This window comes from Sander lucioperca, chromosome 17 (genome assembly GCF_008315115.2).
Source record: "Sander lucioperca isolate FBNREF2018 chromosome 17, SLUC_FBN_1.2, whole genome shotgun sequence".
Taxonomy (NCBI): Eukaryota; Metazoa; Chordata; class Actinopteri; order Perciformes; family Percidae; genus Sander; species Sander lucioperca.
In genome coordinates, this window is record NC_050189.1 from 7,982,801 (window position 1) to 8,054,889 (window position 72,089).

The 72,089-nt window shown below is 40.6% G+C and overlaps 1 protein-coding gene across 3 annotated transcripts; it reads right to left on the reverse strand.

The window, feature by feature from the left end:
• Positions 1-669: 669 nt before the first annotated feature.
• Positions 670-36,083, reverse strand: htr2cl1 (5-hydroxytryptamine (serotonin) receptor 2C, G protein-coupled-like 1). 3 transcript variants are annotated; one of them, XR_004895592.1, is made up of 8 exons: positions 35,837-36,083; positions 29,158-30,245; positions 18,735-18,935; positions 8,011-8,174; positions 7,755-7,908; positions 6,184-6,419; positions 1,961-4,011; positions 670-1,919 (listed from the first exon to the last, which is right to left on the reverse strand). XR_004895592.1 is itself a non-coding variant. In XM_031304449.2 (8 exons), exons 2-8 carry the CDS (start codon positions 29,570-29,572, stop codon positions 3,326-3,328), a joined length of 1,743 nt encoding a protein of 580 aa, XP_031160309.1. In that variant the 5' UTR covers positions 29,573-30,245; positions 35,837-36,083; the 3' UTR covers positions 670-3,325. The 3 variants fall into 3 exon arrangements, 1 of the variants encoding a protein (XP_031160309.1); XR_004895593.1 differs by having other exon boundaries at positions 670-1,042; positions 1,232-4,011; XM_031304449.2 differs by having other exon boundaries at positions 670-3,391; positions 3,505-4,011.
• Positions 36,084-72,089: the final 36,006 nt, after the last annotated feature.

Sequence of the window (72,089 nt, forward strand, 5' to 3'; positions counted from 1 at the left end):
TAATGAGGGGCCCTACATGTAAACCGAAGCATTGAGAACTTTGTAAGTGTACAGACAGTTTATTAAAAGGTAGTTTATAAAGACTGTACCGTTCGCGTATACAGGAAGGCACCATCTTGGGAAAACAGTCACGACCAGTCGAACTACGAACACTGTGCAACCAGTAACCAGTAACATCAGCTCAAGCAGGGCGTTGGTTCGGCTGGTCATGACTGTTTTCCCAAGATGGCGCCTGCCTGTATACGCGAACGGTAATGTTCCCCTAACTCCTAGGTTCATTTTGTGCCGGAATTGTCCTTTAAAGAGAGAACAAAATAAAGACTGAGTGAGGCAGAGAGGACCTTTTGAACATCACTTCAAAGATGCACGATATTTGTAGGCCAAACATTGGTTACCGGCTTGCCAACGTTAGCTCATTTAGACCTCTCCTTGTGGAAAGAAAAGTGGTGCGAATGACCACTACGTAAGTCTGTAGCATACAAATAGTGGATGAATTATACAGAGATGCACAGAATTAGAATGAAGTGACTCCCATTACTTATGTTTCATTCTAATTGCATGCAGAGGTGGCTGCTGACCTCAGGCTCTGGTTTGGATTGGTCCAGTGCATGCTTTGACCTTTGCTCTTTGACCTTAAAGGGGGGGATTATGGGTAAAAAACCTTGGGTACCTTTGTAATTTTAACTGTTCTATGGCTGTAGGGAGTATTACCAAAATGAATTATTGATCACTGGGGAAAGTGACATCTACTTTGATAAGATAAAAGCTGGAAGGAAAACTTAGTAATGTGTGTCAATCAGTATTTTTTGCATTTAAAGGGGTATCCCAGCCATTTAGTATTGCACTTCCATAAAGTTAAGAGAATTAAAAGAGACAAATTAAACAAAGATTGGTCAAAATCGAAGCAGCTAAGACTGAGATATCTTGACTTTTAGTCTCAATCTCCAAAAACACAACAATTCCCAAAATGCAACTCAATAGCATCTTTCATTGGATCCCCTAATTGCCCACATCTTCCACATCCTCCAGTTTTAAAGACTTTCTGTTAAAATATTTTAGTCTCAAGCGCCAGCCTGAAATACCGAGGTCACTAAGACATCATCAGGGTTATTTTTTTTTACAAACTTTAGACGTTAGACAAGTAAAATGAACTTGACGTGTAATACTGTTGGAGGGCCCCTTTAAGTGATCGCTTAAAACGTTACTTTTCTCACTGCATTTCCTTTACAACACAAACCATTTAGCTCTATTGAACTAAACCTACAAAGCCAATCTATATGCATATGAGTTTCAGGTTATATCTCCTATATTTTCTCTTGTTGCTAAGAAATCTAAATTTGCCACCTTTAAAATTCACACAATATTGAATTCTTTTTTTTTAAGGCAGTACATTGTAGATATTTCAGTTAATGGAGATGCAGTGTGGAGGGAATCCCGGCGCTTGTCAGATGTCGATAAAATATTTAGGGAGGGAGGGAGGGCGAGAAAATCAGCGTGACAGAGCTGTGAGGGTTAGTGACCTGTCTTGATAAACTCAGGGGGCCTGTCTCTTAGTGTATTGACTTTCTGTCCGTTTTATGCGACGGATGAAATCTAAAGCTATTTGGTCTTGGAGTCACACTGGTGACTCAGGCCCAACGTATTGTAAAGCAGTCAGAGATCAGAAAGTTCGTAACCATCATCAAGTTAGTGGTCAATTCTGCAATTCTTGGAGATGTTGGCAAGCTTTTCATCCTAAAACCCATCATCAGAGCATATATGTCACATAGGGCTCTGATGGAGCTTATTTGAATCCAAAGCTTATTGCTTAGATGTTATGTTCTCTTTGGCTTTCACTGTCCCGTCTTAGCAAATTTTGTCTGAGGGGTCTTTGGAGAGAAAATGACTGATCTAATGGTTGAATAAAAATCATTCATTTTCTAAAAGTAAATGACGGAGAACGTCTTGTTCATTTAAGAACATGTCCCTCAGAGATTGTGACGTTGTGAATCTCAAAGCCCAGATTTCTGCCCGCAGCTGATTTGAACACTCTGATATGTAATCCGATAATATATGATATGTATATTAAGCAGGTGGCTGTTGACTTGTAGGACACCAAACTCAAATATGCATATGCTGAATTTGCATCATTAGATGTGAGGGAAATATATACATAGAGATTTCCTGGATTAATTAGATTGCTGATCCATCCAAAATTCCATGGGTTTGGGAAAATAAAGGTAAGTGTGAATTGATAACGGCTGGGGAGGTTTTATATTATTTTATGATGGTGAATCAGTGATAATGATGGCTAATTGATAATAGAAATGATAGTAATGATGTGGTCATAAAATCTATATATTTTGTTCCTTTTAAGAATGACATCTGAGAAACCTTTGTGTGCACGCTTATATTAAAACTTTCACATTTTTACTTTTAGATTGCTCCCTTTTATTTGAAACTTTATTGATTGTTGTTAGTAAAAACATTTAGAAGTTGGGACTTTAACTCTTTCCTAAGTGGTTGTATTGGTCATCAGAAGCAAGAGCCTGACAGCTGTGTTAGACCAAAGGCCTGCGCCATGTTTTTAGCTCTTTTAGCCCCTTGTTCAATCCAAGGGAAGTGACCTCTCTGTGTGGAGCGACCACCAGATGGCACTGTGAGTCCACCAGCGGTTGTGGTACATTCCTTCATCTTGGTCCTCTCAGACAAACTTTGACTGCAGCCTCGAGTGAGTTCCCTTTTCGAGAGAAATCCCTTTTCTGTCGGCTGAATAGTTTGATTATGCGTGCTGGAAAGGTTCATTCAGGTATATCTGTATTTGTTGCTGTTAAGCTTGACCGGCACAAAAATAGATTTGGTTTAGCTTGCTTTGTGTGAAGAGAATCCACATAAACCAGAGCTCGGACTGCATTTGGGCTCGTGTGAAGGCGTGAAGTCGTAGTTTGACCCCGTCGACGTCCGCGGTCGGCGCTTGACTCTGTAACCTGCATCAGTAGGACTTCATAACAGGTCAACAATGACAACAAGCTCTTCAGTGACTGCTTCTTATCACATGCACTCCGACCCTGTCTGGATCTCAGCTGGTACCTTAGTCCCCATGAAGTACAACACACTGACTGCAGAGCACAGCATTATCCTCCATTTATGTAATGAAAAACCAACATTTGGACACCAAATAGAAAACAAACATTAAATATTGTCTTTCATTCCAAAACCTTTTCATCTCAGAGGCTCTCTCGTAATCTGATTTAGCTCATACATTGCTAAGTAGTGCACTCCAGGCTGGGGATAAGGCTCCTCAACCGAGATTAGTCCTTTCACAATAAAAGGACCCACTGCAGGTTTACAGCCAATAAAAACGCTGTAGGCTTCCAGCACCAGCTCGTCGAAACGTTGCTCGGCCCAGCGTCTGCAGGTTAAAAAAAAGAAGACATTAAACAACAAAAAAACACGCAATCACACACTGCTGGTGTGTTCTCTGGAGGTGGGGCTGTAGCTGATGAGTGACAGCTCCTGCTTCACCTCCGTTTCCGGCTCGGTTTCCGAAAGCATGTCGATGTTGTGGCATTCGGAGAGACTGTGCGACACTATTCCGATTTGTGTTTCGTCATCTGTCATGTCATCCGGGTCCACCGTCAGCCTCCCGTTGTTCCCCCTACCGCCGTTGCGACAGTTACTATTGCGGTCCATGCCCGCTTTCCCATGACTGCCCATCAGCAGAGGGGTCACAGCGTGCGACGAGCACGGCGGGGGAACCAGGAGGGTTTTGCAACTCTGTCCGGCTGCGTTGGCTCCCACTTTGTACTGGCACCTGATGTAGCTGGAGAACGCTCTCCTGTAGGTCTTATTGAAGAGCGTGTAGACCAGAGGGTTGACTCCGGAGGAGATGTAGCCCACCCAGACGAAGACGTTGAGGAGGTCGTTGAGCAGTGACTCGTTGCAGGAGCCCCGGCACAGGACGAAGGTGACATTGGTGATGAAGAAGGGACACCACATGATGAGGAAGAGGAAGAAGACGATTCCCAGGACCTGAGGAGAGAGAGAGAGAGGAGAGAACATAAAGTAAAAAGAGGTAAACGGAACAAAAGAGAAGAAATTAACAAGACAGGAGAAAATAAGCAAAGAAATTGAATGAAAGAGACAGAAGCCAATAAAAGGAAACAAGGTAGGAAAAAAAACAAGGGAAGAAAAGATAACAAAATAATGGGGGAGGTTTGAAATCCTACAACAATAAAAACTAATTTCTTTCAATGGAAAACAACAGTTTTAAAGTTAAAGGTCCTATGACATGCTGCTTTTTGGATGCTTTTATATAGACCTTAGTGGTCCCCTAATACTGTATCTGAAGTCTCTTTTATATAGACCTTAGTGGTCCCCTAATACTGTATCTGAAGTATCTTTTATATAGACCTTAGTGGTCCCCTAATACTGTATCTGAAGTCTCTTTTATATAGACCTTAGTGGTCCCCTAATACTGTATCTGAAGTCTCTTTTATATAGACCTTAGTGGTCCCCTAATACTGTATCTGAAGTCTCTTTTATATAGACCTTAGTGGTCCCCTAATACTGTATCTGAAGTCTCTTTTATATAGACCTTAGTGGTCCCCTAATACTGTATCTGAAGTCTCTTTTATATAGGCCTTAGTGGTCCCCTAATACTGTATCTGAAGTCTCTTTTATATAGACCTTAGTGGTCCCCTAATACTGTATCTGAAGTCTCTTTTATATAGACCTTAGTGGTCCCCTAATACTGTATCTGAAGTATCTTTTATATAGACCTTAGTGGTCCCCTAATACTGTATCTGAAGTCTCTTTTATATAGACCTTAGTGGTCCCCTAATACTGTATCTGAAGTCTCTTTTATATAGACCTTAGTGGTCCCCTAATACTGTATCTGAAGTCTCTTTTATATAGGCCTTAGTGGTCCCCTAATACTGTATCTGAAGTCTCTTTCCCGAAATTCAGCCTTGGTGCAGAATTACAGCCACTAGAGCCAGTCCCACTATGAGCTTTACTTAGGATGTGCCATTTCTGTGTCTGTAGCTTTAAATGCTATTGAGGAGGAGAGAGGGCAAGGTGGAGGGTGGGGGTGTGGCCTTGACCAGCTTGCCATGGGCAAAGCAGAGAAAGGGGAGGTGACCTTTTCCCTTATGACGACATATAGGGAAGATTCCAGATTGGCCCATCTGAGCTTACTTTTTCTCAAAGAATACCCAGAGCTCGGTTTACACCTATCGCCATTTCTAGCCACTGGGGGACCATAGGCAGGCTGGGGGAACTCATATTAATGTTAAAAAACCTCATAAAGTGAAATTTTCATGCCATGGGACCTTTAAGAGGTTGAAGTAATGAGTATCAACATGGACCTTTTTCCATTTAGTAAAACTGAAAATGCGTTCTTTTAAAGCTTCTTGAATGCTCTCTAATTGAAATGCCTGCATCATACATAGATCTTGTTTTTTAATATCATTGTCAGTGTGAAACTTCTACTGGGATTTTTATTTTTTGATATAGGTATAAGAGTGCTTTGGTTTTCATTCCACATGAATTTGAATTTAGCGAAGCCACCCTCTGAGCGCTCTGAGCAAATGTCAAAAAAGCTTGAAGCGTTGCCGGAGTCACATCGTATCTGTCTGGATTCGATAACATGAGCTCTTTGAACCACTTCAGAGGGAACATGTGAAACTGTGCAGGAACATCTGTGAGTTACCCGGAGGAACGTGTCTTTCTCGGTATTCAAAGCCAGGCAAATTTAATAACATTTAATGTTGATGACACTACACACAGAGCGTTAAATATTGGACCTTCATTATGAGGGCAGAGAAGATCAAAGTATACCTAAGGTGTCAACAGTTTTATGTGACTACTTTTTCAGGATTTTGATTGGTTTATTTCAATACGCCAGGCATTTGTACATTGCAAGCTAAAAACGTATTTTTAAAGCTGCATTAATTACATTATTTTTTTATGTAAACAGTGGATCAAATGACCATGTGTAATGTGAAACCACACAGTCACCATCACTGACGGGTGTGGTCAGAATTGTGCTTCGTTGCACCTGCAAACACACCCACCAGTGATGTCACTTACTCATACCCAGCTTTACCTCGGAGTGTATTTATCTGTCTATCTCCCAGCCCTAAAAAAACAAGTGCTCCTTAAATCTCCTGACAAGCACTCAGCTCCACTCTTTGTTCTCACCTTGGAGGCCCGCCTCTCGTTCTTTATGGCCTGCATCATCCCCCGTCGCCCGCGACAACCCGGCGTGTCGCTCCGCCCCGGTCCCGCTGCTGGCGAGCTGAGCTGAGACGCCACCTCCGAGCTGGGAATGATGCTTATGCTATCTGACTTGGAGGTGCTGAGCAGCATGCTGGGCTCGGCTCCTTTCAGACAGCTCAAGGTGTTTCGTCTGCTCTGAGGGAGCGGGGCCTTTAACTCTGTGGGGGAGGGGTAAGAGCATTTCGAGATGGGAGAAAAACGTGCTCTGGTTTAGCAACGGTGCCTCTACAAAATAGCCTTGGGAAGGAACTTGTTTTGGTGGAACATATGTACATTCAAAGGTTGTTTTAGTCGTGGATCAGAAATCTCAGATGTCTGGATTTACCCTGCAGAGATCTGAGGAGCAGTTAGCCATAGTCCTCATAAATAGACTGGAGTTTAAAATGCCAACACAAAGAAAGCGGAAGGTAACAGACATCCGATCGAAAATGAGGGCCATCCGACAGAATTTCCGGCAGCACTTGAACAATACTGGAAATGAAACGTCGTCGATATAAATCCACATTTTTGATTTTGTCTAAAGTTTGTCAGCTACAACACTGAGCTATGGGATTTGTCTGTTATCACCATGACTCCTTCAAACTTAGTTACCAAGAAAACTGCTGCATATTTTACATCACACCATGTGAAAGCATGTCAGATTGTGTGTTAACAAGGCTGCTGACATTTCGTAGGGAGGAGGACATGTGAAAAGGTTAAACACGATAAGAATGTTTCATTCACACTTTTCTCTGTTAGGGATGCCAGAGGATAGGGTGGGAACACGGTCAAGACCGCTACATCATGCAAATTGATTTCTACTGGAAAAGCTAATCGTTGCCCGAACTGATTGGACAGATGGCTGCTGTATGCTCAGCACCACAACCATACTATACTGTCGATGCTGGGGCAAAGCCTGTTTTGTGCTTCTATGGGTTTAATTTTGGCATTTGTAAGGCTTGGGGAGTGAATAAAATCTCCAGAAAGGGAGAAAATAAGGCACATCAGAAGGGTTACAGTATATAAAAACAACCATCAACAGTTGTTTTTACCCTTCATTTAAAGCTATAGTGCGTAACTTTTTTATATTGATGAACATCCGTTACATTCAAGCCATTGCCAAATGAGTTGATACAAAGCTAATATATTTGTATTTCTCAGCATGGCTGTGTTTAGAAATTGTTGTCATCCGGCGCCATTCGCACGCAGAAACTCAAGTCCATCATGTTTTTTTAATCCTCCGTGTCCTCCTTGGCTACTAGTAACTGCGTGGAGGAGGGGCGGGGGTGGTGCGCGATCACGGAAGGCTTGTGTCATGTGCATGCAACAACAGTTTTGTTGTCATTACTTAGAATTCCTCATGAGGGAGATAGAAACTACACACTAGAGCTTTAACAATAATAAAAAATGACTGAATAGATTCACATATTTACTATAAATTCCTTGATTAAAAATATTTTTTACGGGTGATTTTTCTGTTAGAATAGACCAAATTTCAGCTGATCAGTATTTACCTTGTGAGTCTGAAGCAGCAAGTGTGTTGATCTGGGGAACGTTGAAGGTGCTGGGTGGAGGCTGCAATGTATTTGTCATTGCTGGTGTGTGCAATGGCTGCTGGGAGGAAGTCTTTGCCTCGCACAGGAAGACAGTGGCCTGCCTCTGGAGCACCTGCAGAGGAGAGGGAGTGACAAACAATGAAGAGAAAAAGAGGCGGGGCGCTTGTGAAGTAAGCGCATAAAGTGTTTGGAAGGCACACACAGGCATGACTACCTGTATGGTGAGGCAGTACGTCACCACCATGATGACCAGTGGGATGAAGAAGGCCACGAAGGAGCCAATCAGCATGAAGCGCTCCTCGTTGAGGACACAGCTGCCGTTGACGAACACCTTGTCCTCGTTGTGGAGGCCGATCACTGGGATAGGCATCGACACACCTAGAGAACAAGAGAGGTCGGGATAGAGATAAATGGCTTTCATTTTTATTATTTTATTGAGAACTTGTCTTTTGATACAGTTTCTGTTTCTGTAGGTGGCACACTTCATTTTGAATCCAGATTATTCCAAACAGACTGATGCAAACACATTGTTTAATTTGTACCAGGTAATATAAAAAAAAACAACGAAGATATATAGGATTATTATGGGGCAAAAATAGGGTAGGGTAACCAATTCAAAATGATCAGGTTATATCTGGGTTATAGTCTCTCAAAATGAATGGTGCAATGTAGGCTATTTTGGTCAACAGTGACCAGGGACCTTTATTACATGTTTCAGCCTCATTTCCTGTCACATCTCTGCTATTAAAAATAAAAGAAAAATGCTCCCAAAAATACTCAATGTTATGAAGAAAAAAAAGAAATAGTGACTTAATAACAGTACAAAATGCTAATTCTGATGAGGTAATATGGTCATGATTTCCTGGCATATTATCAGTATTCACAAATAATGTATTTTTTAACATTAAAGCATGAACCTGAGCAAATGTCTCTTTTAAATCCTTTCAACATCATTGCAAACATCCCCTCTTTTGTTTGAATTACCTTAAAACAAGTTATTATTGTAAATAAAACCTTTTTCAAATGGTGTCATTTCTTGTCTGGGAACAGTTTGATTCAGCCGTGAATCATGACCATGAATCAGGGAGGAAAAACCACCTGTTTGCAGCTTAATTTCATAGCTAAATTCCTGGGAACAAAAAGAGTCCTTTTAGCGTAATAATGTGTAAATCATTGCTGGAAGATGCTTACATTTTTTTTCTGAGAATAAAGTGCCATTTGCATGCACCCTGTAAAGACTCTTTTCATGAGTGTAAAGAATCATTCGTGAAATAACACATATTAGAAGGGAAATGAGAGCAACACCTATTATACATGTTATGAATCACAATTGATAAACTCTATCAGAGTGTAATGGATCACATGGTGTTCTAATAGATGCTTCGCTGCCGTTAGAGGACACTGACCGACAAAAGACTGAGGTGAGAGCAAGCCTTTCGAGCCCGAGCTGATTTTCTGACCTGTGGTAATAGCACCGACTAATGTGCTGCTTCTGATTTCAAAGCGCTTTTGTGTTGAAAGTGTTTCCCTGACCTGTGATCTGTTTCAGCATAGAGGACACTGAGGAGAAAAGCGACCTCAGGGTTTTCACAGCTCTCAGCTCCTGGCAACAGGAGTGCTTCACAGACGGGACGTCTCTGACCTGTGTCATGCCCACAGAGTGGGCTGCCGTAATTCAAGTGCAAGGTACATCATTTTCTCTTGCACAGCCGGTGACCGGACCGACATCAAAACGCAATTTGGTGCAGTGGCAGCTCCCTTAATGCAATCGATGCAATCGACTGCACAGACGCTGTCCAGGGAGGAGGAATTCCTTTGCATAGATTGTAAACATTTTACCTCCGTGGATGTCTGAATAATGTCATTCTCTGCATTTAACCCATCCCTCAAGGGAGCAGTGGGCAGCCATTTACAGCACTCAGGGACCAACTCCAGATCTGAGCCAGTGCCTTGATCAAGGGCACTGACTGGAGAACCTAGTACGTGGTTGTTTTTTTTTTTAGGGTGGGGGAAACCGTAGCACTCGGAGGACACCCACGCAAACATGGGGAGAACATACAAAATCCACACAGAAAGGCGTGGAACGCCCTGGATTCAAACCTAGAACCTTCTTGCTGTAAGGCCACAGTGCTAACCATTGGGCCACCATGCTGCTGTGCAAATCATTCTGAATAATGAAACTGTCCAGTGGTCTGGGTCGCGTCATGATTCCTTCATGCTGCCTCAAACAGCATGTGGAGGAGATGTTAAAGGGCTGGTTCACCAAAATGAAAAAAAAGGAGCATCTAGTCGTGCAGAAAGTTTAGGTTTTAGCGGCCTAGGTTTTGAGATATCAGTCTCTGAGATTTCAATACAATACACAGCAGTGAAGAATAACATTTAATGTAGGTGAAGCCTTCAAGGTGGAGCAGTACCTGATGGGTAACCGACATAATTTACAATGTGCCTTTTGGCAGCCTTACACAAGTTGTACTTTACACTGTGCTGTTTAAAGTTTAAAATGCAGCAGATATCATTCCCTTAGGTGATACAGTAGATTAGTTATTTGCTGAAGCCAAAGCTACTTACCACAGAGTGGTAAGCAGACACACTCACTCTGTGGTATATTGCAGCATGGTTCGGCTAGGCTAGAGGGCTGCTGCTGGAGGAAGACTACTGTACCAGCACAGGGAGATCTTCATAATCATCAGGGTGTGAGTTGCTCTAAAAGATGTTGCTCCCTCGTGAGCGGCACACAACTCTGTGACCCCGAGAGCCAACCAGCGTGAGGGATCAACTGTATGTTTGGGGAATAGAGGAAATGGCTTTGCATGCTCATTGCTCACGCTTTGTAGCTCATGGAAAAGTAATGAAGGGAATCTTGGAAGTTGAAAAATAAATAAGATGAGAAGAAAAGAGAGAGAGGGGGAGTTTTATTTAGTTTACCTTAGACAAAAGAAACAGTTCATAGGTGTGAGATCATAGGTGAAACAAGTGAAAAAAAGTGCCAAAAACATGTTTTCTGTCCTCTCTCCCTCCTTGTTTCCTTTCCTTCCTTCAAGTTCCCTTATCTCCTTCCTTGTTTCCTTCCCTTACTCCCTGTTCCCTTATCGCCCTCCTTGTTTCCTTCTCTCTCTCTCTCTCTCTCTCGCTCTCTCTCTCTCTCTCTCCTTGTTGTCTTCTCTCCCTCCCTCCTTGTTTCCTTCCTTCCCTCCCAGTTCCCATATCTCGCTCCTTGTTTTCTTCTCTCTCCTTGTTTGCTTCTCTCTCTCCCTCCTTGTTTCCTTCCTTCCCTCCTTGTTTCCTTCCCTTCCTGTTCCCTTATCTCCCTCCTTGTTTCCTTCTCTCTCCTTGTTTGCTTCTCTCTCCCTCCCTCCTAGTTTCCTTCCTTCCCAGTTCCCTTATCTCCCTTCTTGTGTCCTTGTCTCTCTCTTTGCTTCTCTCCCTCCCTCCTTGTTTCCTTCCATTCCTCCCAGTTGCCTTCTCTCCATCCTTGTTTCCTCCCCTCCCTCCTTGTTTCCTTCCCTCCTTAGATTTAAGAATATTACTGCTTATTTGACTGTATTTGTGATCTGGATCAATTAAGTTATTGAGTTGTTTGCCTTTACATTATTGTTGATATTAGCTTTTTTGTGTTTTGTAGCTGGTAGCATTTGCAGAAAGCGCTATTATTATTTTATTGTTATATTAGCTTGTTCAATATGAGAACATCTTATTTTATAATGAGCGTATGAGCTTATGATTAATATGAACACTATATCATTTCTTTAAATATACAAATCTGATGCAGTGTATAAAATTAAGTTATTTCAAGTGCTAATTTAAAAGCTAAATTCCAAAATCAGGGATTATTTAGTGTTTATAAAGTACAAAAAGTTATATAATGTCCTGTTATGTAAGCTGCGGTCGTACTGGACCTACAAATCCAGATGATAGAAACAACCTCTAAGTCAAACAGAGTGTGCTATTACAACCAGAGAAAATGGCTGCAAGGATCTTCTGTTGGATGTTTTGCTGTTAATCCTTCAGCATTGATCGCCGTAAGCTCTCTCAGACCTCAATCACAGCAGCATGTCGCTGTGCAGAACCAGACGGGTCAAGGAACACGGCAACAGGAATACGGGGGATTGCTTCTAATTCAAAAGCAGCGGGTTGTGAAGGACTGCAGAGGAAGCAGGAAGGATGTAAAACTCTGCCTGGTTTCTGGAGGCGCCAATCATCTTGATCTGTCAGTACTGCTGGAAAGTTTCCCAAAACAACTTTGAAGTAAATGCACTTTACTTTGTTGTGTTGGTTTACTCCAACGACTATACGCCTTTCAGCGATATGTATCAAATGCCTGTTGTTCTTGCTTCCCTGCACACATTTCTGCACTGATAACACCGAGATGCATTCCTGTACACTTATTATACATGGTCAACAGAGTAACTGTGATCTAGAGGAGAGATAGTTGCTGCAAATATGCGTTTAAAGCTGCAGGGCAATTTGCAGGTTATGGACTGTACACTAATTATTACAGGGGAGGGGAGGTCAGAAAAGAGGATGTTTTTTTTTTGCTGAGGGGAGAGGCGTCGGTCTGCAGTTTTTTTTTCTTTTAAAGAAAGGTTTTCAGGTTTTTTAAAGTCAAAGTTTAGCAGCCACTTAGCAGCTCAAATGCCAGAGCTTTGAAAGTTTCACTTCCTGTAGTATGAAAAGTGCCAAACCGCACACCAGATTTTTATTTAGGCAAACATGGGAAATCTAGATTAATCTTACCTATAGTAATTCTCCTCTGTGATTAAAAACTTAATTGGGGGCGATCTCTACCTCACCCAGTAAGAGCATGCGCCACATGTAGGCTGAGTCCTTTGCAGCGGCCCGGATTCAAATCCGACCTGTGATCCTTTGCTGCGTGTCATCCCCCCCCTCTCTCTCTCTCTCTCACCCTTTCCTGTCTATCCACTGTCACTGTTGATTAAAGGGAAATGCCCCAAAAAGTAATCCTAAAAAAAAACCTTAATTGGGTATTTTTCTGACTGATGTATCTTATACTACATCTAATTATCTAATTAAAGCTATAATATGTAACTTTCGCACAGGGCCACTGTGGTCACATGTAGCAAATTACACGAAAATGCTAAAACAAAGTGTAACAGTAGCACAAAAATGCCAGTTCCACAGCAGTACGTATCTAAGAAACTGGTCATACGGCTGCTGCAGCAAGAATTGGACACTGAATTTAGCAACAGTGGCAACAGTGTGTTTTATTGCTTACAAAATTAACTTTTTGTAAAAAGAAAGCCTGTGTTATTTATTCTTAGAAAAGTTACCTGCTATAATCTCGCTAAGGCAGTTTTTACAAAGATTTGCTGACAGATGCTCTCAAACTAATACAGATGTCTGCGGGGTGTGATGATGTGCTTCAGATTTGACAAAGTAATTTAAAAAATATGTTTTATACAAAACACAAAAAGAATAAATTATTACATCCATCTGCTGTTTTCCAGGTAAATCTAAATGAAAGCTACGATGCATCTCATTGATTTTATCCCCTTAAAACTATCTGGATCATGAAGAGGAGGTATGAATAAATAAGTGGAAAAGTGAAAGAAATTAAGATTATTTTCAGCACTGAATCCACTGAGACACAGCGTGGGTACACAGAGCCTGCCAGCTGTCACTATGGTTAATTCAGGCACTGGTAACTAAACTATGTTCCTGCAACAGAAGAAGTTGCAGTTTTAGGACCGCAGTCCTACGACAGCATTTCTACGACAGCATTTCTACGACAGCATTTCTACGACCCTAGTTACTAAAGGAAACTGGCATAGTGCTAGCATCTTTCCAAAAAAAATGGGTCGTAGGAATGCGGGCTGTGGTGTCCTGTAGGGTTGTGGTTTTGCGGTTCTGAAATTGCAGCTTCCTCTATTGCAGGAATATGCAAATCACTGTTAGAAAGCAGAACTGTAGAAGTGATAATCAAAACTTCAGTCAGAAATGAATCATACACTTAAGAATTGAGACTTGGTAGCTGTAAGACTTGCCTCACTTGAGATTTGACTCCATAAAGTCTTGAAAGCAAAACAAAAAAACATTCAAGTCTCGAGTTTTAACCCAGAAAAATGTGGACTTGGATGAAGAAAGATTAGTGTCTAAATCCTGCTAAGCAATACGTTTGCTTCAGCATTTGTCATCTTTGATCTGCACCTGATACAGCTGCACATTTCTTACTTAAAAAATTACTTGACTGACAAGTCCAATATATGGCTGTAAATGTGCGACCAAAACAGACTGAGGCAATTTGTGCATGCACAACTCTGCACTTCAAATTTGTCGCAAAAGAGGAAACAGTTGTGTCTAGATTGCTACTTCAGTTTAGCTGACAGCAGATGCATCAGTTCGAAGTGGTCTGAAGAGAAAAAGGGAGGGAAGCAACTCATAGCTAGATGCAACAAAGGTAAAAAAAAAAGAAGTAGATAATCTCTTCATGGTATATTAATACTGTACAGCAAATCCTCTGTTGGATATTTCCTTGCTAATCCTTTAGCATTGATCGCTTTAAACCCTCTCAGACCTCAATCATTGCCGCATGTTGTGGTATTGAAGGGTCAAGGAAAATGCCAACAGGAAAATAGGGATTTCTTCTGATTTAAAAGCAGCCAGTAGTGAGCGAGTGCTGCTGTGGTATCTTCAGGTGTCAATCATCTCCATCTGTCAATGCTGCTTTCGAGAAGTAAACTCTCACAACAACAACAACTTCACAGATGGAGCAAACGAACTTCAGAGGAAATGAACTCAGTGTTGGTGAGTCCTGGTTTCCTAAGAGCAGATGTTTGAATCCAAAAAGGAAACAAAGCACATTTCCATTAGAATTGTCACCAGGGGGCTACTTGGAAACGTTGTGGAGTAGCTCAGCTTCTTGGCGGGACACTGATGTTTTGTATATTCACTGTCACAATAGCCAGTAAAACTCTGGCTCAAGACACTGACTGTTGAGCAGAGATCTTCAACAAGGGGTTCAGGGCCCCTATGGGGTCCTCAGAGTTACTGCACGGGGGCCACCAAATAATTGTTAATTTTTTTTAAAGTGTTTTTAGTACAGAAAAATAATTTGCACATCTATAACGTGACACTTGTGCGTCGGAGGGGGATAAGTAAGTCAAAAGTTGCAGAGAAAGTCCCACACACTGCCTAACTTGCAAAAAATAATTTAATAGCAATGTTTTCGGTACTAAACCAAAATGAATGGAGTTTCTTTGCAACGTTTGAATTTTTTTTTCAAAAATTAAAATGTATTAACATGAATCCAACATATTATTGGTAAATATAGATCAGCCTATTTGCGAAAAAAAAAAAAACACACACTAATGATAGGCTTACTGGCCTATAGGTAAGGTAGTCACTATAAGATCCACAGATCAGTATGTTTAACATTGAAACTAGCGCTGTCAGTTAAACGCGTTATTAACGGTGTTAACGCAAACCCATTTTAACGGCGTCAATCAGTCTATTTGCGAGATTAACGTTCTTTTTAAGATTAAAATTAAGTTTTTTTCACATGCTGTTGCAACAACTAGTAACGTTAGAAAAACTACAACACCACACCGGATCTAGCTAGACCGGGAACAAAACAACAGGCATGCCACACACACTTGTTTGGGCATGCGAGCCGGCCAAAGAGTAGTAGGCTAATGTTACGTTTTGAGTGGACGGCGAGCGCGAGATGCCGAAATGGATGCCAATAAGATTTTGAATGGAAAGTTTACTTTTAAAAAGTTGCCAAATGTTTCCATTGACAAGACCAAAGTGATGTGTGTGTTTTGTCGTGAACTGAGCTATCATCGCAGCACGTCCAGTCTGAAATACCACTTGATGGCCAAGCACACAGCTGATGCGAATTCTCCGCCCCCTCGTCAAAGCCAGGCGACAATGGATGACTTTAGACCACAGAAGCATATTTGCACAAAGCAAGCCATCCACTTTTCCATGTTGATAAGAGCATTAAAATGAGAAAAAATAATTGGACAAAAAGAAATCAAGGGACATTTAGAATAGATAAAAATGTGTGATTAATTGCGAGTTAACTATGACATTAATCGCGATTAAATATTTTAATCAAATTTTTTTTAAATTGAAACATGATTTATAAAATCATACCAACAATTATTTTTATAGCTTAGTTTTCTATGCACTAAAAACGAGCAAGCATCTGAGCACAAGAGGTCAGCTGTGGCTAATCTGATATAATAAGATTAATCTTTAAATTTATTCCACTTGTTTAATACAAGGGATATGACTGGACCTTTGGCTATTTTTCTCTCAACCAACACACATGAGGATTAACTTTTGTCCTTAATTAACAAAACATTTTTATTTTATTTTATTCAGAGCTGTGAAATTTAGTTAAACATCAGAGAAAGTACATTTTGTGTTTTTAAATTACATTCAATCAGCAACTGTTTAGATATTTCCCTCTTAGGTCAGTGAGCTCACTTATATTAAAGCCCACATAGGGATCAGATTAAATAGATATAATCTAAATATAGGATTTCTTCGGAAAGAACATTTGGATTGCAGCATTACATACAGGAACTATCTCCTGTATCCCAGGGGGGTTTATGTACTATCCAGTGACTTAGCATAGAGGGTCAGAGGACGTCAGGCTAATGATATGCTCAGACAATCTGTATGTGTGTGTGTGTGTGTGTGTGTGTGTGTGTGTGTGTGTGTGTGTGTGTGTGTGTGTGTGCAAGTCTGTTTTTTGTGTGTATGTTTGTGTGTGGTGGTATGTGTTAAGACATGGAAGCCCTCCTGGGTCTCAAAGGGCACGAAACAACATCAACAGACAGAGGGAGGTCTGAGAGGAAAGTTTTAAAAGTCATCTGATCCCTCAACACTTTTCTTGAAGGGAGGCACTATACACGCACGCACGCACGCACGCACGCACGCACGCACGCACGCACGCACACACACACACACACACACACACACACACACACACACAACAAACTGATTACCCCAGGCTATTAAACAGCTCAAAAGATTGCTCTAACAAGCGAGGTTGGGGAGGGAAGGGACAGCAATTGACCAGGGAGGTTCAAATTGGATTGTACATTTCTGTAATAGCTTAACATTCATTATTCCAATTAGTTATTCCTTCTTAAGACCAGTTTAATTCTTATTTTAACCCTCTGGAAGCTTGGAGAAAAAAATATTTTCTTTCAAAATAAACTTAAAATAGAACTGTCAAAGGATTTACAAGACTGAGGTAGATCATTTTCATACATGTTTATGTGCATTCTAACACTATTTTCTATTACTAATCACATTACTAAACTAACTATCTTGTTTGAGACTTCTAATTTATCTTCATTAATCTGGGTTTCCTGTCTAAATCCCAGCATTGGCTATTAAATCCAAAATCTGATTAACATTGCACGTACTGTATAGGCATCTGTTTTACAAACACTGTATTTGTGCAGTGTTCTCCATCAATAATTTCTCCTGGCTATTGTTAATGTGATGAATATGAAAAACTGCTGCGATCAACTCTGGGGATTAGAGAAGTATGTGATGCAAATCATTTCCAACTGTAACAATAAGCTCTCAGACGCTTTGAGCGTCAACAAACTGACGACGTTCCCAGTGTTTGAGAAAGTCACCAGGTGTGCTGGTAGGACCTTTGGAGGAATTTCCAGGGGACCCCAAATAGTCATTAAATTTAATAGCAGTCATTAATCTGCCAACTCTCTGTATGGGCCTATAGAGAGTGGACAAATTAACAGGAACACTATACAATAAAACAAAATCCAATAAAACATACAAGTCCAGCCTCAGAAATGACAATAGAGCTGAATCAACACTGGTAAAAGTCTGTGTAAAAGCATCAAATCGGGCGCCCGCATAGCTCAGTTGGTAGAGCAGGCGCCCATATATAGAGGTTTACTCCTCGACGCAGCGGGCATGTGTTGGTAATATGTTGGTAAAATATGCATGTGGCTGGTAGATTTGATCCACTCACCCGCCAAAAAAACCTTTTACTAGTCTCCTGACTGCTCGGTTTGTTTCAGGGACATATTAGAAGTAGAGCTGGGCGATATGGAGAAAATCAAATATCACAATATTTTTGACCAAATATGTCAATGTCGATATTGCAGCTATATTGTAGAGTTGACTATTGGTGCTTTCACAAAACATTAACACGATGAGAGTTTTAATAAATAATAAATAAAGTGATGTAATGTGGATTACATCACTTTATTGTAATTCAGCCTTTAAAACCAGAAACAGACGATGATATTACGATGTCCAAAATTTAAGACGATATCTAGCCTCAATGTCAATATAATATCAATATATTGCCCAGCCCTAATTAGAAGTAATTTTGTTTCGGTTTGTTTATATGATGCTGGGCGCGCCCGCCTCCGTCACACAAATAACCGGTGCATCTACTGACGCAAGTCACGCACCAATGTGTTTTCAGTGAGTGTCCGAAATCAAGTTTGGTTGTTCCCTATATAGTTCAGTATTTAATAAACACTACTGTATATAGGGAATAGTGAGTGAGTGAATGAGGGAGCGGTTTCAAACACAGCTATTGATTTTTTCACTGTAAAACCTTTGACCGTAAATTTACAGTAATATACTGGCGACAGCTTCGCTAGTAAACTACTGTTTATTTACAGTATACATACTGTTTTTACATGTTACGGTATTTTACTGTAAATACACAGTTTCTTACTGTATTATGTGAATTTACAGTAATATACTGGCTGCAGTGTAATTCCCTAAATTGTTATAACAGTAAATACCTGTAATCTGTAACATTTGCAGATAGTGCTGTAATATTATTTTCTCCCAGAATGCATTGCCATTTACAGTATGATCCTGTATAACATTAAAACAGTAAGATACTGTGAGATTTTAACTGTAAATTGACATCAAAGGTCATTAAATTGTAAGATATCATGGCGTTCTGACCTATAGATATGGTCCAGACGGCGGCGATCTTCATCATAGCTTTGGTTCTGGAGTTGAAGCGGCTGTGCTCGATGGGGTTGCGGATGGCGACGTATCGGTCCAGGGAGATAGCACACAGGTGCATGATGGAGGCGGTGGAGAACAGCACGTCCAGGTAGATCCAGATGGGACACAGGGCGCTGGGGAGAGGCCAGGCGTAGTCTGGAGGACGGAGAGAGAGAGAGAGAGAAAGAAGGTGAGAAAAGGCGTGAAGGTGAGGGTTAGAGAAATAAGATTTTTATTTGCCATTTGTGCATACACCGAACAGTCCAGGCACATAGGAAATCTTGTGCAGGCTCTTTGAGTCAAGTAAAAAAGAGTTAAGGGCAACGAAAAGCACACCGACTAAAATAGAAAAATACAAGGTAAATACATTTAAATAAAATAAGACAAACAACTTAGATACAGTACAAAAGAGTGCAAACAAATATAATACATTATACTGTAAATACTGTAACTGGAGGACACAACTATGGGGGATGTTGCATTTGTCACGAGAATAAATATTGCAAATATTGCACAGTAGAGTGAAGTAGTGAGGATTGTTGCACATTTTATCACAGTGAATTTTTCAGTGTTTTTGCCATCAGTCTGACTCTGCCAGGGAAGGTGATGTAATATTGCTGATAATATACTGCTTCTGATACACAGTTTGAAAGCATTCATAGATATGTTCAGTCTGTTCTGAAGGCCTGGCTGAGTGAATGTCATCAGGGTATGAAGGCTTAAGATTCAGGTTGACTAAACTAATTAATTAGTGTACGCTATAGCACAGCACACTTTACATGCACTAAATTCCCCAGTTCCCATGAGGAATCAGGTTAAAGCATCGGTTTGATTACAGCATTTACAAGCATTGCTCTGATTATCATAATTAAGATCATTGGATAAAGGTGTGTACATGGACAATTCTATAGTCAGAGATAAGATAATTAAATAATTAGTTTGCATTTAAATGCAGCCAGCAGGGAGGTGAGGCTCTGGTTCAGATACTGTTTGAGAAGGACATTGCTATTGCCTCCGCCAAGGAGAGTCACGGAACAAATATTGGCCCGATTTTCATGAAACAAGGTGGAAGGGTGAAGCCTGGGCCAAGAAAGAAGCCATTCAATTTGGGAGCGGATCCAAATCACGGGGCAGATACACAAACTGTTTTTTTCACTTTCTTTAACAATGCCAGACGACAAAAGCGTTTACGGACGTCTGCACTCTCCGAGTGCCCTTGTAATTTCTCTATATGTTACAGTGCAAGGCCAATAAACAGTGGATCAACACAGTGCACATGGATGTATACAAAATAATGTGTAAAAAAAATAGGAGAATAAAGCTTTGCTGTGTCTGAAGATTTGTGCATTTGTGTGAAGTAAGTGTTTTTTGTGGAAGACTCGGGGTTTGGTTCATCCTGCTGATTCTGACAAGAGAATGAAAAGGATAAAACAAAAGGGAAATAATGAACAACAATGTTAATTAAGGTTGATTATAAAGATAAAGATTGATTTGACTGATTCATTTCCACAATACTAAACTCACACTGGGAAAATGGGAGTCATTAAATTAATATCAAAATTGTGTTAAATATTGGACACACTCTGTAAATGTTCTTCAGCTGTCAACCACGGACTTCATGTATACTAATAAGTAATAAAGGTTTCATGCTGCATTCTTGTGAAAATCTTGGGGAGCATTATACCTGCTAATTATCAGTATGTTAGGTTGCTAACATTGGCATTTAGCTCAAAGTCAGTTCAATTTTATTTATGTAGCCCAATATCACAAATTTGCCTCAAGGGCTTTACAATCTGTATAGCATATGCCTTGACCTCTCGATTTGGATAAGGAAAAATACGTTCCATGGATTGGCGGGAGCAGCTCTTTAAATCTGTTGACTCAGTCCAGGCACCCCAGTGAGTGTTACACTTGTTCATCAGCTGTGGGTAAAATGGTTATTTAACCAGAAACAAAGGCCAACATCAGATAAACTCAACAGAGGCTAACGATGACCACCCAATTTCACGGTGATGTTCTGTTGATACCTCAGGGGGGAATTCCTCTTTTTTTTCTCCCCCTCCACAGGGAGGTCAAAGGTCACAGCCGATGACAGTGTGATACCCTGTAGAGCTGGTAGGGAGTCAGTGTTGCGGCTCACTACTCTGCAGGGAGAACGGTTTGGGTCATGGGGAATAAAATCAGCCTCAATTATCTCTGCACTGGGCCGGCGGGCCGCCTGGGACGACAACACAGCAGCTGATGTAACTAACAGCAATACAACTGGGAACATTTTGCCAGAAAATTACATCCACGGGTTGACCTTTGCTCAAACTGGTGTAAATGAATTAGCTTGATTGGCTAGCTTGCTGCTTACCTGGCACTATTTTATCGTACAACAGGAAATGCAGACTGGCAGTGTGTGTGTGTGTGTGTGTGGGGGGACCTATTTAAGCATGTGGCTGCTGAAGAAATCCTAAAGGAAAGCCTAAAACTCAAGTAAAATCTGATGAAACATCAAATCTGATTAAACATTAATGCACTATTATATACACTCATTCATTATATACACTATTGAGGGTCACAACTGGAATCAAGCCCATAAACATTGTATTAGTTCCTCACTCTGGATCACATCTTTTCTGTCACTGTCCTCTAAATATTATAAATTCATGTCAGTGTTTCCAAATTGCAGGTGACGTCAAAAACCAAAGTGAAAAGGTTAAAAGATGATTTAAAATCCTCTGGAACACCTCTTTTCTTTTGTTTCTGAGAGATGTATTCTCCCTGAAGGTTGTCCTGTCCAGATTAATAACAAATTGAAATGTAATATGCAACTGAAGAACATCGGAGGAAAGTGATCATGCTCCTGTTTTTCCAGATTTACTTCCAGCTGAGTCAACTTTCTATAGGGGGCATATACCCCAAAGTCTGTCTCTCTGTGTCTTCTTATGCCTGCAGCTATTTACATATACAAACAGTCCTTTCTTCACGTAGGACAAGACCCGCGGCCACATGCACACACACACACCCACACACACACACACACACACACACACACAAACTTAATTTAATCTCTGATTCACAGGACGAGCAGTGCGTATGTGATGCATGTGGAGTGAATCACACGTTTATGTGTGTGTGTGCGTGTGTGTGTGTGTGTGTGTGTGTGTGTGTGTGTGTGTGTGTGTGTGTGCGTGCGTGCTGAGTGGGAGGCAGCTTGCATAACTTTTTTCAGAGGTCAACCACTTATTGGGGGCACTGCATGACACACGCTCACACACACACAGGCGTTACTCAGCTGGCGGGTGCGTTGGATTTCCTGGCAGATACACTGAGAGACTCAAGTGCCCAGCTACAGCGAAACAATGTTTATAAAATATGTAAACACTCAATTGAAAAACAGCATTTTGAGGTAATTTTGTTTCTTCAATAAGATGTATTTTTTAGGTGAACCAGTGTGTTGGTTAAGAAATAATGCACGGAGATTATGATTCACGTGTAAAGCCAATAGAGGTATTAGTCAAGGAGGGATTTGAGGTGATGAGTTATGTTTATGAGTGTATATTTCAGCAAGTTAAAAACTTTTAAGCTGTGGCCGGGTTAGCTAAGTTGGTAGAGCAGGCGCACATAGAGGTTTATTCCTTGACGCAGCGGCCGTGGGTTCGACTCCGACCTGCGGCCCTTTGCTGCATGTCATTCCCCTTCTCTCTCCCCTTTCTTCTTCATCTGTCCTGTGAAAATAAAGACCTAAAAATGCCCCAAAAAAATTATCTTAAAAAAAAAAAAAATGTTTTCTGAATGTCTGCTAATTACAAATGCATCTTCAAAGGGATAGTTTGGATGTTTTGAAGTGGGGTTGAAGAAAGAGCCAGTCTGGCTGTATTGTATAACACAATAGCTAAACAAAGTTCACTGAAAGAATATGAACATTTTGCTGTTGATTTACAGCGTGCAGAAAAACATACACAGTCCATTTTGTTCTCATATAGATTTAGCTTGAGGGTAAAGTGGCAGGAAGCCATCGACCTGAGCAATGTTCAATTCACTGCACTATTAATAATCTTTCTCTCTCCTGTTGTATTTCATATTACAGTCCCTGTCATTCCACTTTTCAATTTATTAAAGCAGAGTTGGCACATCTCATATTAACCCGCTGTCTGTGGGAAGAAGTCCGGCATCAACGTGTGTGTATATGGTTTTTGTACGTGCGTTTTATCAGCGAGTGTTTCAAATTTGGGCCTGATGCAGAGAGATAACTCTGATGGAGTCCGCATTGAAGGTAATTTACTATCAAACTGTGTGTGTGTGTGTGTGTGTGTGTGTGTATGTGTGTCCTATCCCGTCCTAATTAAGTCTATACATTCTCATCTCCCTCTCTGCTGCTTTTGTTCCGTCTCATTTTCTTCATAACTTATCCATCCCTGCCCGCTGTCTTCTGATCTTACTCCTGTATATTAAAAATTCATAGATATTTGTTTACTTTATGTTTGGTGGGGAGATTTGAGGTGAGATATATTCTGTTGTGTCGTTCTTGTTTATATCACACACCTGCAAATATGGGCGATTTCCTCGCGTCATATATTATCTGTGTTTAATAACCACTTCTTTGTTTTTATCGCAGTGTAGACAAAGAGCCATGTGAGGAAACAAGCTGAATAAATGTAAATTACATTCATTTGATATGTTACATTATCCCTCTCCCTTAATGGCCACATTTTAAATGAATGGAAGTCATCAGATCAGTGTTGAATAATATAAACAGATATGGAAAGTTAAGACATTATCTGCGTGATAAAACTCCTTTTCCAGACACCTCATCATTATGGAATATCAAACTGCAAATTATTTTTGTCTGTGAGAGAGAAATGTTAGAAAAAAGAAAATACCACTTTACTCTTTAAGCAGGATTCGAAATTAGTTAAATATTTTAGAATCTAACACCTTGTCTGAAGCCCTGTCTCCATGTCTCCTATAATAAACTACAACAAAAGACTTCCTGGCTACATTTGGTTTAGAGACTGTCCTCTCAAGAAGAACAACATCATCATCAGTCGTTTCAGCAAAACCCTTAGAACAATACGGGCCCTATCTTGCACCCGGTGCAGTGCAACGCCCGACGCAAGAGTCTTTGCTAGTTTAAGACCGACGCAGTTGTCAGTTTCCCGTCCAGTGCCCGCGTCGTTTATGTAAATAGCAAATGCACCTGCGCCCATCTTTGCGCCCATGGGCGTGCTGGTCTCACAGGGAGGTGTGTTCAGGTGAATTATTGGTGTATTGCTATCTTGAGGCAGCGGGAAGTGATCGCGCCATTGACCAACAAAAGCCTGGTCTAAAGTCAGTAGCGCAGCATTTCATTGTTATTTTAACAGCAAATTAGTAAAATGCGCCTAGGCTTGTGCTCAGCGCGCACACACTATGCTTGTTACACACACACACACACACACACACACACACACACACACACACACAGGGAAGCGCAGCAGCACACAGACATGCAAAAGATTACAAATAAAAATATTATGGCAAATCTGCCATCATAATAGCAATGCGCCAAGGTCCAAATGCGCCTGGCTTTTAAAAGGAATGGGAGATGACACTCAGATTGGTTTATTGCATGTTACACCCAAAACACACCTATGAATTAATGAAGACACTAAGTACAACCCTTTTGAACCATACGCCCGGCGCACGGACCCTTTTTTTCGCCGTCAAACTAGCAAAAGTGGATTTGGACACGCCCTAAACGCACCTGCGCCATGCTCTTCACGCCGTGCGCTTAGATGGTTAAAATAGGGCCCTACATGTTAACGTCCAAGTAGCAAAGCCCTCTAGTGGCCCTGGTGATTATTACAGGAGCAAAGGAGGAGACGTAGAGCAACAAAGTCTGTGTAGGGAGGAGATCGGGGTGGATATATGCGCATGTATGTCTTAAGTAGGTATTTCTCCCACTCTTGCATGATCTGCCACTGCCATACAGACATTTCCAACCATGTACATGCACCACAAGACATTATTAGGACATTATGAATGAGGTTGTGTGCAAACCCATCCAAGGTCGACTGGAAAGAGATTTATTGGACAAGCGTGATTTGATCAGGATGATTAGAATCATTTTTCCTGTCCAAAGAACATTTACCTCATCTCTGTTTTATGCTGGGCCATTATAAATAGCCAGCCTGTGTTTGTGTGTGTGCCTTTGCGTATGCGTATGCGTGTGCATGTGTGTGTGTGTGTGTGTGTGTGTGTGTGTGTGTGTGTGTGTGTGTGTGTGTGTGTGCTGGTTATTTTGGAAGTTTAGACTCCTTCAATTATGTTTATTCATCGTTCTGGTAATTCTAATTAAAGAAACTCAAACATATTGTGTGTGTGTGTGTGTGTGTGTGTGTGTGTGTGTGTGTGTGTGTGTGTGACAGCATACTCTCTCTCTCTCTCTCTCTCTCTCTTTGTGTGCATGTGTGTGTGTGTGTGTGTGTGTGTGTGTGTGTGCATGCACAACTGCTAGTATATAGAGATAAAAATTAAACCAATTACCATACAAATAAATTACCATCCACATCATCTTTTAGCACGATTGTCATCATCATCATCAACATTATCAAGTTAAATGGTGTGAGAACATTCCGTGACGTGCCTCTGTGTGTTTGTATTTGTGAGTGTGTGTGTGTGTGTGTGTGTGTGTGTGTGTTTGTCTGGTCTATCACTCAGCCAGCCGTGGGGATCAATGCAGTCAAGTACCAGTCTAATGGATAACACTGCAAGTATAGACCCATGCTCTGTGCGTATGTGTTTGCAGGGACTATTGTTCTTTTGTAGGTGTGTATACAAATGACAGAGAGACACACTGTGTATCAGCCTCGGTGTGTGTGTGTGTGTGTGTGTGTGTGTGTGTGTGTGTGTGCGTTCGTGTGTGCGCACCTGTTTGTGAAACAGAGAAAGAGAAAAGACAGACTTATCAGTATTTTTTTTTTTGGGTGTTTGTGTGAAACATTGATTACCGCAGTGAGCAATCAGCAGCAGCAGCTTGAACCAACAGACAGACAGAGAGAGTGCATGAGTGTGTCCATTGACCATACGCGGCCCATTAAGCACCGATCAACCTTCCCTGTCCTGTTTAGTATTCCTGAAGGATTCCAGCTACAAAGCAGAGATATGAATATAGTAAGTTTGGCCAAGTTGCGCTGAGGATACAAAACAGCTGAAATAAAAGAAGACATAACAAAAAATAAAGATGTTGAATGTAGGCACTCTTCCCATATGTATATATCCACATTTGCATTTGTTTAGACTCGCGATAATTTATTTTTCAGCAACGTTTCATCTGTTTTCATCTGAATATTATAAAAAAAAATTTAATTGCTGATTTAAAGTGGTACTCCAGCAATACTCACAAGAGACAGATATTAAGAATTAATAGTCAGAGGCCCAACTATCCTGACTTTTATTCTCTAGTATGGGTCAAGCCCTAAAAACTATATGCAATATTACATTTGATAGTCATCCTCGTAGCCTTGAATCTTGTGTTATCTCTTCATTCTCAGCCAGATATTGTCTATAAATGTTAATAGATTAGCAGCTACAAGAACAAGTTGAGTTCAGTGCTGTGTTGAAATTCTAATTATGCCTGCAAGCAGTTTAATATGATGTCCGCAAAAAGTCAAGGTAAAATCAGTGTTGTTAAACTTAAAAAAAAAAAGTCAAAATATCTGGTAATACTGACTGGTGTTAACACCTTAATGTGCATAAAACACACACAATTTAATACAGTTTGGCCTGTCAAGATAACATATTTTCAGAATATGTTTTTCTCTGCTGTTAGTCTAGTAAAATTGCCCATAATTTCCTTCGTGGCAATATTATTTAGCTTATATACCATAACTGTTTGCACCCAAACTTTCTTTGTTAAAGTTAATTAACAAAAGTTTTCTCAGACAGTCACAAACTGACCAAACGTGACATTGGCTGAGGACCGAGGAGACTTCTCACATCAACGTCACTGTCAGACGCATGGAAATCTAAATGAAATCACAGATCATTTAGCACCAACCCAGCTGAAACATCTATTATCCAATTTTGCCGAGATAATAGCTACGTAACATATTCATATTTGGCTGACTCTACAAGCGTGTGTCATTCTCTTGCGTGATGTTATCTCACATCCCTCCTGTGCAGTCCCAAAGATCAAATAAACCCCACATGGTACAGTATGTGATGGTGGCTGAAAATAAATTATTATTTAAACCAGATTCCCATGTAAATATTTAGTCTTTTAAAGTTAGTTAAAGCAGCTGTAATCAATATTTTTATAACAGTGGCTCAAATGAGTATGCGTAATGTAAAAGTTTGGATGTATGTTTGACCTTGTGGATTAAAAGTTTATTTTGTGTGCTTACATTTTTGTCTTGTATATAGAATAATGCTTAGTAACAGATTATATGAGCACTCAAAGCTGCACTTATCAGGACCTTTATATGGGTAATGGATAATGGATCAAATGACTGTGTAATGTGCAAGGTGTAGCACATAGTGACAAGCCAACATACTGCATTCGTCGGTAGTATGCAGTATGAAACTGGAAAATCGGTTTATTTTGCAGTATGCTAGGCCAGGCTAAGCCGGTCTCTGGTTTTTGGAAAGCGTAAGTGACCGTTGTTGTGACCATTCCAGCACTTTGCATCGTGGGACACAGTAGGCAAGGTAGACTGGTCCGATGCATACTGGAGATTTTTGCTTTTAACTACATACTGCATACTAAATAATACAGTTTGGCCAAATCAGTACATACTGCTATGGTAGACAGTTTCGAATACAGCCATTGTTTGGGTTTTCTGTGCGGCAACTTTACTGATTTGGTTCACTCTTGCGGCTCTCATTAACATTGTTTTTGGCCACAGCAAGGCTGCTAAAAAGTAGTTATTGTACACTACCTGCCAAGGACCAAACGGCAGAGGGACACAGTTAGCAAGTAGCTAATGAACTCATCAGAGCATTTAGCAGCTAAAGCTGTTTCCTACAGGAGTTGGTGGAGACCAAACCCGAGCTAAAAGGAGAGGGAATATTGGACTCATCAGGTGGCCGGAATCAAGACTCAAAATGAATGCTAATGTTGTTGTATGTATAGAAATAGTTTATAATATAGTTTGTTCTAATGCTCACAAGTGGTAAAAAAGAAACCAAAAAATTCACTTTAAGTGACAAAGATAAAAGCCTGATTGCTGTGAGACCTGACTCCCTGAAGACCTAACTTGAAACCTGAAAGCAAAACAATAAAAGTAGTTTTGACCTGCTGAAATGTGGGTATTAACAAGGATTACTGTCACTAAAAACTGCAAAGCTCTGCAAAAGATTTTCTCGCTTACTATCAGCTCTTCTGTGATGGTGACATTTACAGGTACACAGTAATAAACGTACCTCTCCTTTGTGGTGTAAATGCAGAGATGTGCCTGGAATGTTACTCTAATGTTTTTATTCAACATTGGAAAAAGAAAATCAATAGACAGCCTACCATACCAACCCGACATTCTATTAAGCTAATGTGGGCGTTCATGCTGAATCCTGGCAGGAATATTATAAGCAAGAACAGCAGTTGGTAGATGGTATGATATTGCAATTATTAAGTTGGCATCCTCCTACTCTTGAATCACTTACAATATAACAACTAGCAATGTCTCAGAGAAGTAATATTAATTTCGACAATTGCACAATTGCAATGTCAAAGCGTGATGGCAACAGCTGGTGAGTGGGTGGGTGCCCGAGATCAGGGGTAGAAATCTACAGCTAAGATTGTTTAAATGTTGGGTGAGGCATTATAGGCATGTATCTTTCTTTTCATGATTAAAGTAAGAAGCTGTAAAGAACAAAGTCAATAATTACAAGCATGTATAGCAGGTTGGAGCATCCGTTTTCCTATTGTATTGAACAGCGCCTGTTAGCTAATCAGATAACTTTCTACAGGTAAGAGTGTATGTTCCTAAATGATGCATATGTATATGCCTACCTTGAACTAGTTTAGAGCAAACTCAGAGACAGAATGCAATTTTTTTCCTAATGTTTGACATTGGATGTAGCCATTTTTGCCCCTGTTTTTTTTTTTTTTTTTTTTACTTTCCAGCTAGACATGACATATATAAAGGGTAGGGTCATAACAAAGAAAAACACATTTCAGTAGAAAGTAGTTTTAATGAAAACTCATCACTGCAACACGTGTGCATTATTCAGAGAAGTGTACACGCGTAAATGTAAGCTTGTGAGCAATAAGCATCAAGTCAAAAGTTCACAACAAGCAACAATGTTATCTGTTATGAATCTTTTACCTATTTGCTCTTTGCTGCATGTGTATAAATCATATACCTTACATGTCTACAAATGCAGATATGCTTTACGGTTAGTCAAAACTCACCATAGAGGATGTTGATGAGGGAGACCGGCATGACCAGGATGCCTACGAGCATGTCCGCCACGGCCAGCGACCTCAGGAAGAAGTTGGTGGCGTTTTGGAGCTTCTTCTCCAGCGACACTGCCAGGATCACAAGGATGTTGCCACCGATTGTCAGTGCGATGATGACAAGTATGAGCAGCGCCGGCCAGTTCTTCTCTTTCATCACCGTCCTGGTGACAGACTCCTGGGTGAAATTGTCCAGACCTGCACTCATGGCTGCCGCACCTCCACCGCTGCCTCCAAGCCCGATCCCCCATGACAGGGTTTGGTTGAGGTCCAGGGGGTTGCTGCTTGGCCAAGCCATCCGACCTCCAACCTCCAGGGAAGAAGTGGTAGTGCTGAACCCGCCAAGAAGAGCCCTTGCTGGGCCGCCCATCCCAAAGAGAGACCCTTACCCTAACGGTGGTTGAAAGAGGCCTCCCCTGATTTTAATTCACCTTCACCAGCAGGAAGAAGAAGGTGAAGAGAGAGATGTGCTCAGCATAATCAAGACTTATTTAAAGAGTTTTGAAGTGTGTAAATGAATTGTTAATACCAACAGAACACCATTAATAAGGATCTAGGGGAAGGGGAAAAATTGTAAGGAAGAAACTTTAGGGATGGGGAGTGACAGGGAAGAGGGGATTGGGAGGACCTGGCTAAAAGTGTTTTTGATTTTATATTGTATTCCAATAGTCTTGCTAGCTGCAAACAGCCTCAGATTGTTCCCTGAGCTTTGAGTCTCCCATTTCCTGCCAATTCATCATTGGTGACAAGTTCTCAAGGTGTATGCTGAGCCAAAATGTCCCGTGTTGCTTTGTGGTGGATCAGTCACATCCACCAGCTCTTGATGTAAATGAGAGTCTAAGAGTTTCTAATTTAGAGCTGAAGATTGGTTTACTAATATCCATGGCTGCTGTCTGCTGTCTGCCAGATCTTTGCTAGTTAGTTTGTGGATGAGTTTTCAGTTTTATCATCTGCATTCAGATGTAAATCTTGCTGCTGTGGTCTGTGGTACCCAAGGTGTTGCAAGTTTCGTCTTTCAGGTCAGAGTTGATGATCAGGTTGATCTGTGGAAGAAACCAATGAAAACGAGATCAGATCATTTCTTTTGAACTTTCTGTTTGCGCAATTTGTATTCTTGAGTCATTCATCATCTACTCATCATTCAAACTTTCCTCTCTTTCATCTTACTATCTTAACATCCTTCTGCCCATTTTCCAATTTCCTCTACATCTATGAATGCACTGACCATTCCTTCCATTTACCCTTCTTTGTAGTTTTAAATCATCCCTTCCTTATTTCAATCCTTTCATTTGTGACTTCTTTGGACTCTATTCCATTTTTCCATTGCTTTCCTTTATTCCTACTCCCTAACCTCCCTAAATTGCTTCTTCCCTTCCACCTTTCCTGCATTTCTTCCTCCCCCTCCAGTCAAATCTTGTTCTTTCTTTCTTTGTGTCTTTCTTCCTCACAGCGATCCTTCCTTTACTAGCCTAATTTATGATATTGTCTGCACTCCTAATAAAAGTTAGGTAAAGAGAATGACTACCAGTGTTAAACACTACAGTCATTTCAAACAAACTGAAGGAGATTAAATGAAACAGAAGCTTTTGATGTTTACACCCTCACATGGCAGTGTGTGTGCAAAAAGTACTGGCTGTCCTCTCTATTTACCCTGTCCTCTCAGCGGCTTAGTGATTTAGTACCTCATAAATTACTTCAAGGATACAGTATGTGGAGGAGTCAAAGTGTACTGTGTGTGTGTGTGTGTGTGTGTGTGTGTGTGTGTGTGTGTGTGTGTGTGTGTGTGTGTGTGTGTCTTTGCATGTAACAAACAGAAAGAAAGACTGTGAAAAACCAGTGAGACATTTTTTTTTAATGTGTGGGCAAATGTTTAAGAATGAAAAGTGAATGTGTTTCCTTCTCCTCTGTGTCCATATGTGTGTGCGTTTGAGATAAAAAGCCAGCACATCTTCAGACAGACCCAGGCCTCCAGCTGAGATAGTTTAGTGACGGCGAGTCTATGATAATTTGCAAGCAGAGCATAATAGCCACTCTGAGTGTGTGTGTGCGTGTGTGTGTGTGTACATATTTTACACATTGCTATAAGCACAATAACAAAATTCCCTTGCTTTGCATTTTTTCCATCTGTGTGGGCATGCTAATGTCTGTTTTATTTAGTGTGAACCTATTGTATCTCAAGGTGAGTTTGAGTGTCTTTATTTCTCTCGGTTTTGCTTGTTTGTGTGCAAAGTTACTTACTAACAAGTAATTCAGATTGTTTTTATTATTTATATGCGTCTGGGCAGATACATTGTTAGTCCCCATACCCACATGAAACACGGTGGCATGACCCATATGAGCTTAAACAAAACGTATTTGTATGGCGGTTTTCTGATATGGAACCACTATTGACAGCCTTATTGTGATGACACTCTGCCCAGCTGTTGTTCAAGGAATACAGTATTGTGGCCAGCTGTGGTTATTCTTGTTCTTTTCATGTTCTTCACTTATTTGTATTAATAACCCAGTAAGAAGAATGGACGGGAGAATTTCTTTGCATTGAGATAGATCGGGAAAACAACAGCGTTCCTCCGCCATCTGCCCATTTATTAACACAACAGACGTCTTCTTCTCTGTCTTTTTTACAGGCGTACGAAAGTCGCACGGAACAACAGAAACTCACAGATGTTAAATCTTCTCTCTAAGGGAATGGAACTATTGTTCAATATTATGCGTTGGTAGTATTCAAAACCTTACTTCCACATAATATTCCAGCAAGTCAAATAATTTCCAATAAAAAAAACTTTGTGCAAGAAATGACACATAACTCTTCGTAAACCACAAATGATTACTTATTTTTTACATTTGTTTGTATGTGGATTAATCAAACCAGATATGACATGTTAATAAGTCAGCTTTAGATGTTTTGTATTTTGGAACTTTGGAGACAGCCAGGTTAGCTGTTTACCCAGGCCTCCAGGTGTATGCTAAACTTAGCTAAGCTAAGCCAACTGCCCCCTGGCTCTAGCTCTAACACACAAAAATGTGATTGCATTTGGTCATCTAACATTTTCATCTAACTCTTAGAAATTAAGTGAAAAAGCAAATTTCCCAAAATGACAAACTATTACCTTAATGTGTGGTTACATTTAGGCAAATTAAACCACTTGGTTAAGATTAGAAATGGCTTCAGGTCTTAAGTAGTCTCACATTGGCAGACCTTCCTCCACAGCACAACACAACCAGTCCACACAGCATTCTGGGATGGGAGAGAAACGTGCTCTGGTGATTTGGTCTTTAAACCAATTACAATTGTCTTTGGTGTGCTAAGCGCCGGAGAAAGCACCAGTGCCTCTGCAAAATAGCCTCGGGAAGGAACTCGTTTTTAACATGTGTACGTTCAAAAGTTGTTTTAGTCGTGCAACAGAAAACTGGACAGATAGTCTAGCTAGCTGTCTGGATTTACCCTGCAGAGATCTGAGGAGCAGTTAACCATAGTCCTCATAAATCCACCAGAGTTTAAAATTCCAACACAAAGAAAGCGGAAGGTAACAGACATCCGGCCGAAAAGAAGGACATACGGCGAAATTTCCGGTGGCAATGGAGCAATCATGGAAGTGGAATGGGCTTTGGCTCAGTCCAATGGGGTCAGGATAATGTTTCTTTTCAGACACAGAAAGCTCACAGTATAGTCAGTGGCGTCTATATTTTCAGCTTTCAAGGAGGCTGTGCAACGATTTCTGTCAGGATTTATCAATTATTTGTCTTGGCTGTGTCTACGCTAGAAAAAAACAGGACTTTGTGCAACAAAAAGTCAATAAAACAGTAGTGTGGTTGTTTTAAAAGGGATGCCATTAATGAGGCTGATGTATGCATGATTCTAAATAATGGTAAACAATTAGGTCTGAGGAATTATGTGTGTGTATGCACATAGGATTGTATGTGTGTGAGTGTTTATCACCTCCGCAATGCTCAGTGTGTAATAGATAGGCTGCTTCCTATCGTCTCCTCTCAGGGAGATCAGCGTAGTTCATAGGAAACCAAACAGCACTGCAGGCGAGCCATTTAACTGCTCTGATAAAGCAGACATACATCACAGAGAGAGAGAGAGAGAGAGAGAGAGAGGACAAAGAGAGAGGAGGATAAGAAGGATGGGGTAGAGAGAGAGATGGAGGAGGAAGGATGGAAGAGATAAAGGAAAAGTAGTCTATATCCACAACCTTCCACTTCCGGAATTGCTTCATTGCTACCGGAAATTCCGCCGGATGTTCTTCTTTTCGCCCGGATGTCCATTACCTTCCGCTTTCTTTGTGTTGGAATTTTATACTCTGGACGATTTATGAGGACTATGTTTAACTGCTCCTCAGATCTCTGCAGGGTAAATCCAGACGGCTAGCTAGACTATCTGTCCAATCTGAGTTTTCTGTTGCACAACTAAAACAACTTTTGAACGTACACATGTTCCACCAAAACAAGTTCTTTCCAAAATCTATTTTGCAGAGTCACTGGGGCTCCGTGCAGCCCATGACGATTGTGATTGGTTTAAAGAAATGCCAATAAACTTAGCACGTTTTTTTCTCCCATCCCGGAAAGCTGAGTGGACTAGCTAGACCCTCCTCCGCAGCGCTGTGGAGGAAGGTCTGGCAATGCGAGACTAAAGGAATAGGGATTGCGAAAAAAGGAAAGAGAAAGAGATGTAACCTCGACTCCACAGGACAGTCACTTGCTTTCTGACAATAATCATATTTTCCCTTTTAAGGATATAGTTTTAAGCGTGGCAGAAAAACAACAGTTCACTAGGTTCAAACCAAAGATTACATGCAGCCCACAGAGTGAGTGCACGCGTGTCTGTTAGCTAGCAAATCTCATCATGTGTACTGTAGATCATAATTGGTGTTGTGCTTATAAAGCACTTCTAAGAGAGAGAGTTACACGGATACAGCCGGAGAGTCACAAAGGATCACGCAGCAAAAGCCTAGTTAAGGCACTGATGTTGCCGCGGTCGCTTTGCTTTTCACCGCGGGGACAAATTGCTGCCTCACTTATGTTTGTTGAAGCCATTTCTGCTTTGCAAGATAAAACAGTGGAGAGTGGCAGGGGGAATGGGATGGAGGGATTTTCTTCTTATTAAACTGCTGCCCCACAATGGCAAAAATTCACGGGTTTGTATTCCATATCCATACTCAACACCAGCTATACATGTTGGTAAATGATTACATACCAACTTCTGTGACAATAATACTTTGTATTGGGGCAAGAGATGATCTTTTTTCTCAATTCCTCTACTCACACACATGCTTATATTGGGTAACACTTTACTTGAAGGTATCGACATAATCGTGACATGACACTGTCATAACTATGACATGACACTGTCATGAACGTGTCATAAACAAGTCAGTAAACGTTTGACTTTTGTCATTAAGTGTCATTCCGTTTTTGTCATAACAAGTTGACATTGTTTGGGTTGTCTTGATTATGACAAACTTGACATTAATCAAAGTGACATTACCAGAAGTTGGCTTGGTCATGACAAGCTGACATTACATTAGTTTGGGATGTCTTTGTAATGACAACTTGACATTAACCGTAACAGTTGGGAGTGTAAAAGCAGATCAGATGTCAACAGAGAGACTCTTGCTACAACCAGCAGGGCAAGGGTCATTTGATGATAGGGGCTAATCTGTTAGCATTTGACTGTTGGACAACTACCAATAGCACAGTATTTCATAGATCACGCTGGCTGAGTGTTTGAAGTTTTTTATTATGGATACGTTTCAGTATGAAGTGATTACTGAAACTAACGTTTGTTGTCCTTTTAGCGTTGTGTAGCATTGCTGTGTTTCTCTAGCCAGGCATTTTGATCAGAGTCGGTGGAGGTCTTTTGTTGGGCCACCCCACACATTCAGTTGATAATGAAGATGATCCTGTGATAATAGAAGTGTAACTGTTTAGGTTCAAATCTAAGACAAGAATACTGTGAGAAATGGCACAAAACGCCAGTGTTGTAGTCAAGACCACCTAAACCGAGACCAAGTCATCATCGAGAACAGAGTGTATCGAGACTGAGACTTTGAGGGGTTGAGACCGAGTCAAGACCAAGACCAACAACAGTAACAAATTTCAAACTAAACATGAGTCAAGTTATTGGTTGCATTTGAGGCAGGACGTTTTACATCCAATCACAGTAATGATGTCAACCCATAAAATTAGACAATGCAGAAGCAATTAAGTGATATCCCTGCAGTTGTGGTCTTGACCGGTCTTGAAATAAAATTCGGAGTCCTCTTCATCCGAGTAAAACTGCGGTCGATTCCGAGACGAGATCTTCAAAAAATGGTCCCAAGACCGGTCTTGAGTACTACAACACTGCAAAACGGCTCTACAAAAGGTGCCGTGCTCCATTGCAAGTGCATCTTTGAAGCTCTTCTAGTCCCGAAATAGTAAGAACTTTGAGCACTGTATAGGTGTTACATACAAAGTGTTAAACAGTGTTTTACAAACAGATGAAGGTGCAGAAAAAGAAACGGAAAAAAGAAGGCACCAAATGTAAAGAGAGAGAGGAAGAGGGTGAGTAAGTGAGTGAATGAGTGAGTGAGTGAGTGAGTGAGTGAGAAACACTGTCATTCCAGTATCAGGAAATGTGGTCACTTACTTCTTCTCGCCTCCCGATCGATACGTCTGACCTTTGCAGTTGTTTTCCATTACGGGCGGCAGTAACCCTTTCCGATGTTACCTCTCTCTTTTTCTCTCTCTCCCGCCGTGTCAATGCCTCTGTCATCTGTCACTCCACACCTCCGGAGTGATGGATCAGCGTCATCCATCTGTCTACAGAAAGAGGGAGAAGATAGAAGGAAAAAAACAACTTCTGATGCTCTTTTCTGAAACATTTCAGATCAAAACTGAAGTTAAAAATGACTGAAAGCCTCCTGAAACCACAGTGGCTTCTACAAACACCCACACATCGGGAACAACAACAACAACAACAACAACAACAACAACAACAACAACAACTGAATTTACCATAATCTTCAGTACTTTCATCTAACACAGGCACACTGACAGTGAATAAACACCCTCTACATCATGTTAGATTAGATAAATTAAAATAACCATAACAGACATGAACAGAAAAACAAAGGAACCTTTCCATCATCTGTTTGTATGCACACTTTCAGTTTTTGCATTTTTTTTGTGTGCAAATTGCCAGATTCCAAACGAAAACCTACATTCCATGTTGAATCTATCTCTATAACCTAGCCTGGCTCCATCCAAAGGTGATCAAATCTGTCTTTCCCAAAATGTCACACTGTTCCTTTAACAGTAGAAGCATGGTTCTTGATGGTAAATATACCAATGCAACTTTTTCTAGCTTGTAATGTGGTTTTCAATAAAAGTGCAGTGTTGCATTAGTAGTCGAGAGTAGCTTGCAACATTACCTGCTACAGATTCAAACGTTTCCCGAACAGAGACAAATTGATTCAATAAAAAACAAGAAAAAAAAACACAAATATCTTCGGTGGCATGCAAGCACAAATGAAATGCAATGAGGTATTAATCCTGGTGACACGCCCTCTTGAATATATTCTCTAAGACGTACTTCATTTAGCTGAAATTTCATAAAACTAACTTGTGCAACAGTTTAATGTGAAACTACAGAGACTACGACTACAGAGAGTGCGAGGGACAAGCAATACAGTACAGCATGAGATAAAGAGAGAGAGAGAGAGAGAGAGAGAGAGAGAGAGAGAGAGAGAGAGAGAGGGAGAGAGAGGGAGAGAGAGGATGGATGAGTTTAAAGAGTCAAAGTGTATTCTCTGCTGGATGATGTAAAGGCCATTAACACAGTGCTGCACTGCTAATGTAATACCTCATAATCCCTCCATCTGTGTTTGTGTGTGTGTGTGTGTGTGTGTGTGTGTGTGTGTGTTTGTGTGTGTGTGTATGACAGAGACAGAGAAGGGGTTGGGTGAGTGAGTGATACTGTAACTCAAAGATATTGTGTCTGCCAACTGCTGTAAAGGACCGTAAGAAAGAAAGAAGTTGAAGAACAATGTGCAGCACAGCAAAAGAGATGCAGCTCTGGATGTGTGTGTGTGTGTGTGTGTGTGTGTGTGTGTGTGTGTGTGTGTGTGTGTGTGTGTGTGTGTGTGTGTGTCTTTCTGTATACCATTATACACAGAACACAATCAGACACATACAAAGCCAAAGAGAAGAAAGTCGAGCCTCTAGGCGCCATGGAGAAAGATAGGGATAGAACGAGAGATACAGACAGAGAGGAAAGGAAAGACTGTAAATGTCAAAGATTCAAAGGAGGAAAATGATAGATGATGACAAAGCCAGAGGGACAGACGGAGAGAGAGAAGGAGAATGGAATTGCTATAACAGGCTTTTACTAAAGAATGAAAAGTGAGTGAGACAGCAGAGTTAGGACACAGGAGGAGAGAGATGAATGATTAAGAAGAAAACACACTGTAAATAAAGCAGAAAGTGAGGTGGAGGAGTTCAAAGGGAAGAAGGGAGGACGGAAGCTTGGAAGAAAGAAAAGAGAGAGAAAAGGGATGGAAAAAAAGGTACGGAACAGGGAGGAAAAGCAAGTAAGAAAAGAACAAAAGACGGAAGCAGTGAAGGAGCAAAGAAAGAAGGAAGGAAGGAAGGATCGAATAAAAGACAAGATGAAAGAAAAGAAAACATTAACTAAAATGAACGAGGAAGGAAAAACAGAGAGAAAGCAGGGAGGAAAAAACTTGACCAATGGTCGAGAAGGGAAGAAGATGGAGCAAAAACATTGTCTGTGCAGAAAATGAATTTACTTCTACCTTGCATGCTTAAACAGCCGTGTCTCCTAAAAATTACATTCCAATACAACTAAACTGCATTCTGAATTACATTTTGAAGGGAAATGTAACTTGTCATTCATGTTTTCCTTTGACGTATCACAAATACGTTTCTAATCAAAGTCTGGGTTCAAAGTTCATGAAGGGAATGATGGGACAAACAAACATGGGACCTTCACCCAGGAGACTGCTGTTCATGTCCCATGTAAAACCAAAAGTAAACATCTACTTATTTACTTTACATAACAAATTTAATTTAAAGTATTTAAACATAACCTACAGTTTTTTAAATGGAACTTTGTCACTGGCATCAGTTTATTTAGTAAAAATCACATGTACATGGTGGATAGAAAGCATTAATTACATTACATTTAGCTGACATTTTTATCTAAAGCGACTTTGCTATATACTGTATGTCGGAGGTCACACGCCTCTGGAGCAACTAGGGGTTAAGTGTCTTGCTCAGGTACATATTGGTTGATGTATCGCAGTGGGAATCAAACCCAGGCCTCCCACACCAAAGGAATGTGCCATATCCACTGCGCCATCACCACCCATACATACAGGGGGGTGGTCAGTCATAGTTCTCGCAGTAACACAATTTCCTGAAGGCAACATGACTCAGGAGAGTTTTCTGCCTTCTTTGTTAGGCTGTCACTCATAATTCCACGCCCCTCTGAGTTGAAGTCATGCCCCCTACGCAAAATCAGGGCCAAAAGTCTGAAACTGAAAAAAACTGATCTGAAACTGAAAAAAAGATTCATCTTAGATCTTAACTAGTCGTTTTGGTGCCTAATCTTAACTTTCGTCACGGCAAAACGCTCATATTTTGTGGACTAAATTTAACCGCAATCTCCGCCGAAACGAGCAGCAGCTCGCAGTGCTTTGTACCCGGCTCAAAGTCACCCATTTCTTCGGCTGAACACTTCTACTAACTGCTGCTGATATGACCAAGTTGTGACGGAGGTCCGTAGCCTGCGTTGCGAAGCTTAAACAACTAGCAACTGCCGCTCGGCGTCATGGAGCTCGCAGCCAGCTGGCGTCACGTGACCATCCGGCATTACGTGACCAACTGGCGGTCTTCTAATTTCGTAGGATATCACACGTTTTGGTGTGCATACATTTTCGTACAATATCATACGGACCCGTTCATGAGAATGCGTTGGTCTGGAAGACGGGGATGGCTTCAAACAGCTCCTCCCATCCACTTTGATTCTCTATTATAAAATGCATTTGATGTGACAAGCAGTTACCACAGGAGCCAAATCTACCAAAACTAAGTTCATTCTCAATCCTGGAAACATCAGGTGAGGAAGCAATCTCCATTTACTAGCTGTTCTGTTTTTTTCTCAGCACTTTTTGTTCAGCCTTTTTCATTTTAAAGCAGAGTTGTGGTGAGATTTCTTTTCTCGTCTGCTGTTTCCAAGGTCAAGAACGAACAGCTTTTAAGCCGGCATTTGACAAGAAGTGCTCTACAACTCCACGACAACTAGGCAAAATAATGTAATATGATCAAGAACACTACAACTTCTAGAAATGGACCTTGTGGTGAGACTGTTTTCTCTGGATTAACATTTAAATGACGAGAAGCAACAGGATCTAAATTAGGGGAAATAAACATTAGAATACATTTACGTTACCACTGCAGTAAGACACAGGCTACAAATTACCTCAACGGTGTTCTCCCTGTTAATTTGACAAAGACATATTGATGTTTAACTAGTGCCTTTTTAAGTTCATACAGCTGGACTCCCACTGTGTAATTTGTGTTCTTAACCCAACAGGGAGTAAAGGAGGTATGGAGGGAGGTATGGAGGGAGGAATGGGGGAGAGATGGGAAAATGTCACTCAGAGTCGATAAGGGAGGTAATGAAAATGGAGCATTGTTCATCGTTATCAGCACTACTTGTGGTGGAATTTCCAGAAAATCCATGTTGTGAAGTGAGTTCAAATACCTTTGGGTCTTTTTCGCGACTGAGGGGACAATGGAGCGGGAGATTGGTCAGAGAATCGGCGCAGCGGGGGCGGTATTACATTTAATTTATCGCACCGTTGTGAAGAAAAGAGAGCTGAGCCAGAAGGCAAAGCTCTCGATCTACCGCTCAATTTATGATCCTACCCTCACCTATAGTCATGAAGGCTGGGTCATGACCGAGAGAACAAGATCCAGGGTACAAGCGGCCAAAATGGGTTTCCTCAGGAGGGTGGCCCTTAGAGATAGGATGAGAAGCTCAGTCATCCGTGAGGAGCTCGGAGTAGAGCCGCTACTCCTTTGCGTCAAAAGGAGCCAGTTGAGGTGGTTCGGGCATCTGGTAAGGATGCCCCCTGGGCGCCTCCCTAGGGAGGTGTTCCAGACACGTCCAGCTGGGAGGAGGCCTCGGGGGAAGACCCAGGACTAGGTGGAGGGATTATATCTCCACCCTGGCCTGGGAACGCCTCGGGATCCCCCAGTCGGAGCTGGTTAATGTGGCTCGGGAAAGGGAAGTTTGGGGTCCCCTGCTGGAGCTGCTACCCCCGCGACCCGACCCCGGATAAGTGGACGAAGATGGATGGACCATGTTGTGGTATGATGAGACTAAAGGGAAACAACAACATCAGGTCATTCCTAGGTGACAGGTCAGGGGATGATAATATTTGGCCAGTCTCTAACAACCAAACCTCTTCAAGTAAATTTGTTGCTTTTCTTACACTATTAGCAAGGCGTGTGATCCTTAATGCAGTGGAAGAGTCCCCATCCTCCCTCCCACACCCACTGGATTAAGGATGCCCTTTATTTTATGAAACTAGAGAAAATAAACACCTCCTTCGTGGCTCCACTATTACATTTTCTAAAATCTGACTACCTCTTTTAGAACACATCAGGTCCCTGCAGCTAGATATTGTCCCCATGGGCGGTGCACATCGCAACACTGCTTACTTTGTTCCAGAGGCACTCAGTGTGTTTAGCACGTAGCACTCAGTATGCTTATTACGTAGCATGTCTTTAGCATGTGACTTTGTGACTGTCCATATTTACTATTTGCTTTGACTCATTTCAAAATCCCTTTCCTTTGAATATGTCTATATATTGTTTAGTACCATTTTCATCATCTTTGTCACTGCTGTTATTTATTATATTATTTTTTCCCATGTGTGTATATATATATTATTGTTTTTTGTGTCATTTGTTTTTAAATCTTTTTTTTTTTTTTTTTTTTATTAAATTTTTTTGATCTTGTGGTTGCATTACTGTATCTACAATGACCCTTATCACTTTGTAACAATTTATTTTGTCTATGTAGACAGCTGCATTATAAGGGAATGTTTTGTCTCAGGACTGTCTCTTTTTGGAGGTCGGTGGGCCAGCCACACTTTAGCATACTACTCAGAGAGAGAGAGAGAGAGAGGCTGAACTAGGCTTTAGCATCTGTGTCTACGGCGCCTGCAATATCTTTGTTTAACCCTTGTGTTGTCCTCGGGTCAAATTTGACCCATTTTAAAAGTTTTCTTATATCAGAAATATGGGTTTCTTTCAACCAAATTGCCCCAAAATAACATGGATGCATGGATGTGCTTCGCAGATAACATGAATGATTAATTTCACTCAACTTTCGGTGTTTACTTCCATTTTAAAGCATTTGAAAGAAATGTTTAAAATGGTTTCATACCAGTGTCCTCACTAAACTTTGACATGAACCAGTCTGTGATTCATTCAACATCCTCTGATCTTAATTATTAGTCAAAATAACTCATGATTTCTGCTTTTTTTAAACTCAAATTAGGTGTAATATCATATAAATTAGGTTTACTGACCATGGATTTAAAAAAAAGGCGTTAAAAACGTGACAAAAAGCTTTGCTGTTAAACTGTACTGCCTGCATAATTGTCTCCTCAATTGAGTGTTCATTAAATGCTTCTGTGTAAGTCATAAGTCTACCGAACCTTTGTCACGTATGTGAATGAGTTGTGCTGCTCCTGAGTTGTGCTGCTCCTGAGTTTTTCCTTAACACTACTGGTACCAAAACAAACAGGAATGCATAACCACTTGACCCTGCGTTACACACACGCACACACTTTAGCAGGAGAAACTCATTATGCTTCCTAAAAGGCCTCCTAGCTATTAATCAGATGCAGACACCCCCCCCTCCCGCCCCCCCACACACACACCGTACGTTTATCAGCCAGTATCACTCAGCATGAGAGACACATACTGTAATAAGTGAATGGAACACAAAGGGAGAAGATATCAGGTGAAGATGAAACAAGAGTTTTAGAGGCACTCTCCTGCCGAAATAGATTAATTAAGCCGCAAATAGAAAGAGACAAAAGACAGATTACAAGTGAACTTTTGAAATGTCAAGAAAGAAAATGCAAATCAGGATTGACTTCATGCGCTGGATTCAAAATAGACTAGGTAGGGTAAAGAAAAGTTCAATAACTTTTCAAAACTTGCATTGCTTAAAGGTCAGCTAATGTATTGGTTGTAAGAGGAAAAAGTAGGGATGTAGTGTGCAGTATGGTACCCTGCTACCTAAAGGTGTGTGTAAAATATTCATGCAGCAGCAGGTTTAACATTTCTAGAGGTCGTGGTGGACGGACAATATTTCAGAAGGAATTTAATTCATTTTTAAGCTGTTATAAAATTAGTCTGATCCCTTCATGCTCCGAGCCGTCATTGTAATTTATTTAACAGTTGCACTTCAGTCTACATTTATCATATAATTTATTCACTGACAAAAACAAGTTCAGCTTTGAGTGAATGCAAATGCTGTTTTCGTAGTGTAGAAATTGGACCGCATTTTGCTGCCCAGCTTTTCTAATGTGAGTGGATGTTATGATTCACAGATGAAATACAGATTGAAGCTCAGAGACTTTTTCAAATCTTGGCGGAGGTCATTTTACAATTAACAACAGAAATACTGTGTTTAACATTAAGAAATTGGATTTATTCCCTTTTGCAGTTGGGTGAGTAATAACTCTCCCCTCACATCCTGTCTACAACCAACAATCAACTTGGGTTTCTTTTAATAATGCACACCAACACCATCTTTACTTACTATAACCAAATATTAGTATCAGATACTAGTTTAGTATCTGTCCACGAAGAATAAAAACGCCAAATTCTTTGTAAGGAGGCAGATTGGGGTGGTCAATATGTCAACCAAACACAGAACTTTCACTCAGGTGACCAGGGATTGTGTCCCATGTGATCCTAAAAAACAAACTATCATTTTGAAACTAAGTTTTACCTATGAGTTTTACGAACCTTAGTCCGTGACGCAATGACATCCGTGAATTCATATTTTGTACTAATTTTAGTAGTTGTACATGACTCATTTTAAGCCAATCCTTGATGTTTTACTAACCCTGACTAACTATTATTTGTGTTGCCTAAACTTAACTAGTTCTGTTTTTTACAACATTTACTAAGTGTTTTAAACGGCCTGTTACGTTAAATAGAAGGGTCAGATGATTACAGTTACAAGATGAAACCACGCGGCAGTAAATGCAACGGTCGTATGTGTTGTTTTGTGAGCCTTTGGAAACTACCTAACAACCTATAATGTTTAGGTATGAGGATGTATTGTTTCCAAACTGGGACATTTTAGATATATGGCATTCAAAAAGCTATAGTGGGATCAACTACAACATATTACAACTATAACCATAGCATTTTTATGCAGTGTTTGGTAGGCGAGCAAAGGAAGAGGTTGTGGAGGAGATAATGGAAAAATTGGTGTTGGTAATGGTATAGATTTTGTTGTTGTTGGTAATACTGAATCAGTGGCACAGCTGGGGATGGCAAAAGCATGTTGTTGGCCCAAAAGTGGCACCCAGCATGTCAAGCACAGTTTGCTCCACTACACACATTGTGATCCCTGAACATTTATAGTCTTGTTTCATCTTTTGAATTATTTTCCTGCATTTTTTGGCTTTGTTGTGTCCCCATTTTTGTCCCCCTGTCTTTCCAAATACCAATGAGCAGTTGGCCTTTGTTTGTCCAACAATACAGATGCAGTAGTAAAATGGTTGCTGTTGTTATGTTAGTTATAGTCGTCCTTGTTGTGATGCAACTACACATCTCTATTATCATTTATTTATTTAGCTCAACCTCAGCGCGGAGCTCATCCCCAAAGCTCCAGCAGTGGAAAAAGGGCCTTATGTTGGCTGTTCTACAAACTGTGCCGGCAGGTTTTCTGAATTCATATTATTATTTTAGGTCTGTTAGTTTGTGCACACCTTGACTGTATCTGTTTGTAATTGTCTGTCTCTCTCTGTGTCTTCTCTCTCTCTCTCTCTCTATCCCTCTCCCTCTCTCTCTCTCTCTCTCTCTCTCTCTCTATCCATATCTTTGCCAATAAAACAGCCACCACTGACTGATTTTGCTTTGATTAAAAGTTATGATTCTGCAGCTTGAGGAGAGAGAGGAAAAGGGCAAGTGGACAAGTGTGCACAAAACACTTTCTGTTCCGACTTTTTTGTGAGTGTATGTGTGTATGTATGTCTTTATGTTTGTGCGTCCATATTCCCCTGCGTGCTGCTGTCAAAAATTCCATTAAAGCACAGTTGTGTCAACAGCAACACCATAAGCACAACAACAATTGATGCTCTGGGTGGCGAGCAGAGCGGGTCGGTGAAATACAGGAAATCAGAGAGAAATTTTACCTTTTTATAAAATTTTATAAATGTTTTTGGTTTTTACTTGATGCAATTCCAGCCAATGTCCCTCTTATCTACATAGTCCTGAAGTAAGGCAAGAGCCATCATTGGTCCTTGAAAGCATATGGGGTTATCAAACCAAAAAAAAAAAATTATTCTTTCCCTGGTAAGCTTTTGCCCAATTACACCTAACTGTAAGTTATGTATTTACCTCTAAGTCAACAGACTTAACAGAACTTAATTTACTGTTTAATTCACAATTAGTGTCACTAGCGTATAGATGCATACCAATGTTTGAAACTGCACTGAAGAGCAATTTTATATTGACAATGGAGGAAATGATGTGTGATGTAAACAAGGGTTGCTCGTAGTGACGAACCCACAGGGAATTACGGAGGGTCTTACCGTCTTTCAGCTCATTGTTTTGGTTTTGCAACCCGCAACTTTTATGTTTTGAGTCTTTCACCGCTCTCATTGAACATGCTTCAAGCTACAATCAGCAGCTGTTATTTTAACAAAAAAGCTCTGATAACGCACTGGGCAACCTATCCAGAACCACACAAACAACAGAAAAAATTAGCTTGTTAACATAGCGGAGCATTTAGCAGCTAAAAAGCCAGATATTTTCTACAGGAATTGGTGGAGCCCATAACAGAGCTAAAAGGAGAATGAATATCAAACTTCATTAGAGTATTTTTTTTTTTTTTTTAAATAAATGTCTGTTAAGCCACTATGGCTGAATGAGGTAACAATTCAATTCAATTTATTTATAGTATCAAATCATAACAAGAGTAGCCTGACAAGCCAGACCCACATCAAGATGTTGGGTCTGGGAACTCACCATTGGCAGGGCTCAATCCGAGGGGCGGGATAAATGGTTGTCGTTCAAATTGCCTCTGCACGCAATAGGATAGCGCTACAACCAACCAGAGCAGATAGATAGATTAAACTTTTGCTGTATCCGGTTGGCAAAACTCTGAAAACATCTTCCTTTTTTAAGAATGACTTCAGTGCCGTTCTTTGTTGTTTTCTCAAAGAAAAACTTAACTCCAAGTCTTCCACAGTCGCGGCCAAAGCTGATTTGAAAGACCGCTGTACGCCAGCAGCAGCAGCCATCTTCTTTGTTTTCAAGTAGCAGGGAATTCACGCGGAACCGTCGCAACTCTGCTGTCATTATGTTAAGCCCGCCCATCGACTCTGTACACGATGTGATTGGCCTGACCAGAGTTTGGTTTCCAGCTCGCAAGACAACGGAGAGTTGCTAGACTGACCCTGGCTGCAAATTACATTTGCTGCCGGTAGGGTGCGTCTAGATTTCTAGGCTATAACAAGAGTTATCTCAAGACACTTTACAGATAGAGTAGGTCTAGACCACACTATAATTTTATAAAGACCCAACAATTTCCCACGAGCAAGCATTTACTGCAACAATGGTGAGAAAAAAAAATCCTTTTAGGCAGAAACCTCAAGTGGTGAGGAAAAACTTTTGTCTTTGTGTCTTTCTGTCGCTGTCGGTTTGGACACAGACACTGATACAGATATAAAGAAATATGATTCATAATAATTATAGCAATTGGAATGATGAACAGTGGCAATTATAGTAACAATAAAGTGGAACATAGTCAAAGTACATACATGTGTGTATGTATACATATACATGTATACTATATGTATGTACGTACATACATACATATAGTGGAACTATGACTAGAAATAATAGTTGTAGCAGTTCAGGGCGTAGCAGGGCATAGTAGGGCGTATCACACAATGACTCAGCCTATGGCCCACTGATGAAAGCCCTTGCATATGCAGTATGAACTGGGTGTCTGTGGCGACATTACCGGAAAAAAACACAAGCTGCGCACAGCTGGTGAAGCGTTTTCCGTCGCCTGGCAGTGATTGGTCCGCCAGAGAGGGTAGACGGAGCAAACGCAGCAGACTCACTCAAGTGTGTAAAATGCCTTTCCGATTATGATTCCGACAATGATTTTCCGGTCTCTGCTAGCTTTGCGAACAAAAGTGACCAAACAAACAAAGAAAAGAGCAATGACTACAGACGATAACACTTTGAGATTGTTACTTTAAATAACTAGAATATTGCAAATAGACAACTCTTTGCTAACATGATCGCCATATTTACTTTATAATAAGTATTTACATCAGTATTGTGTTTACAGTATGTTCTGCTACCCATATGTTTTTCTGATTAAATGTCTTCTCAGGACTGTGCACTGTGCTTTTAAATCTTTAAGTTTTCATTTATATGTGGTGACTTTTTTGTATCTGCGTTAATTTAGCAAATTCATTGCGGAGAACAGAACACCCACACTAAGTTTAACCAAAGCAATCAGAACTTTTACTGTTCTGTATTGGGAAAACAATAAAGGCAGTGGTTTCCCTGTGGGAACTATATTGTGACTAACACTGTGGAAAATGAAAAAGGCTGTCGGACGAGTTGATTTCACACCACAGTGAACATCATGTGCAAAAAAAGAGAGAGGACTAGGGAAATAAATAGATTGAAGATGTGAGTCTGAAGGTAAAATATGCTCAAGTGTGTGTGTCGGTGTGCGTTTGTTGACTCTAGTGAATAGCACTATCATATTACTACAGTGTGAATTGTGATACGCACTTTTAGTAGCATTTCTGTCAACATGATGTCAACTCCGGCTGGTGGTTGACAATTGGAATTAAACGCATAGGGGAAAGAAACATATTACATGCATATACAGGAAGATGATCTGTTTCTGTTATTACATTTTCAGATTCAGTTTATTTATTGGGGCATTTTAGGCCTTTATTAGATTGGAAAGCTGAAGACAAGAAAGAGGGAGAGAGAGGGGGAATGACATGCAGCAAAGGGCCGTGGGTCGGAATCAAACCCGCGACCACTGCTGCAAGGACTGAGCCTCTATATATGGGGCGCACCCTCAACCAGGTGCGTGACCCAGGCACCCCCGAATTAGATTCAGTTTAAATAGACAGCCTATTCTGAGACACTTCATGCACCAGGTAATGTAAGCTAAATGGGGCTTGAGGGCTGGTGTTGGTGAGAGCTTTTATTGGTGCTGAGATGCTCTGAAAGGATCAAGGATACCATTACTTCCTGTTGAGCCATCTGGGCTTGTTGTGGTCGTCAATGAAATGTCTGTGATGGGCAGTAAAACAGAGGAAGAGGCTCACACTCTGGATTCCTTCCATCAGTGAGACTTCCATCAGTATTTGCTGCTTAAAACTTACAGAGAAAAGATTTTACCCTCTAAAATGCCACATGGAGTATATTATTCAAGTCAAGAAATCTGTTAACTGTTCATTTTGTTGCTGTAAGTTGACTGTAATGCCCCCAGGCTTGTCAAGTTGATGTTTTGCCATGTGTTGTTATGCACAAACTCACACACAACATGTGATATTGCATATGTTACTACAGCTAAGAATGAATACTGAATATTATAGTGAAAAAAAAAAAAAAAAAACTAAACTAAATGTAACATGGTTTTGTCCTAGCAATGTGATTGGTCAAAGACCTCTTCCAGCTGTGCCCTTAATACCCACAAAGCACGGCTTTCCATCCTGGAATGTAAATACAGCACATTCAGGGCCATGTACAACACAGCAGATGGTGTCCAGTTGTGGCTTACATACGTACATGTAGTGTGTGTGTGTGTGTGTGTGTGTGTGTGTGTGTGTGTGCACGTGTGCATGCGTGCGTGCATGAGTGCGTAGTATTCAAGTCTAAAGGTTTCAGCAATCTGATCCCACCCCAGATTTTCGGCTAATGCTATATATATATATATATATATATATATATATATATATATATATATATATATATATATATATATAATCTTACTTTACTTTTACCAGAATCTTAGATTCTGTGACTTGACTATGAAGTACATACTTTATAGACTTGCAGCTCCAATTCTCAGCTGAAACTGTCTAATAACATAGAATGAGACACTGAAAGCCAAATGAAATATTGAACATTTCTGTTTGACAGCAAACCAGACTGGATTAAATTACACAGTGGGTAAATTTGAACAACAGACTGTAAAATGAAAAAAAAATCTAATTCTGTGAAACCCAAGGGAAAAAAAAGTGCATAAGTTGGCTTTTCAAACCATCCATCATCACTCTTTCCACTCGTCTTTCCGTCTCTCTATCCTCCGGCATGTCACAGATAAACCTATGATGATGATTAGGTTTTAATAGATTTTAATTTTAATAAAACATTATGTAAAGTCGCCAAAAAATAATCACATACTGGTAAATGCATGTACAGTACAAGAATTCTAATGAATTATTCTCTCTCTCTCTCACACACACACAATATATATATATATATATATATATATATATATATATATATATATATATATATATGGGGGGTACTTATTTTCGTAACAATCAAGTATCAAAAACTGAGGAGAGCACGCTGTTGGATGCTGTACTCCTCTCCTACTTCAATGCCTAATGAATCTATCTCTCTCTCTCCCTGACCCTGTCTTTCACTGGTTGAAGCCTGAAAATATTGTAAACAAATTAATAACATAACTAATTCCACTGTTCAGCTCTGTTTCAGACTGATACCTCTGGTTCAGGCTGGTCCTTATCCTCAACACGTGCCTTTTTCAGTCACGGAAAATACTTTTCAATACTCATCTGGATTGAAGCAGCAAACATTCAGTGTAAGAGTAAAACATGACATAATATTATTTATAATACGTTTATTTGATTCATAGCTGCTACATATAGTGTTTTGACCTCGACAACCCAACTGCATTTTACCGCAAACTTGCGACTAGTTAACTTTCTAAAGCAGGCGCAATCGCTTGTTTGCTAAGAGTCGGGTCAGTGATTGTGAATGTGTGATTGTGTAAAGGTGTTCACGAGATAGATACCAATCTTTAGTGAACTAGTGAATTTCGCCAGCCGTCTTCTCTCCTTTATGGAGACAGACTCTGTGTGCAAGGTGGGCTCAATGGTGTTTTAAGCCTGCAACGTCGCCTTACAGGCAGCTAACCCTCACCTTAACACTAACATAACTTCTTTGACATAAAGACATTGTCGGTACACGATCCGTTCTGCCTGCACGATCCGTTCTGCACATGCGCAAAATGTTCGCGCATGCGCGGTTGTACGAGGATTTACGACACTGCACGATCTGTTCCACGCTTCCGGTCAACAGCCAAGCTAACGTTAGTTTAGCTAACAGCTAATTCGGCTAACCGCTAGCTGACAGCTAGATTCAGTCTAAAATAACGTCAACTCAACTGCCGTTAGCCTCCACAGGCAAGCTAACGTTAGTTTAGCTAACAGCTAATTTGGCTAACTGCTAGCTGAGACAGCATGTAATAACTTTAAAAGACCCTCAAAATAAAACTTGAAAATAAACATTGACATATATAACAAACACCTAACATATATAACAGCTGTTACGTCAGTTCTACTTTACTTGTGCTCATTTAAAATACAATCACTCAATACTTGTCTTTATTGTTATTACTGTGAAGTCTTAATTTAGCTGTAGCCTGCTTTCCCCATTACGTTTGAGTTAACGTTATTTTAGACTGAATCTAGCTGTCAGCTAGCGGTTAGCCGAATTAGCTGTTAGCTAAACTAACGTTAGCTTCCCGGTGGAGGCTAGCCATAGGCTAGCGTGGAACAGATCGTGCAGGTCGTATGGATACGTAAAACAGTATTGTCTTGCGCATGTGCAGAACGGATCGTGCAGGCAGAACGGATCGTGTACCGACAGACATAACCATTGCTGCGCTGCCTGAAAAGCGACGTTGGGGGCTAAAAACACCAAACACCGCACGGTGGGAGGAGCTGTGTGTGTGTATGTGAGTGAGACACAAGTAACAGAGAGACGGAGGAGAGCAGGGAAAGGAAATGCAGAAGAACGTGTTTTAAATCGCGTTTAAAAAAAATAATAATAACGAAACACAATGTGCGGCGGCCAGTGTTGATAGTGCAGCGCACCGCCACACATTAGTCTATGTGTGGGAAACACTGTTTTAAAATGCTTGTTTTGTTAATGAAGTTTGGATCAATCAGGGCTATGCTATGCAGGAGAATGTCAACACTGATAGGCTTTCGAAAACACAGCGTCACGCAAATCTCTCGCTTGAGTTAATAAATTATTTGCGTCATTTGCACGAGGTGATGCAGCTTCAGCTGGAAGTAGTGGACAGGGTGAGAGGGATCAGAGATTTTTGGAAGGGGGGAGCCAATAATCTTTGATGATTTATTGACTGTGCGCTGCATTGTTTTTGCGTCTGTAATATTGCATGCTGCTGTAACAAACTGTTATGGATGAGGTGAATATACTGTCAATGATGGCTTTGTAAAACAGAATTTTTTTTTGAGCTGTCTTCAGAAAAACATCGTCTTTTCTGGGCTTTTTTGGTAAAGTGTATTGATGTTTCGTTTAAGCGTGTTGCTGATGTGTGTGCAAAGACATTTCAACAAGTCAGTAATGGTTATGGGTTCAATTTGTTTGAAACCTGTTTGACTGCTCATGTTTCTTGGACTGTTTCTTGCAATTAATGTAACTCAGTGAGTAACATGTTACTGATAGCAATGATGGTGAAAACTTTGAGAATAAAACCTGACTGATCCTCTAAGTAAGCTACATAGTGCATTTTAAGGTGGAATCAAATGTAACAGATGCCTGATGCAGTGAGTGGTTCCAATTGAAGTTACACAGTTCAACACAATCGACAGATGACGCAAATCTTGGCTTACACAACCGTCAATTCAGCACAAGGTGAGAAGTCCTTGGCTTTTATTCAGCGATAACGTAACCAACAGTGAGCAAGTGAAAGGAAGCAAAATGTGTGTGTGTGTGTGTGTGTGTGTGTGTGTGTGTGTGTGTTTGTGTTTCGTACAATTTGCTCCAAGCCCAAAGAGAGCTTTTCTTCTACCAAACAAACCAGAAGGACACAAGCTCTTTTGCTTATACTTTTAGAAGACTGCCATGTGATTATGTAGTGTGTGTATATTTGAGTGTGTGTAATGTACATTGTGCAGAGAAAGCTTATATGCTCACAAACAAGCTGCAAGGTTAAAGACTTTTCATGCTAATTCTGCTGTGAATACCTATCCCTGTGTGTTTGCAGACAGAAGACTGATTTGATGTGGTAATGTGTGTACAATGATAAACAAAGTAGAAAAACATGAACTAAATTTAAAAGGAGACACATTTTTGTACACAGAGAAACTACACGCATGCGCACACATGCGCACACATGCGCACGCACGCGCACGCACAAAGCATCCTCAAAGTTAAACAGTGAGAACATTGTCACTATTTGCTGTGATTATGGCGAGCTATATGACCATCAGTTACCCTCCTTTATCCTTCAACTCACACCTTGAGGTATTAAGATGGATTACAACTGTGTGTGTGTGTGTGTGTGTGTGTGTGTGTGTGTGTGTGTGTGTGTGTGTGTGCGTGTGCGTGCATGCGTGCATGTATCCCAGCCTTAACTTGTTAACTTGTGTCCTTATATATGTTTGCTAAGAGGAATACTAATAATTGTTCATTTCCATTCTTCATTTAGTTTCTTGTCTAGGTTACTTGTGTATTTTCTGCATATTCTCCTCATTCTGTTGCACTTTAGTGACTACAACCTGTAGTCTTTACGTTATATGATAAAAACTTACGTACGATCATTGGCCATTGACATAGGTAGATTAAGTGGTATCCTCCACGGTATCAGTCCATTTGATGTTTTTTTGTACTTTATATGATGATTTAAGGTTTTTTTTTTTTAGTAAAATGGCAGACATCTTCTCATTACATGTAGATGATTATTAGGGTTGGGTACCGAGACCCGGTGCTAATATGGCACCAGTGCCTTAATGACTGCTATCTACCGGACCGAATAGCAACGAGGATTTCGGGGCCTCATTTCAGTGCCACTGATATGCCTGCGCTTCTCTCTGATGTTCCAAAACGGACGACTGAAGCATCGCTGCACGTGATGCTAGTTAACACTACACTCAACAGCTGGTAACGTTAGCCTACCTACCGCTAGCTAGTAGCTGGATTAAACACGGTTAAATGCTGACAGCTAACGTTAAACGGTGTATAGTGTGACTGTATTTCACTGTAGAGGATTCCAACAGCGGGACGTAACAGTCTGCAGGCAGCTGCCGTTGTCGGAAAAACAACACTTGTTGAGGCTACCACTTGAAACTGGTAGCCTCGTGGTGCATTCAAAGTTATTGTAAAATACCCTTTTCCCATCTGGTGGTTGTTTTTGTCGTTCAACAGCAATTTACTAGTGAAATAAGTTATCGTTATAAGTTATAGTTATTACATTATTATTAAATAATTTAAATTTAATTTTGACCATATGGCCTTAGCAATAAACAAGCCGTTCTTTAATGTTGCTGACTGTTTAGTACCATTCTTTTTTTTCCTTTCTTAAAAACGGTTCAGACACCATTTAGGCACCGGCACGTTTTAAAAGTATCGTTTTAGCACCGGTATCGGAAAAAACCCAAACTATACCCAACCCTAATGATTATAAAGACCATATAGTCTATATCCAGAACGTTCCACTTCCGGGATTGCTCAGTTGCCTCCGGAAATTCCGCCGGATTTCACTCTTTTCGGCCAGATGTCCGTTTCCTTCCGCTTTCTTTGTGTTGTAATTTTAAACTCCGGTGGATTTATGAGGACTATGGTTAACTGCTCCTCAGATCTCTGCAGGGTAAATCCAGACAGCTGGGTTGAATATGAATATGAGAAGGAAGAGGAGCCGTTGGAGGAGAAGAAAGAAATATATATTGACAGGAAATTAAAGTGTAAACGAGAACTAGGAATACATAGAACATACAGAAATAAAGAGACAGAGAGAAGAGGCTGACATGACTCGTCTTTCTGCAGGAAAAGCTGTCAAGGTACTCTTTGCCCTTGAGTGGGCAGCGACACACTTCTCCATCTCTCCTGCTTTCTCCCTCTCTCCATCCATCCATCTCTCCCCATGCCTCCCAGTAAATTTTAAGTGGAGGAGAAGAACTGAAAAGCAGACACTTGAGGGGGAGTGACACATCTTGCTCTCTCCCTCTTGCTCTAGATATTTATATCTCCAACCCCCCCTACTTCCCTCTTTCTCTTCAACCTCCCTCATTTTTATCCTTTGTCCTCCACCTGTCTTGTATGTACTTTAAAAAGAAAATGTTGTGAGAACACAAGAGGTGTCAGGGTGGTAAAAGTCTAAACTTCTCTAAAATTTTGGCTGTTCTAAAGTATTAAAATCTTAAATTCAGTCATGAAAGGTCAGAGTTTTGAACCATGCACTGACGGCTGTCTTTGTGCAGAGTGTGCATGTATAAAAACATGGACAGAAGCACAACATGCATTCCTTTGTCCTTTGTTTGTAGTCTGACCAATCTCAAATAAGACCAGACTATGGTTTTCTCACTGCTAGAAACCTTGAGAACATCGTTAAGTGTCAACAAAGCCTTTTTCACATATAAACTCCGGCGAATCAGGTTCCGACAGGAGATTGTCCATGTCAGATGTGTTCTCACTTACTGGAAATACTCGGTTTATTTTAGGCGAAGGGTGGCACCATGGTAGAGCGTGCATAGAGGCAGGACATGGCGCAGATTACACCGGCGTCAGCCCTTACCAACATAAATTCCCGAATTGCATTGTCTCTCCAGTTAGAGATTTCCGTTGCCGTCTTGTCTTCGCGTAAATCACCCTTCTTCTTCACCCTCCTTTTGTTTGACAATACTTCGAACGTCAACAAGAAGTGACATCACCCAACATCGCTTAGAGCACCTTTAATCAGAGATGGACTCGGGAGCTGGCAGGGTGAAGGCCGTTTGATGTCCGATCCAACTAATTCAGACAAATGCCTTCTCACATATAGCTCTGCTAGGTAATAACTAGATCATTTCAGGTTTGCAGAGCATGTGTAAAAGGGGCTCTACAGTAAAATGTAGTTAAGTCAATGGCACATAGTCGCTCATTTATGAAATTCCAATAAATGAAGAATCTTCTTAATTCTGAAAGTTACTACTGACCATGACTGCATTAACAATCTAGTCATGAGTAATGAGAATATTTTATTTACAGCTTCGTGAATTTTCCAGTTTGGGTATTTAGAAACATGAATAAAACAAAGTCTTTGCTGAGGAAAACTGAGGGGAAAAAAATCAAGAAAGCAAAAGAAGAAAAAAAAAACCACCCAAAAAGCATGCAAGGGAGAAAATTTCTTTCATATAATATTTCTTGCCAAAACTACAGGGCAAACACACTGAACCCAGTATACAGACAGATAGGGGTACAGTAGGAGACCATTTCTGTCCCACAGGGTAAAATCTACACTCATGTACCCCCAAGGGCTAATTATTGGATCTAATCTAATTATTGGTAACTATGTGTTCCTTTTTGAGGGCCAAAACGGTACATATATTTTCCTGAGCCAATATCAACGGTACAACAGCTGCACTTTAGAAGGTACAGCCCCAGTGACACACTGTTACAATGGTAAAATTATGTGCTTTATTTTCAGAGAGTTTCCATGGTGGCCTGGATGTGCCGATACAGAGAGAAGATGAGTTAAATGCTGCTTACATTAATTCTGGATGGTAGGACGGACACTAGTTATTATTATGGTGTATCCCTGTCTCCTAGAAATACCATTTACTACTAATCTCTTTTGGATTACGTCCACTGGTGTCGTTTCTTTCCAGTGCTACATCTATCTGACAAATCTTAAAATTATTTTCATTGATAAAAACAAAATGGACACATAATGGCTGCAATGTAATTAAGTATATTCAGTTTCATGCCGTTTTACAGTGAATCACATACATGACTAAGGCTTTTAACTTCAAGTGAAGAAGGTTGGATTATTTTTCAAAAGGACTTCCTGTACTGGAGGAGGGTGTGATTGATTTACGTTGGCATCAACACCCACGTACACACACATAGACATGAAGGTACTCCATATCCCAACACATTGGTGTGAAGGTCAGGTCTCTGCTGATGGATGTTGACGTTAAAAGGTGAGGGAAAAGGTGATAGCTACACATGCACAGACACATTTAACCTCCATTCAACCATAACTCTAAACCCATCGCTTATTCCTTTCCACGCTCTTTTCCCCCTCTTTATCTCGACTCTTTTCCTCTTCTCCGCTGAAATCTATCCCTTTAACCCTGTCATTCTTGCATGCAGTGAGCTTCTAAGCAGATTCAGTATGCTCCTGCTATCATTACTTATTATTGTCAGGTTTTACAGTTCAAGCCCCTCATCTCTCACATGGCTCGCAGCGTGACTCTAGGGATGGCAATTTCAGTGTGTTTCACGGTCAGTTCAGTCCAACAGTTTGGTCCCCAGAGGATGAATCCTAATGACTTTGGTGATCCCTGATTTAGGTTTTAACAAGGAAGAATAATGTGTGTAATGAAAAAGACAATATATCTGGTTCTGCTGCATCATTTCATTTCATGAGTCCGCCAATGTAATCGGAGCGCAATGCGAAATTGGAGCTCTCTTTAACTTTTCATTTAGTGCCACAAATCTGGTCCAAATTTTTTTAAATTAATGAAATTCCCTAAACATGCAAACATTTGCTAATTAACCTGCTTGATGATTGATGGAAAAATTGCACCAACTTTTAGTATTTAGCTTAAAGCACCGCTGATTATAAGAAAACCCTCACAGCATAGATGTAGTCTTCCTTGTTCCTGTCGTCTCTGTCTCAGCACACAGTTTAAGTGAAGACGTCTCTTCCACCTTTTTTAACATCCCTTCATCCGCAGTTCTGTCCTTCCTGTTATGTCCTTCCTCCCATCATGGCCTCTCTCAGTCTCTCCATCCTTCCTTCCTTCACAATTTCCTCCTTACCACCTTCTCCTAATTTCATCCTCTTTGCTGCCCACCTCCCCTCAATTCATCAACCCCTTTCCCTGCCAGCCCTTGTTTTCCTCTGTGTTTCCATCACTCCTCCCTCCATTCCTCTCACTAATTGGTGTCCTGGAGGTCTTTGACTTAAGACCCCTCCAGAGCCCTCAGATTGCCCTTGGTTGTACTCAACCTAAAATCCCTCTGCAGCTTCACCTCCCACTAATCAGGCGGCAAAAAGATGGCCGACGGCACTGAAGGGTCCTCATGCTGAAACATTTTAAGATGTTTGGCTAAGGGCGAAGATAAGGACACAGATACAAACAAAGATAATTAAAAGAGCAGACTGGTGCACGCACGCATGCACACACACACACACACACACACACACACACACACACACACACACACACACACACACACACACACACACACACACACACAGGTGGGTGGAAATCGGGTCGCAAGCCGTAATCAGCAGTGATGGAAAGTCAGAGTAGAAAGCAGACGGGAGGAAGACATGAAAGAAGATTACTCAGACGGAAAAAGGAGGAGTGCGGCAAACAACCTTATTCAAACCAAGCTTGAAAAAGATGAAGGAGCAGCGAGATGACATTGGCTTTCGAAGGGTTTTTGATCACGTTGCGTGTCAGATTCTGAAAAATCTACATCAAATGTGTTCACCCTACAGGTATATCATTGGCACATGCAGTCAATTGTTTTGCTTTTGATCCAGGTCTTTCATGTTTTGTAGGCCTTTTAGCTCCTAAAGGGAAATATTAATATTTTTTCCTAGTTTTGTGTGGAAGAACTTGACTGGCCCCTGTCACTTTATTGTTGTACTGTAATGAGTGTTGTTCCGTTCTGAAAAGTTATTTTCATATAAATAATGTTCATTATTATTATTATTATTATTATTATTATTATTATTATTATATTCCTTTAGATACTGTAATGTTTATCCCTCTTATGAGACATCATAATTTATCTTTATTGTTTCCTTGAGGGGGTATTTCAGAATAAAAGCCCACTGAATAAGAAACAAGTTAACAAAGACCTTAAAAGGCCAAAACAAATTAAAAAATCAGGATTTGTTTGACAAAGAATTCTTATCACACAGTCTACTTGTTCTTGGTCTTCTCTTTTTAATCGCTATGTTTATCTTTTCTTTCCACTGCTATCTTTTATTATGTATTATGTATACTTTTTTGTAATATGTCCTTGGGTGACTTGAAAGGCGCTTTTAAATAAAATATATTAATAAATGTATTATTATTATTATTATTATTATTATTATTATTATTATTATTATTATTATTATTATTTCTTACAGTGCTTGAATATTCTGGACCTTTCAGCAAATGGAGTTTGTTCAGTTGTCATGGAGATGGTAACAACTAAACTCCCTTTATGACAACTGAGAAAACTCACAATGCTGATGAAGGCCATGAGATGTGCCTGAAAGCTCTGGGTGGAAAAACAAGTAAGTGGACCTTGTGATAAGAGGTTTTTTTGTCAAATTGCTATTTCAATGTCAAGAATAAACTTCAAAGACAAGTCAGGACTGTAACTACACAAACGATGCATCTGTTATTTGTGCATTTACTTTTCTTTATTAGCAAATATATCAGCAACTACATATTGGCATTTACGAACTGCCCATTTATTCAAAATTATCTATTTAATTTATTTGCCATCAGCAATTTCTTTAGAATGAAATGTCACATATTTTCAATCACTCAGCTGTTCTTTCATGTTTGATTTTTACAATGTTGCAGCTCATTGCATCATATAAAATGCCACCACTACTGCTTTGCCACCAAAGGTTAGTTCGATAGCAATTCCTTATGGCTTTTTTTACTTCCTTTGTGTTCTAGTACGTTGTTGTTTTCATGTATTTCATTGTCTGTCTCCCAATGATTGCTTTGTTTGTCAGCCTCGCTCTGTCTTATCACTGTCTATCTGCATCTTGGCAGATTCAATTTAATTGGCCTTTATTGGCACAAAGCACACAACAAGCCAACAGCCAACAAACCGTGATGCAGTCGAATACTAACAGCGAATCCACATCTGAGGCCGATCTGTTGATGTATCTGTTTGTCTCTTAATTTACCTTCATCGCAGAAAGAAGATAGACACTCTGTAAACAGGAAAACATAAGGATTAAGGTTTGCATTCGGATAAACAGAGACACGCGACAATCACAAACACACACAGAGGTAGGGGGTAATGCACCGTGAAATGAAATACGCAGCAGGGTTTTGGTGAAGGCCCTTCAATCAGTCAAGTGATTGGGACCACAGCCATTTAACTGACCATCACCCATAGCCCTCCACCTGTTAATAAGCTCAGCTAGGCTTATTTTATGCTAGCTATTTGCCATGTTAGTGGATTGTATTTGAGTATATTCCACATACTGTATTTTATGTTGAGTTTCAAAGTGTCTGACTGTGGGAAGTACAGTTGACAACACAATCTCACCTCGAGCTGATTTCAATCATATTACATCATCTCTATTAGCAGATAAGGTTTGCTCAACTGTCACGGAATTGCAATTGTTCACATTTCCATTTCTATTCTGAACACGTTAGCGATATATCATCCAGACTGGCCCAGTAATGATGCTCCACTAGAAGCTGCTATTTTAACTGCATGCCCTATTAGCCGATATTCTCAAACTTGCAGGCCAAGAATACATTACTCTAACCCCCCACCTGGGGCCTCTTAATAAAGTTGTTCTGGAAAAGCCACTACTTTGGATATACTGTATGTATGTAAAGTCTATTTTTCTTTAATATCCTTAAGGGAAGAACTAATGTATGCAGTTTCTTTCACCCCTGAAATATTATGTGTGCTACTTTGAATAACTGAAAAAAAGGAAACATATTTGACCAGAGGCCTTGTTTTGTGCAAATCATTGTTCATAACTGAATAAACTTCCCAGCAAAAAGAGAATTATCTGTGAAACCATAAGAGAGCTGACCACATCAAACAGAATACGCATCAGTGATTCACACACACACAAAAATAAATAAATAAAAAACATACACACACAATACACACACACACACACACACACACACACACACACACACACACACACACACACACACACACACAAAACGGTTAATTTGTGAGAGAGCTTACTTCTTGCAAATGCAATTTATAGAATGCAAGCGATGTATGGTTGGCAAACAAGGACAGTACAAATTGCTGCCTCTCTCTCTCTCTCTCACACACACACACACACACACACACACACACACACACACACACACACACACAATAACCACTCTACCATGGGACCATCAACCAATATCCACAAAGCGTCTGTAGCCAAGAATGTGTCACATGAGTTATACCAAACGGTCACACACACTCTCCCTGTTTCACACAGACAAAAGCTAGAGGTGACCCCTCCATAGGGAACAGAACGAGGAAACAGAGAAGAGATGGATGGGGTAATGACCAGCATAATGTTCATATCACACGCACGAGTCACACCATGACGACTAAGTAATAAAAACGTTCATTACAGAGCCATCCATTAGCAATGATGATGCTCTTCCTCCTGTCATACAGGTGCATTTTCTGCCCTTCATCTGCCCTCATCTATCTCTCACCATCAACATTTACATTTCTCAGGTTTGGTTTAAGCTGCTACACATGATCCGTGGTAAAACCGTGAGGTAGGGGCGCAGAGCAGAGAGGCAAAGTCCTGTGTAAGTCCTCATTGTTTGTAGAATTGGTTGGGCCTTGAAAGGTCAGCGCCAACGAGGTCAAAGTTTAAATAATTTCCACTATGAGCGCAGCGCTTGGCGGCAATTCCGAACTGTGTGCGACGCCAAGTGTAACGCTCCGCCTACAGTAGTTGGGCAGCACCACTCTCCCCATAGGCATATAACAATGTAACAGCCAGCGCAGGGCGGTTTTACTGCTAATCATCTGTAGGCAGCTTTAAGTACAGAGAGATTTACCTTATTGTTCAATAGGGTTGACAACCAGTCCTATTTATATCGTCCAATCGTGGTTACTTGAAATCACCGATACAGTAGGTGAGCTGATCGCCAGGTTATTAGGGTGATTTATATAAGAGAGTGAACATTTTTACCAGCCGAGACACTGGTATTGTGTCAAAATGTGATCCTGGACACACCTACTGTAGCCAGAACTACCACAGACGAGGGTTTGAGTACTTTTCCAGGTGTTGATATGTCTGCGGCCAGATTTTGTCAGCGTTTTGATAGCGTCATAACCATGCAAAATACAGTTAAGGAACTTTACAGGTGTGTAGTTGAGATCAAAATCAATGCCGAGCTCCAAGATGGGTGTGGTGCGAGCAAGGGTGCCAGAAGTAAGGGGGGTAGGAAGATGGGAATGGGCTATTGGCCCCTGGCCCGTTTAGACGTCGTGGCTGGTGGGATCACATTGCAAGATAGTCTTTCATTAAGGATTTAAAATTCACTCATGCTGATTAACAGGGCTCAGAGGGCAGACATGCCGCTTTAACAGAAACATTTCTAAATGCACAGTAGGATGCAGATTCTAGAGATTATTTTATAACATTTTAGTTCTGATAGTAAGTTAGTTAAAATCGCCTTAATATCGGTGTAGGAAAAAAAACATCATCACTTCAATCGTAGATATACTGTACGATCCCATCGCCAATCGTCACAAGCCTATTGTTCGGACTAAATAAGAAACAGTGTAAAATCTCCAGCAAAGTGAGATTGAGGTGAGATGAAGTCAAAATTGTTAAATGTAAATGAGATATATAGGGTTAAAGGAGTTATCTGTAAAGTGGATGTAAATTTGTCACCCGTCCACTTTCATCTCTGTTTTAATGTCATTTCATTAGAATAATTATCAAGGGGACTTCATGGCTAAAAGCATAAGCTTGAAGAATTTAACATATTCACATATATTAAACCACTATATGGGAATTTTTCTTGCCTATTATTGCTCTTATACAGGTACAGAATCCACCTTGAAACAGCACCAACAAACCTGGCCAAACACAAGCCTTTCCATCACAATAAACTTCAAATGGAGAATCGCTGGAACTCATTCAAACTTCAAATGTGTTTTGTGTAAAACAAAGAACAATGCCTGGAGGCGTTGTTCACTTGAAGGACCTGCATTGTCCTTTGTTGGTGCCGTTGTTCTAAATGCTTTCTTTACTGCTACGGGAAGCTTTCAGCTTTCTATAAGAGATTGATAATGGATAAGTCAAGGTTGTTACTGTTGTTACTGTCAAAAGATGAATTTACTAAGAAAATATTGAATAATTTAAAGCAGGGGTATTTTTTTAAGCAAAGCACCCCCTATAACTTAACAGAGATGGAGCAGGGACCCACTACTACATATATTGTATAAAATGAAGTTGCATATTAAACTGGGCCTACCATAATGTGTAGGGCAGCCTAAAGCCTTTTTACATTCCATCGAATACTAAGTTATTAAAATAGCCTAATAATTGTTGGCATGATTTTATAAATCAACTTTTAATGTTACACATACATGTGGTACAGTGAATCCTTAGGATGAACTGTACCTGTGGATGGCCTTAGTGACTACCTTACCTATAGGCCAGAAAGCCTATCATCAGTAGGGATTATATTTGCTAATAATATGTTGGATTCATAGGACTTTTTAATTTTTGAAAGTCCCGGACCCCCCTATTGAAGATCCCTAATTTAAAGTTTAGTGAGAGCAGGTTAAGAATGTGGGGGTAAGAAATGTGTCCTTCCTAGTCCCTCACTCATGGTCAGTCTAAGATGACGGTTTTCTGTTTGGTTGTTATAGAAACTGTTAACTTTTACTTGTGAATGTATATACATGTCTATATTTAATGACAAATGACATGAAATTCATTTTCAAATAATGCATTTAATTTGTTACTGACTTTGTCTTTATGTGCATACAGCAAAACTAGTTTTTCTCGTTTGTGTCATTCTTTTCTGCTTTATAGTAAAGCAGAAGAAGTAACGCCGCAGTTTTCCCTGTGCTAATATTCAGGAAACACAGATAAGAAAGTGTAACCTGACCGCCAGATGGATTGCTTCGCATTTGCTCGGCATATCCATCTGGGAACTTTCCATTGGAGAACTTTTGGGAAGGGGCGAAAATACTGGTTAGCTGATTGGATAAATGATCTGTCTATCACCACCTTCTTCACGACTAGCGGAGCCAGTTGATATATCAAACTCTTGCCGAAGCCGCCATGTTGTTTAGACTGAACAGTCGCTTCTCGTTGCGTCACACCTAAACCCGCCTCAAAACCAACGCTGATTGGTCGATCGTTTGGCGAACGGCTCCAAATTTTCTCTGTCTCAAGATGCCAGACTGATCTGCGAGTGGAAATCTGGAGCTCCTGAGATCAGGACGGTCTCACGTGGCTAAAGAAAGTGTGCTGCATGCAGAAATTACACCCCCGCCTTAAAGTATCTGTTACGACATCGATCATAAGTGAGCTGAAAACCAATTCTCAATCTCATTCCTCTTTCCACTTCTCTCTTACCCTTTGCTTGATATAACTTCACATGCATGTCAGAATCTGACTGTTAACCTTGTTGCTTAATAAAGTTTAGCTCGAACCCCAAACTCTCTCTTCCGCTCTCTCTCTTTTTATCTGAAGGGCAGCAGGTGACATTAAAAGAGAATTGCATCTTGGTACTGTAGTGATGCGCGTAACAACACTGGAGCCTTCACCTTCAATCCACCTCCTTAATACTCTTATACACACACACACACACACACACACACACACACACACACACACACACACACACACACACTGCATGCCCGTTGCACTGGATGGCTCCACTGATGAACTGAAGTTTTATTGTGTTGGGTCTATCACGAGTCACGTCAGGGAGGAGAGGGGAGGAGACACTGATGATGAGAGGAGGAGGGGAGGCGGAGACAGAGGAGCAGAGGAAAGCAAAGATAAATAACTTTGTGACATTGCTGTCTAATGCTGCTTCTTAAAAAAAGAGCTGTGGCTGAAAAGAAAAAAAAGTGCAAGAAAAATGTATTTCAAAAAGAAAAGTGTTCCGCCATCGTTCCTCAAATTTCGAATGTCATAACTCTGTTTGACGCACCCACCGCTAGCCTAATTTAGCACAGATCCTGGAGTTAACCGGCTTCATCTAGCCTACTGCTCCCAATAAGTGACAAAATAACGCCAACATTTTCCTATTTACATGTTGTGATTTGTATAGTCACAGCGTGTACAAATAACAAGGTCACATGAGACACAGCCATCTTCTTACCGTATACATACTGGGAACTATATTCTCAGAAGGCGAAGCTCTGCTACTTGGGCGGAGTGATTAGCGCAACGCCTGAAAAGCACCGTTGTTACTCTTAGCTCCTCACCACGGGGCTTCTCAGGTGCTGCGAGTAAATCACGCCCAAGTAGCAGAAGTAGCAGTGCTTCGCTTTCTGAGAATATAGTTCCCAGTATGTATACGGTTAGAAGATGGCTGTGTCTCATGTGACCTTGTTATTTGTACACGCTGTGACTATACAAATCACAACATGTAAATAGGAACATGTTGGCGTTATTTTGTCACTTATTGGGAGCAGTAAGCTAGATGGAGCCGGTTACCTCCAGGATCTGGGCTAAACTAGGCTAACGTGCTTTTAAAGTTTTTTGCTTGCGTCATCTTGGTGTGAGCTACAAAGTCACCTTGAACTAGATAATTTTACTAGCATGGAAGATTTTAAAAACAGGATTAAGGACTTTCTGACCAATGAATGCATGTCCTGTTACAGAACCCTGATCATTGATTGTAATGTAATGTAATCTGCTGTTTGTTTTAAGTCCATCTTTTGTTCGTTTTTATGTTGGAACTTGTTATGCTGCCGTCTTGGCCAGGACTCCCTTGTAAAAGAGATTCTGAATCTCAATGGGAATATTCCTGGTAAATTTAAGGTAAAATAAAAAAAATAAAAACTGTCACAGTACGGTAGGACAAATACTTCTGTTCCAATTCCAAGTTAAGGATATAAATTGGTGTTTTTAAGCCCCCAATGTCGTCTTCCAGGCAGCGCTGCCTGGAAAGCACTAGGATTAGGCAATGGTTAGGGTTAGGGTTAGGTGCCTTGAAGTCGATGGTCGCAGCGCTGCCTTGAAGTCAACGTTGAGGGCTTAAAACACCATCAAGCATACCAATTATTGTGAAAAAACTAGAAAGTTTGTGTACATCAGGAATATGAAAAGTTGCAGAACCACAGACTTCTTTTTGAAGGTTGCTATAAAAATTTGCAACCCCATATAATCAAGGAAATATTTATCTTATCTGATTATCTAATCTCCGCTAGAGTTTTTCTTAACCTTGGACTTGATTCAGGAACTTTGTACAAATACAATTTTGAGGATTTAGTTGTGGAAACCTTAAAAGAGTAGAGCGCTCATAAATGTGATTCTTAATATGCTTCTGCTTTCCTTACAACTTTTTCAGCGACGCAGATTAAGAGCTGAGAGTTTTGTATGACGGCTCCTGACAGCTCGGCCTCTTTTCATCGGCTGAGTGATTTAAAGCCAAAGCTCAATAAACAAAAAACCCTGTAAAATTTTTGTTTTAGTCTTTTAAAGATGAGACGACAAAGGGAACACAGCTGCCAGTGAAGAATTCACCGGCCAGTGCTCGGAGGGAGCTACAATGACTCTACAAGGCATTGTGTCTCCCTTTCTCACAAACACACAGTGAGAAAGTGGAGGAAGGAGCTGTTGCCTTATACAGACATTGCAGCTTTTAAAAAAGCAGAGCAGCACACACAAACACACAGCAGGCAGCACAAAGGTCTCTTTATGCTTGTGCTGCCATCATTGTCGACTGGCCTTGGCATCTTCAAAGCCAGTGACGAAAAAAAGTCACTGAGACTGAGACACAGGGACGTCACTAGGATTGAAAGACAGGGGGGGCTTAGCCCCCAGACTATGCAAAACTTTCCCTTGCAAAATCTTACTTACAAACGTCATTCTAATGTTAGCTTTTAGATACATCAAAGCTGCATGGGGGGACCATACTTAGGCCAGACTTTGCTCCTGCTGAGTTATTCTGTAGGTTATGACTTAAATGCTATCCATCTGTTTGTGTAAATGTGTGATAAACTAATACCATACCTATGTCATCTCTCTATTAGATAAGTTGCAGGTCAAAATAAGACTATTTAATTACACTAATTACTGTTACTGCATGGTAGAGTAGTTGAATCAGTGTCATGTCAACATCCAAAATGTCATGTCCAGCACAAATCAGTAAAACAGACAGAGGTCAGTGTACCATGACAAATGACAGTACTATAGAAAGAATAAAATAATAAATAGCCATTGTTGCATACTTTATCATGTAAGCTGTTGATAAGGATCCTATTTAAAGTACCTACTTTCTGAATTTAATAACCTGATGGCAGAGGAATAAAAGTTTCAACGATTACTATATGTCAGTCCCTCCAGGATTTCGATGCGTTTTTTTGAGATTGTTGCCTCCCAAAATGCCTGATTTTGTGGCAGCTTTTGTAAAAAATTGCGATAAAAGTTGCAATGTCTTTGGTATTTTTGTTGCAATGAAGTTGTGAGAGACAGTGAAAATTGCAAAAAAATTGTGATTTTTAAATTAATGCAGAAAGTTAAGTTGGTCAGAATATAGCATATATAATAAATATCATAAAATAATTTAATTTAGGCTATGCCTTAGTGCCTAGACCTGCCAACAAATGCCTGTTGTTAGAAGAAAACAAAACACCCCACACTTTCTTAGCCCTGTAGACCTGTGGTTCTCAAACTTTTTGACATCAAGGACCCTTAAACTGACAGAAACTAGACCACGGACCCCCATTTGATTCAATTTTGTCTAAGGGTCCCCATCTGATAGGATTTTTGCTTTTAGATGTTTTATTACAGAAAGTCTATGAATGAATCTATGAAACATTGTGTTAATTATAGATGGAATTATAGTGAAAATAAGTTATTTCACTTTTTGCTGGGGACCCCCTGGAACCTCCTCAAAGACCCCTGGGGGTCCCTGGACCCCACTTTGAGAAACATGCTGCAGACCACTAACGTTACTGACATCAATCAAACCACTTCCCTCAGAATCAGCTGCCCTGCCAAACTCCTGCTTCTCTCTCTGTCTCTCTTCCTCTCTTTCTTTCTCCCTCTCTGTCAAAATATCTGCTCAATAAATTGAAGGATATAACAGTACAATAGCATTAACAGTGACACTATGAAATTTAGTTTTCAGTGACAACATTCTGTGGGGACTGATATTGTTTTTAATACTATAGCGATAGCATGCTAATGGCAAAGAATAGAGAACTTCGGATAGCTAATTAGGTTAGTAATTTCTTGTATTTCACTCATTCACTCTAGCTAAATTATTGTTTACCATAGCCAGCTAAAATATCTCTTTATCTTTACCTCAAGTAAACGTAGCTAGAGTTAAGCAAGTAAAAGTCATTAACAACAACTTACAATTTCACTCTGTATCACTCACTCTGTGTGCAGTAGCAAGTTCAGACCAAAGAAAGACACCAATGAGACGAGACGGGACGGTGTATTATCTTCATAGCCATCGACTCTTTGTACTTTTGTCTAACTTTCGACTTTCCAGCTTTTTTGTAGCTGGATATATTATTTGTTGTTTCTAAATATGAATTTGGATAATGTCAGCGATAGTGAGATGCTTGCTGCAGTTGCATTTCGAGTGATAAATAGGCAAAAACATTTTATTTCTCGGATTTACTGCTTTGTTTTAATGCCGCCAGGCGCTCTTCTCTGTTCAGTCACTCTCTACCTCAATCGTCCAAATACCGTTACGTGCACGCGGGCTTGTTGAGCCTCCGTCTCTGCCTTTTCCACCAGCTAACAGTTCATGAAATATAAATAAAACAGACAGACTGCAGTGCATGACGACACAGAGATGAATGGTGAAGGAAGACTGATTCAAAGTAGTGAGTGATACAGAGTGCACTGTAAAATAAAATATATATATATATATATATATATATATATATATATATATATATATTATTATTATTTGGGGGGACTTAGGAACATTTTGGGGTTGTTTCAGCACCCTTAAAATAGGCCTAACGACGTCCCTGTGAGACACAGCCCGAGGGCTTCACGTTCATATTTAATGCACGCTGTTTCGATCGATTCTACAGTCAGCAGGGGAGACGATTTCGATAATTTATGCAAATGTTGGTGAGATGCTAAACTCCTTCATCACAGTTGAACGGGACCATTGTCCACACCGTGTGTGTGTGTGTGTGTGTGTGTGTGTGTGTGTGTGTGTGTGTGTGTGTGTGTGTGTGCAGGAACCCCACGCCCTCCACTCTTAAACAGGAACATTATTGGAGATTAAACAAAAAGAAAAAGACACACTCAACACACTTCCTAACTGACACTTTCTTGATGTGCCTGCCTCCATTATAAAAACTACTTAAGCCAAGTAAGGCTGACAAAACACCCGGGCCCCCCTGGGGAGGAGCAGAAGAGAGGCAGGAGTGAAGAGGAGGAGAGGAATTTTCGGTCATTTTAATTGCAAAGCTTGTTAGCCTTTTTCTCTGTTGTTAGTGCCTTATTAGCATGTCATTATAGAGCCAGACGGCATTTGATAGACAGCCTGGAGGCGAGCAATTACTTTGTGTGTATATGTGCGCGTGCATGTTATGCAGACAGCTATTATTTTGTGTTTACTATATATTAAGATGAAGGTGTGAGTATTGTGGGTTGTCTTTAAAGCAGCCATATTATGCTCATTTTCAGGTTCATAATTGTATTTTAAGGTTGTACCAGAATAGGTTTACATGGTTTAATTTTCAAAAAACACCATATTTTTGTTGTACTGCACCGCTCTCTCTCACTGCTGCAGCTCCTCTTTTCACCTGGTCTCTGTTTTAGATACAGAGTGAGACCTCTTTTCTTCTTCTTCTTCTGTACTATCTTTGATTGCACTCGCACATGCGCAGTAGCTCAGATGTAGATCAGGTCAGCTAGCTAGCTCCATAGACAGTAAAAGAAAGGCCGGTTTCTACAACTTCGGTCAGTTACAAGGCAGGATTAGCTGGGAGACTTCTAAATGAGGGCGCACATGTAAGTAGTTCTTTTGTAGATTATGGTGAACTTGTGTGTGTTGTAGCAGTGCTTTGCTATTGAGAATGAGGTAGCATGCTAGCGTTAGCATGCTAGCGTTAGCATTAGCGTTAGCATGCTAACGCTAACGCTATGAGCTAATGGTTGCGGTTAGCCTGCTCGTTTTTGCCGATTTTGAACAGCTCACCCAGAGACTGAAGGCAGGACACATTCAGAAACCGTATCTCACTCTAAACAGCATGGATGGATTTTTTTCAAAGTTTGTATGTGTGTGGAAGCACCAGAGACACAACATAACACCCCAAATCCCAGAAAAAGTGATTTTTTCATAATATGGGCACTTTAATAGTACCATGTTCTGTTTTCTTCAGCATCCTGTGATTATCATTCATGCGGCTACAGTACATTTCATTATAAGCAAGTTTGGGTGCTTTGCTCAAGGGCACATTGACTGATTTTATAATCAGCGTGGAGAGTGCATCTAGTTTTCTGTTCTATAATCAGATATTTGAATAAACACACACTTGTGACCTTGTACTCCTGATATTTGCCAAGAGAAGAGAGCATTTTCAAATTGAATGATGGGCTATTTTGACCAAGAATAACCACACAAATGTTCTCAACTATGTGATGACACATGTCTGCCCTCTGTCTTAAAATAGAGCTCAGACATTGAGGATGTGAGGAGAGCTAATTTGAGTTTGGTGGGCATGGTGACGGGTGGTAAACCGTGAGTTCCAAAGTCAAAAAGCCCATATCCGCTGATTACGTTCATATTTGGCCATCAGAAGCCTGCACGGAGTGATTGTTGTAGCCATGGGAGCTGCTAATGAGTAACGGATTGCCCACTTCATTAGCAGAAGAAATATATCAAAATCCTTCAACTGTGTGTGCAGCCCTGTCACACTTGAGTAAGCTAATGTCATGTTCTCCTCACTAAAATGAATGGGAATGAGTGTAGTTTCAGTGCAGCCATATTAGATTAAGATGGATAGTTGGTCTTAGAATAGTGGCCAATAAAATTTAGCGCAAAAAGTAAGGAAATTTGTGTTTGGTAGATTATTTCTCTGTGGTAACAATGCTTTTTGGCAATACATCTTATACCGTTGGAAAGCCTGTTTATTATGAGCAGCAGCGCTGAGTATGTGGGTTGCGCCCATGAAAAATTTGCCAAATCTTCTCTGCCAATGCCAAACAGGTTATTTTGCTGTTGCTATTGACACTTGTTTTGATCTTCTGGTACCCCCAGGTGCCGCCAATCAGGTTCCTGATTTAGAGATGAGATTCTGCAACCAGTGGCAATCCCATATCTCCACAGTCTGGGACCGAACTCTATCCTCCAAGATGACAACGCTCGCCCCCACAGGGCGGGGTTTATCAGAGACTACCTCCAGAATGTGGGAGTGGAGAGGATGGAATGGCCTGCCAGCAGTCCTGACCTCAACCCCATTGAACACTTGTGGGATCAGCTTGGGCGTGCTGTTTGTGCCAAAGTGACCAACACAACCATGTTGGCTGACTTGCGACAAATGCTGGTTGAAGAATGGAATGCCATCCCCCAGCAGTGTGTGACCAGGCTGGTGACCAGCATGAGGAGGAGGTGCCAGGCTGTTGTGGCTGTGTATGGTTCTTCCACATGCTACTGAGGCTCCTGTTTGTGAAATGAATAAATTGTTCAATTGCCAATATGTCTTGTTTCTTGAAACTTCAATCATCCAATCCACCAAACACCAAACGAGTCAATGGCAGAATAAGCTGTTTGGCATTGGCAGAGAAGATTTGGCAAATTTTTCATGGGAGCAACCCACATACTCAGCGCTGCTGCTCATCCCACAAATGCTGTTCCTTACAAATGGGGCACCATTTGAAAGGGAACTAAACAGGCTTTCTAACAGTATACGATTTATTGCCAAAAAGCATTGTTACCACAGAGAAATAATCTACCAAACACAAATTTCCTTACTTTTTGTGCTAAGTTTATTTACTGCTAAGCTATCTTTACTTATAAATTCAGCTGAGGGGAAAAGTATGATTGTATAACAACAAGGTTGGAAATTTAGGAAGATATTGAAACAATGGTAATTTGCTTTAAATACCAACATTCATAAATAAAGATGTCATAGCATTGCATAGAATTACCCTTGTTCCAATGGGTACATCAGCACCATTGACAGTGTCATAGTAAAAGAAATCATTGACTCGAAGCAACAGCTTAAACCTGAATCCCAAACTCGCACCAACGTCTTTAAGAGCCAACCTGACAATATCATACATTATTGACCATTAGCCCATCAATGTATTGGCTACACTCTTCTTTTCCTCATCCCACTCAGCACTGCATGCATACAAACAGTCTGGACCCAACCTCAAACTTTAGGAAACTTTGTCAGGGTAGCAAAAATATACTATGGGCTAATTAACTGTCCACCGCTATGTCATATGATTAGTGCTTTAGTGAGGTGATAAACCTGTCATAACAAATGTGTTAGCACCACAGACGGCGCCATACTGCTGCAGAGAAATACATCTGCCACAATGAGTATGTCAGCACCCCGGAGAGTGTAATATCAAAAGACAAATGAAAAAAGCTAAAACTGAGACCCGCATCTGGCAAGTCAAGTATCTATACCAGTAACCAAGCTGTTAGTGGGCATTCACACCAAGAGAAGTGTTACTGTTTTCCGTCAGATTGTTTATAGATTTCGCCGTTTCCAACCACACTTTTGTTTTTTTGTTTTTTTACAGGAGAGTGCTTTGTTGTTGCAGGAAACATTCAGCTATTACACAAACTCCCGGGCAGTTCAGTGCTTGTGTTTCGTTTTTTTACCCTCGTAGTGTTTAAAAACTTTCTTGTGGCAGCGATAGAGGCAGTGATGTTTCCTGTTTACTGTACGGGATTCTCACAGCGCCTCATAACACACTGACAAGACTGATCGCTGGTCACATGATTGGCCAGCGCAGCGTAACGTGGGGTTGCGTTTCTCCAAAAGTTGATTTGGTCTCAACTTTTCGCCGCAGGCCTGCTGCGGTTCTTTGAGTGCCCCCCCCCCTGCGGCAAACCCCCGCTGCAGCCTAAACACACAACCCCCATTCAAAATGAACGGAAAGACCTTTACTGCCAAATTTGAGACCTAATGTGACATGAGATCCAAAGCTAGATTTTTGCTTTATTTTATCCATATTACACCACTTACTCTTCTTTCCATCTTTCCATTGGGCATTGTGCATTGGCAAAGAGAAAGAGAAAACTGTCCAGGCCCTTTATACTGCTGCAGAGAAAAACACCTGTCACAGTTTGTGTTTTAGCACAATGGATAGCAAAAAGCAAAGTAAAAAATAAGGTCCTTAAAGGTAAATAAAAGATCACTTCTCAGTCAAATCAGGTTAGGTGATAGACCTGTATATTAGCACAGAGATACACCTGAAATGAGTGTGTCAGAACCAC

Coding starts and splice junctions, on each gene's coding strand:
- htr2cl1 (XM_031304449.2), bottom strand. CDS start 29,572: ATGGGCGGCCCAGCAAGGGCTCTTCTTGGCGGGTTCAGCACTACCACT. Junction 18,936..29,157: donor CCTCATCAACATCCTCTATG/GTGAGTTTTGAC, acceptor TCCGTCCTCCAG/ACTACGCCTGGCCTCTCCCC. Junction 4,012..6,183: donor ACGAGAGGCGGGCCTCCAAG/GTGAGAACAAAG, acceptor CTCTCTCCTCAG/GTCCTGGGAATCGTCTTCTT.